General features: G+C 40.3%; 3 protein-coding genes and 1 long non-coding RNA gene across 4 annotated transcripts; 2 read left to right on the forward strand and 2 right to left on the reverse strand.

The window, feature by feature from the left end:
• Positions 1 to 19513: 19513 nt before the first annotated feature.
• LOC138908025 (uncharacterized) lies at positions 19514 to 20724 on the reverse strand. Its single transcript, XM_070198657.1, has 3 exons — positions 20480 to 20724; positions 19780 to 20173; positions 19514 to 19567 (listed from the first exon to the last, which is right to left on the reverse strand). The coding sequence occupies exons 1-3, from the start codon at positions 20722 to 20724 to the stop codon at positions 19514 to 19516; spliced, it is 693 nt and encodes a 230-aa protein (XP_070054758.1).
• An 8303-nt stretch (positions 20725 to 29027) lies between these two features.
• On the reverse strand, positions 29028 to 29558 carry LOC104121611 (major pollen allergen Ole e 6-like). Its single transcript, XM_009633642.4, has 2 exons — positions 29303 to 29558; positions 29028 to 29200 (listed from the first exon to the last, which is right to left on the reverse strand). Exons 1-2 carry the CDS (start codon positions 29499 to 29501, stop codon positions 29175 to 29177), a joined length of 225 nt encoding a protein of 74 aa, XP_009631937.1. The 5' UTR covers positions 29502 to 29558; the 3' UTR covers positions 29028 to 29174.
• A 158-nt stretch (positions 29559 to 29716) lies between these two features.
• On the forward strand, positions 29717 to 33443 carry LOC104121612 (uncharacterized). Its single transcript, XR_691978.2, has 4 exons — positions 29717 to 31276; positions 31359 to 31490; positions 31569 to 32420; positions 32502 to 33443. It is a non-coding gene; the product is annotated as an uncharacterized lncRNA (long non-coding RNA).
• An 8043-nt stretch (positions 33444 to 41486) lies between these two features.
• Positions 41487 to 42713, forward strand: LOC138908031 (uncharacterized). Its single transcript, XM_070198663.1, has 2 exons — positions 41487 to 42296; positions 42396 to 42713. Exons 1-2 carry the CDS (start codon positions 41487 to 41489, stop codon positions 42711 to 42713), a joined length of 1128 nt encoding a protein of 375 aa, XP_070054764.1.
• Positions 42714 to 72089: the final 29376 nt, after the last annotated feature.

Genomic DNA, 72089 nt, shown 5'->3' on the forward strand with positions numbered 1-72089 from the left:
AGATGAATTTGATATTAAAAGTTACAAGATTTGGAGTGGCTTTGATCTACTATATGATCTACTATATGCACACTATCGTTAATTTATTTATGTTTGTATACACACGGCATAGTTCAGACCAAAGCAATGAGTTCAATTGTAACGCATTGCTAGTGGTTGGATCCGTAATTTGAGCTCACTTTATAAGTTCCAAACTTTTTAGGTAAACTCTTTCCAATATCTGATCACTATATAACGTAAACAAAGTTCTTTTCCTACTAACAAATCGAATTTATTTATATGCAAATGTATAGACTATATTAAACTATGAACATTTTCCACCGTCATCTTAATAAAGTGGATGCACTTAAACTGCCAAATACACAATTTTCTAAGCTTAACCTTGTATAATTTGTCCAGAAACAAAAAAAATAAGAAAGTACTAGATTTTTGTCTACATTGTTGCGGAAGCCAAATGTATATAGTGTGAATGAGTCACAACTACTATACCAAAAATTATGACAACCACTAAATCATAAACAAGACAATAAGACAACAATAAAAGAACACCAGAATTTACGAGGTTCGACCAATTTTGCCTACTTCCTCGGACACAAACAATATTTTATTCCACTCCAAAATTACAAGTGAAATAATACTAAAGAGAGAAGATACAAATGCCTTAAGAAGATAAAAGGCAAATGAGAGGTGTGTTTAAATCCTAAACATTAGGCCTCCTTTTATATGGTGAAATTCTCATTCAAAATTGTCATCCACCGATGTGGTACTTTTGCCAATTTCAACAAATCTCCACCTTGGCAAAATTCCACATCTTCAATTTTCTCTCAATAACAAATTTTGGTTGTGTCTTCATCTTCAATCTTTAGTGTTCAACAATGTTGATCAAATCCAAACAATGTTGAAACTTGACCGCAGTCACCACTTTTGTCAGCATATCAGCAGGGTTCTCCGTAGTATGAATTTTCTTCACCGTGACTCCACCTTCTTCTATGATTTCTCGTATGAAATGATACCAAACATCAATGTGCTTCGTCCTTGCATGATAAACTTGGTTCTTCGCTAATTGAATAGCACTTTGACTATCACAAAAAATTGTAATATTTTTTTGTTCAATACCAAGATCCTTTAGCAACCCCTGAAGCCAAATTGCCTCCTTCACAGCCTCCGTAATAGCCATGTACTCTGCCTCTGTTGTAGACAAAGCAACTGTTGACTGCAAAGTAGACTTCCAACTAACTGGTGCCTTTGCAAAAGTAAACACATAACCAGTAGTTGACCTTCGTTTGTCCAGATCACCCGCAAAATCTGAGTCACAATATCCAACTACAGACCGATTGCCTTCCTGCTCAAAAACTAACCCAACATCTACAGTACTATGAATATACCGTAGAATCCATTTCACAGCTTGCCAATGCTCCTTTCCTGGATTATGCATATATCTGCTAATAACTCCAACGGCTTGTGAAATGTCAGGTCTCGTACAAACCATTGCATACATCAAGCTACCAACAACATTTGCGTATGGTACCCTTGACATATACTCCTGTTCAGTTTCATCCTTTGGCGACATAGTAGTACTTAGCTTAAAATGGGGAGCAAGTGGCATACTAATTGGCTTAGTCTTCTTATCTATGCCAAAACGCTTTAGTACTCTCTTCAAATATTCTTTCTGAGATAAACAGAGTTTCTTTGTACGTCTATCTCTTATTATCTCCATGCCAAGAATTTTCTTTGCCTCACCCAGATCCTTCATCTCGAACTCCTCCTTCAGTTGAATCTTCAACTTATCAATTTCTTCCGAATTCTTGGAAGTTATCAACATATCATCAACATATAGGAGAAGATATACAAAGGAACCATCATTAAGTTTGCGCAAATACACACAATGATCGTATTTGCTTCTCTTGTACCCTTGCCGCAACATAAACTTGTCAAATCGCTTGTACCATTGTCTAGAAGATTGTTTCAATCCGTACAACGATTTTTCAAGTTTGCATACTATATTTTCTTTTCCAGCAACTTTGAATCCTTCTGGCTGAGTCATGTAGATTTCCTCCTCCAAGTTTCCATGTAAAAACGCAGTTTTTACATCCATCTGAACTAGTTCCAAATCCAACTGTGCTACCAAAGCCAACATAATTCTAATGGAGGAATGTTTTACAACTGGAGAAAATACTTCATTGTAATCAATTCCCTCCTTTTGAGCATATCCTTTGGCCACCAATCTTGCTTTGTAGCGAACATCTTCTTGGTTAGGAAATCCTTCTTTCTTTGCAAATACCCATTTGCACCCAACTGCTTTCTTTCCCTTCGGGAGATTGGCCAATTTCCATGTATGATTCTGATGACGGGACTGCATTTCTTCATTCATGGCAATCCTCCACTTATCTTCTTCTGAACTTTGGATTGCGTCTTTATAAGTGATAGGAACACCATCAGCTACAATTGAGGTTACACAAGCAACCGTCTCTATAAGAACGAACAGGTTTCGTTATTGTCCTTTTTGGCCTGCTGGTTGCTATTGATTCAAGTTGTTGTCGAGGTTCCTGAGTTGAAATCTCCCTTTCTACTGGCTCTTCTTCCAGAGGGTAATCTTCATGAGTTTCCTCCTCTGCTTCTTGTGTAGGAAAAATAAATTTTTCCTCAAACTCCACCTACTTTGATGCACCACCAGTTTGTTTGACATCTTCAACTGTCACCTTATCTGTTATGGCAGATTCATCAAAGGTAACATCTCTGCTGAATATAATATTTCTTGTCTCTGGACACCATAAGCGGTATCCTTTGACTCCAGAAGTAATCCCCATAAATATAGCCTTCTTTGCTCTCGGATCCAATTTTGACTCTTTCACATGATAGTATGCAATTGAGCCAAACACGTGCAAAGAGTCATAATCTACAGCAGGTTTTCCATACCATTTTTCAAATGGTGTCTTGCCATCAATAGCAGCAGATGGTAGACGATTAATGAGGTGGCATGCATATGTAATTGCCTCAGCCCAAAATTCTTTGCCCAAGCCAGCATTGGACAACATACACCGTACCTTCTCCAGTAAAGTCCGGTTCATACGTTCTGCCACTCCATTCTGTTGTGGTGTATTTCTGACAGTGAAGTGTCGGACGATGCCATCATTTTCACAGACCTTATTGAAATGATCATTTTTGTATTCACCTCCATTGTCTGTGCGAATACACTTGATCCTCCTGCCTGTTTGATTCTCCACCATCGTTTTCCATTTGAGAAAAATTCCCAACACTTCATCTTTCCTCTTCATTGTATACACCCACACTCTTCGGGAAAAATCATCAACAAAGGTTACAAAATAGTGCTTCCCACCCAATGAAGGTGTTTTGGAAGCACCCCAAACATCAGAGTGTACATAATCCAAAATGCCTTTAGTATTATGGATCGCTATACCAAATTTAACCCTTGTCTGTTTCCCTTTGACACAATGCTCGCAAAACTCCAAGTTGCAAGTCTTTACGCCTTTTAACAATCCTTGATTAGATAAAGCTTTCAAGGATTTTCCTCCAGCATGTCCCAAGCGCATGTGCCATAGCCTGGTTGCTTCTGCCTCTTTGTCATCACTGGATGTCACTGTTGCTGTCCCAATAACTGTGCTACCACGATAGCAGTACATGTTATTGTTCTTCCGATTGGCCTTCATTACCACTAGTGCACCGGAGCATATTCTCATCACTCCATTTTCTGCAATGATTTTGAACCCTTTTGATTCTAGGGCTCCCACAGAGATGAGATTCTTCTTCAAACCCGGTACATATCGAACATCTGTTAATGTTCTGATCATTCCATCATGGCTCCTTAATCTTATTGAACCAATGCCATATGAGGTAAGAGGGCTGTTATCCGCTGTGTGGATGACTCCATATTCTCCTTCTTGAAAATTCACGAACCAGTCCTTGTTGGGACACATATGGTAGCTACAAGCCGAGTCCATCAACCATATGTCTGATGATGTTGATAACTCTGTTGTAACTAATGAGAAGTCTGAATCATCACAATCAGCTACATTTGAATCCATAATGGCCTTTCCATTGTTATGTCTGGCCTTATTCTTCAACTTCGGACAGTCTTTCTTCCAGTGCCCCTTTTCTCGACAAAAGGCACATTCATCTTTGCTGGGTCTAGATCTCGACTTGGATCTTCCCTTCTTAGTCCTCGTTTGATTTTGAGGACGACCCCTCACAATTAGTGCTTCTCCTTCTCCGCCCTTCTGTTTTTCTCCCTTTCTTTGTTCATAGCTGTACAAAGCCGAACAAACTTCTCTGAGAGAAATTTCGTCATTTCCATGGAGTAGAGTAGTTTCAAGGTGCTCGTACTCATTAGGAAGTGACCCCAACAACATCAAGGCCAAGTCACCATCATCAAAAGTTGCATCCATATTTTGCAAATCTGTGACCAACTTATTGAAACTGGTGATATGTTCATTCATTGTGGTACCAGGAACATAGGTGAAGCGAAACAGTCTCTTCTTCATGTACAATTTATTTTGACTGTTTTTCTTCAAAAATTTATCCTCCAGTGCTTTCCATAATTTACTTGCAGAAGTTTCCTTTGTGTATGGATATTTCTGCTCTCTAACAAGGTAGGATCGAATGGTACCGCAAGCAACACGATTGATAATTTTCCAATCTTCTTCTCCAATAACATCTGGCTTCTTTTCTTCAATGGCAAGATCTAGCCCTTGTTGAAAAAGAACATCTAGAACCTCGCCTTGCCACATCCCAAAATGTCCTGACCCGTCAAAAATTTCTACCGCAAATTTCGCATTTGACACAATTCTTGTCATAAGCGAAGATGCCAACGATGACGTATTATTGACACTTGATGTAGATTCTTCTTGTTTACTGTCTCCCATTTTGACACAAATATTATTTAGTAGCTGACGACACAAATCAAGATTATTTCCTTTCTGGTGTGGAAGATCAGACTAAGCTGCAACCACAGAGCATACTCAGACAGAACCTTGACTCAGTTACCAAGATAGATCTTTTCTGATGTGGAAGATCAGACTATGCTGCAACCACAGAGCATACTTAGACAGTACCTTGGCTCTGATACCAATTGTTGCGGAAGCCAAATGTATATAGTGTGAATGAGTCACAACTACTATACCAAAAATTATGACAACCACTAAATAATAAACAAGACAATAAGACAACAATAAAATAACACCAGAATTTACGAGGTTCGGTCAATTTTGCCTACTTTCTCGGACACAAACAATATTTTATTCCACTCCAAAATTACAAGTGAAATAATACTAAAGAGAGAAGATACAAATGCCTTAAGAAGATAAAAGGCAAATGAGAGGTGTGTTTAAATCCTAAACATTAGGCCTCCTTTTATAGGGTGAAATTCTCATTCAAAATTGTCATCCACCGATGTGGTACTTTTGCCAATTTCAAATACACAATTTTCTAAGCTTAACCTTGTATAATTTGTCCAGAAACAAAAAAAATAAGAAAGTACTAGATTTTTGTCTACATGTCTCCCCTTTATTATTTTTTATTTACATTTGATAGGTAACTTAGCTTAAAAAGTTTTGTCGTGGTGCAGTTGCGTAATGTTGAAGCCTGTGATGAGGAGGACTGGAAGGGTCTAGTATATATATTATGCTTTGAGACACGCGGTTGTCTTATGTTAAAAAGGCTCTCCATGTCTAATTTACCTTAAAATTGTTTTTTTACTTCACACATGACTTGGAAGTCTAAAGAAGAGAAATTAATAACAATATTTAATATTTCATTCAGTATGTCGATCTTCTGTTATTGGTCAGACTAAGAGTTCTTCCATTATATCACAAACGCATTGATGTCGGGCTTCATATTTGGGTCTACAGGTATATTATTGCTTAATTTACAACTGTATTCTTCTTCAGGCACAATTTTCCTGGTACAAAAACCATATGTTTAGCTTTCTCAATTTAAAGTTCCATCTTCTTACTTAGTTGAACTAGATGAATATCACATTACTTTAATGGATAATAGTTTGGGTAAATCTAATGCTTCTGACTTAGAGAAATTTTATTTTTATTATGTGAGTAAGATAAACCTGTGCCTACCTTATTTTAAAGCAGAATTCACTGCATTTATACCTTTAACAAGAATCATGGATGTTGCTTTCGTCTGGGCTATGGTTGTATATGGCAGTGAGCGTCAAACATTCTTGACGCAGTGCTGATAACTGATAGTGGCTGTGTTCATTCTTTGGAGCTCTTCTTTTTAGATATTCTTTTAATTTTAGCCTTGTGAAGCTCCTCAAAGGTTGATTCCGAGCTGCAAGAAGATTGAGTTGTAAGTTGATTGGCCTATTATTTTGGTGCAAAAATGGATATTCAAGCGGAATTACTTGTGGAAGACTTTCATTATAGTCAGGAGTTGAAGAGAAACTTGTTAAACTTGAACAACAACGACAACGATCAAATATAATTTCACTAGTGGAGTTTGGAGAAAGTAGTGTGTACGCAAACCTTACCCCTACCCTGGGGTAGAGAGGCTGTTTCCGATAGACCCCCGACTCCATCCCTCCAAGAACTCTCCACCTTGCTCTTGGGGTGACTCGAACTCACAACCTCTTAATTGAAAATGAAGGATACTTGCCAGTAGCGCAACCCACTTTTGAAATGAAATTGAATTCAAAAGGTTTATTTTTCCTCTTAGGTTGTTGGCACTTTGAAACTATGTATAATAGTTTTTTTTGTTCTGGATTTAATGAAATACATATTGCTTTTTAGAATGGATATTAGTTTATTATTATAAACATTTGTGTATTTTCATTTAAATGTTTTGGTCACGTATTATTATATTTATAATATTTGGATCAACTTGAATAAAAAATAGGCAAACATTTCTTGGCATTAGAATTGATGGAACAATGGATTGTTGTCATCTATAAAAGACAAATAAAGATATTTTAGGAATAATTTTAGTCGCTATTATCATTACCATTGCCGCTAAAAGAGGTACATTTTACCACCAATTAATGGTTTTTGCCGGCAATAAACAACGTATGATCTAGCACATCTCTTAGGGGATTTAGTGGCTATTGTAATTGCCAATAAACAATGGCCGCTAAAGTAAATAGCTTTTAGCGGCAATACTTTATGTCTTTACCAGCACTTGGTTGAATTGCCGCTAAAACCTTTAGTGACGCTGGATACAATGGCTAATAAGTAATTGTCCGCAAAGGTTTTAGCGGCAATTTTTATTGCCGCTACACGTAAAATATATTGCCGCTAAAGACCATTTTTGCCGTAGTGCTTGCTTTTGGAAGTATCTTTGATTTCAGGTTAAAAATGATGAACTCTCAATTAATGCCCCTACATATCGATAACGAATCTGGCCATCAAGGTGAAAATAATAACGTGATGTCCGGGGATGAAAGGCCACTCGCTGGCCCCGTTAGAGCTCAGGCCGTGGATTCGATTGACGTTAATTCGCATGTGGCCATCGAAGCGAACCAACATTCCGATCCCGAAAATAGCATCCATGGTGGAATCCGACCTGCAGTTCGAAATACCCAAAATATTGGAGAAGACTAGATCAGTCTGCGTATGATCTTCGAAATGCTGCAAGCTCAACGGGTGGCAATAGCTCAGTTACAGAGCCAAAACCAGGCACCGAACAGGGCTGAGCCCGGCCCACCCCAAGAAGTCACCCACAGAACGGGGCCAGCTGTGGTAAGATCAAATGAACAAGAATCGGGGACTAACCCTGAAATTATAAAGATGCTCGAGGAACTGACAAAGTGGATAGAGTCACGGGAAAAGAGGATCGAATCAAAAAACAAGAAAGTGGAAACTTATAACTCCAGGGTTGATCAGATCCCGGGGGCACCACCAATATTGAAGGGTTTGGATTCCAAAAAGTTCGTACAAAAGCCCTTCCCCCCGAGCGCGGCTCCCAAACCGATCCCCAAAAAGTTTCGCATGCCCGAGATTTCTAAGTATAATGGAACGACCGACCCCAACGAGCATGTCACCTCTTACGCGTGTGCCATTAAAGGGAATGATCTAGAGGACGACAAGATCGAATCTGTATTACTAAAGAAATTCGGGGAAACCGTGTCAAAGGGAGCAATGATATGGTATCATAATTTACCACCTAACTCTATCGATTCTTTTGTCATGCTTGCAGATTCTTTTGTAAAAGCACACACTGGAGCCATAAAGGTCGAGACTAGGAAATCAGACCTTTTCAAGGTAAAGCAGAAAGATAACAAGATGCTCAGAGAGTTTGTATCTCATTACCAAATGGAATGAATGGATCTACCACCCGTCATAGACGATTGGGCCGTTAAAGCTTTCACCCAAGGACTAAACGAACGAAGCTCAGTGGCTTCACAACAGTTGAAGCAGAACTTGATTGAGTACCCGGCTGTTACCTGGGCTGATATACATAATCTATATCAATCAAAGATTAGAGTCGAAGACGACCAGCTAGGAGCTCCTTCCGGATCCATTACCAAAAGAGACATCGATCGAGAACCAAGGTTGAACAGGGATTGATACCAGTCGTATAATAGAGATCGTAGGGGCAACAGACCTGGGCACAACTCTGTTTGAGGTGAAAGGAGAAGTGATCAAGGCCAAGGCTCTAGAGGGCTGATGAGCAAGAATGGTTTCGACAGGCATACCGGACCTAAGGAAGAACCGCGATTGTCGGAGTATAACTTCAATATTGATGCATCCGCCATCGTATCGACTATCGGACGCATCAAAGACACTAAATGGCCTCAACCTCTGCAAAACGATCCAGCCAGAGAAATCCCAATCAAGTATGCAAGTATCATGGCACCCATGGCCACAGAATGGAAGATTGCACACAGTTGAGAGAAGAAGTAGCTCAGTTATTCAATGAAGGACACTTTCGGGAGTTTTTAAGTGATCAGGCCAAGAATCACTTCAAGAATAGAGAGTTCAATAGACAAAACGAGCAAAAAGAACTGCAACACATTATTCACATGATTATCGGTGGGATCGATGTTCCCCAAGGGACAGTGCTAAAATGCACTAAGGTATCAATCATAAGGGAGAAGCGATCTCGGGCTCAGGATTACATACCGAAAGGAACCTTGTCCTTCAACGACGAAGACGCAGAAGAAATCATGTAGTCCCATAACGATGCACCGGTAATATCTGTACTCATGAATAAGAGTCAAGTTAAGCGTGTGTTAATTGATCCAGGTGTTTTGGCTAACATCATTCGATCGAGGGTCGTAGAGAAACTTGATCTACAGGACCAAGTTGTGTCCGCGTCCCTAGTGCTAAACGGATTCAACATGGCATGTAAAACTACTAAGGGTGAGATAACTTTGCCAGTAAACGTGGACAGGACCATCCAAAAGACAAAGTTCCGCGTGATCGAGGGATACATGAGGTATAACGCTATGTTCGGGAGACCATGGATCCACAACATGAGAGAAGTACCCTCGACCCTTCACCAGGTTCTAAAATTCCCAACACTAGAGGGAATCAAAATAATCTATGAGGAGCAACCCGCCGCAAAGGAAATGTTTGCCGTTGACGAAGTGATTCTGATGTCATCACTTTCATCGACAAAGGGGTCAAATTCGAAGGGAAAACAGGACTCGAAATAGCAATCACAAACGCCGGCCTCGACCCAACTAGAGAAGCAGGAGACTGACGAAGATGATGATTATGGGGCCCCTCGATCCTTCTTAGTCCCTGATGATTCCGACGCTATCAAATCAACGGTCTAAGAACTAGAGCAAATCATACTAATCGAACATCTTCCCGAACGAAAGGTATACCTGGGCACGTGGTTAAATCCTGAGCTCAGGAAAAAGCTTATTCAATTTCTTATAGCTAACATGGATTATTTCGCTTGGTCCCATATTGACATGACAGGGATCCCATCGGAAATCACCACCCATAAACTAAGCTTGGACCCGAAGTTCCATCCGGTGAAGCAAAAAAGGAGACCCTAGTCCGAGGTCAAACATGCTTTCGTCAAAGACGAAGTAACCAAGCTTTATAAAATAGGGTTCATCCGTGAAGTAAAATACCCCGAATGGTTAGAAAACGTAGTAGTAGTCCCTAAAAAAGAAAACAAACTTAGAATCTGTGTAGATTACAAGGATTTAAATAAAGCATTCCCCAAGGATTCTTTTCCTTTGCCTAATATTTATTGCATGATCAATGCCACTGCCGGCCACGAGATTCTCAGTTTTATCGATGCCTATTCCGGGTACAATCAAATACAAATGAACCTAGATGATCAAGAAAAGACCTCGTTCATCACTAAGTATGGTACCTACTGCTACAATATAATGCCATTTGGATTAAATAATGTTGGTGCCACTTATCAACGCCTAGTAAATCGGATATTCGAAGAATAAATAGGGACATTTATGGAAGTTTACATTGATGACATGCTAGTTAAGTCCCTGCGAGCAGAGGACAATTTAAAGCACTTGCAGAAAACTCTCAATATATTGAAGAAACACAACATGAAGCTAAACCCAAAAAAATGTGCATTCGGGGTCGGGTCAGGCAAATTTCTTGGGTTCATGATATCTAACCAAGGAATCGAGATTAATCCCGACAAGATCAAAGCTATCGATGGCATCACGGTGGTAGGCATCGTAAAGGCAGTGCAGAGGTTAACCGAGTGCATGGCCGCCCTGGGGCGATTCATCTCGAGGTCCTCCGATAAAGGCCACCGATTTTTCTCGTTGCTAAAGAAGAAAAATAATTTCAGCTGGACCTCGGAATGCCAGCAGGCCTTGGAAGAGCTTAAACGGTACTTATCGAGCTCGCCGCCGCTTCACACACCAAGGGGAGACGAACAACTTTACTTATATTTGGCAGTATCAGAGATAGCGGTAAGTGGAGTCCTAGTCCGGGAAGAACGAGGTATGCAATTTCCTATTTATTATGTTAGCCAGACCTTAGGTGAGGCCGAAACTAGACATCTCCACCTAGAAATATTGGCGCTCGCTTTGATAAGCGCCTCTAGGAAAATAAAACCATACTTTCAATATCACCCCATATGTGTTGTAACAACTTATCCACTTCGAAATATTTTGCATAAATTCGAGCTTTCGGGACAGTTGGCCAAATGGGCCATAGAAATCAGCGGGTATGATATCAAATATCGACCCCGAACATAAATTAAGTCTCAAACTTTTGCAGACTTCGTAGTTGACTTCATGCCGGCCCTAGTACCCGAGGTCGAAAGAGAACTATTGATAAATTCGGGTACGTCCTCATGAATCTGGACCCTCTTCAGGGACGGTGCTTTGAACGCGAAAGGGTCCGAGCTCGGCATTGTACTAAAACCACCCACAGGCAACGTGGTTAGACAATCTATTAGAACAGTCAAATTGACTAACAATGAGGCCGAATATGAGTCCATGATTGCAGGTCTCGAACTAGCCAAAGTCTTGGGAGCGAAGGTGATTGAAGCCAAATGCGACTCCCTCCTCGTAGTGAATCAGGTTAACGGAACCTTCGAAGTTAGGGAAGACCAAATGCAAGGATACCTAGATAAGTTACAAGTAACTTTGCACCAATTTAAGGAGTGGACTTTGAAACATGTGCCTCGAGACCAGAATAGTGAGGTCGATGCCCTCGCAAACTTAGGGTCATCAATGGAGGATAACTAGCTCGATTCAGGGCCCGTCATACAACTCATGAGTTCAGTAGTCGAAGAAGGTCACGCCGAGATAAATTTCACGAGCTTGACCTTGGATTGGAGAAATAAGTACATAGAATATTTGAAAACCGAAAAGCTTCCCTCAGATCCGAGAGAATTGAGGGCCCTGCGCACGAAGGCAACACAATTCACTTTAACCGAAGATGGAGCCTTGTTTAGAAGAATGTTCGATGGTCCATTATCGATATGTCTAGGACAGGGAGACACCCAGTACGTTCTAAGGGAAGTTCACGAAGGCACTTGCGTAAATCACTCCAGTGCTGAATTATTGGTTCAAAAGGTAATCAGAGCAGGCTATTACTGGATCGACATGGAAAAAGATACGAAAAAGTTTGTTAAAAAATGTGACGAATGTCAAAAGCATGCACCAATTATTCACCAACCTGGGGAACTGCTCCATTCGGTCTTGTCACCATGGCCATTCATGAAGTGGGGAATGGACATCGTTGGCCCCCTTCCATTGGCACTAGGTAAAGCTCAATTTATTTTATTTATGACTGACTATTTTTCTAAGTGGGTTGAAGAGCAGTCTTTCGAGAAAGTTAGGGAGAAGGAAGTCATCGACTTTATTTGGGATCACATCATATGTCGATTCGGGATACCATATGAAATTGTGTGTGATAACGCGAAACAATTCATTGGCAGCAAAGTGACCAAATTCCTTGAAGATCATAAGATAAAAAGAATCCTATCAACACCTTATCATCATAGCGGGAATGGGCAAGCTGAATCAACCAACAAAACCATCATCATAAATCTTAAGAAGAGGTTAACCAACACCAAAGGAAAATGGAAGGAAATTCTACCAGAAATTCTTTGGGCACATCACACAACATCGAAATCCAGTACCGGGGCTACCCTATTCTCATTAGTTTATGGCGCTGAAGCTCTAATATCGGTCGAAGTCGGAGAGCAGAGTATCCAGTTCCGATATGCAACAAAGGAACCAAATAACAAGGCCATGAATTCGAACCTAGAACTATTGGATGAAAGGCGTGAAACTGCCCTCATCCGATTAGTCGCTCAAAAGCAACGAATCGAGAGATACTACAATCGAAGAACTAATCTTCGATATATTAATATTGGGGACTTAGTACTAAGAAAAGTCACCCTCAACACCTGAAATCCTAATGAAGGAAAATTGAATCTGAATTGGAAAAGACCGTACCAAATTTTCGAGGTCACCGAAAAGGTCTTACAAGCTCGGGACAATGAATGAGGAACAACTACCAAGCAATTGGAACATATCTCACCTAAAACGGTACTACTGCTACGGTACGCCCTTTTTTATTCCTTTTCTATTTTCAGATTAACACATACAGGTGGTCGACAAGAAACAATGATGGATTTTTAAGCGAACGGCACAAAGTCTTTAGATCTGAAAGCACGTGTTGCACTATTTTTCCCTCAGACCGAGTTTTGTCCCAAATGGGTTTTTTCGGCGAAGTTTTTAACGAGATAACGATTCATCGTGCGAACTTAGAATCAAGCCCGATTACGAATCGGTATCGGAGATCCATTCGACATTATTTGAGGTTCCTTTGCAATCAACCTCAAATATTGGGGGTTACCCTCGGATATGCGTTATCTTCGAATATCAACTAATCAAACTATATAAACATGTCCTAAGCTAATTGGATTTTTTTATCACCTTTGTGTGTATTCTGATAATTACCATACACTCAACTAAAGCTATGAGGTTTGGGTAAGATGTGTTTATGTTATGATGTTTCATCTGATTTACTAAAGTGCTGAAATTAGTTTTCACTATATAAAAATCCTACACTTGATTTGCATAACAGATCCTTAATGTAAAGATACCCATGCCCTTTTTCTTAAACTCATGTAGTGAGAGTATTATCCTGATTCCATGATGATAACACTTTATTCATGTTTGTAATGATATGAACTCTGCTAAATGTCCCCTGTAGGTGTTCTTTTAGATACCCTGCACTCATTTTGTTCTTCAATACTTCTGCTTGTGTTTCATAATCCTGTACATGTCTATATTATCCTTAAAACTTTACTAAAGCTCATACAAATGAACTAGGCTTAGCTTATGAACCTAAGATGAATCTTCTGCCCTGTTTAAGTATAGTAGTATGTTTTATTCTCTAACGAGACTAGATGAAGCTGAGAGCCTTCTTTTTTAGAAAGAAGCAATCGTGTTATTTGGCATGCTAGTGATACGGAGGTAGTAGAATTGGCTTCTTATCGGTTACGGGATTTAGCGATTTTATGGTATGATAGTTGGGAGAGATCTAGGGGTCCGAACGCTCCTCCAGCCGTGTGGAAGGAATTTTCTGAGGCCTTTCTTCATCACTACTTGCCAGCTGAGATACGATGAGCTAGAGCTGATAAGTTCTTGAACCTTCGACAGGGTAATATGAGTGTACGAGAGTATAGTATACAGTTTGATTCTTTAGCAAGGTATACTCCCCATATGGTGGCCGAGATGAGTGATAGGTTGCACCTGTTCGTGAACGGGTTGGGACCACATCTGATAAATGAGTGCACAACAGCCTCCTTGGTAGAGGGCATGGATATTTCCCGTATTCAGGCTTATTCCCAGACCCTTCAGGATCATAAGTTATATGCTAAGCTCTCTAAATGTGAATTCTTGCTGAACTCAGTAGCATTCCTTGGCCATGTGATATCTGATGAGGTTATTAGTATCGACACTCAGAAGATCGATGCAGTGAAGAATTGGCCGAGACCTACAATACCGTCAGAAGTCCGCAGCTTTCTGGGGCTATCAGGATATTATAGGCAGTTTGTAGAAGGGTTTTCCTCTATATCAGTACCATTGACTAAGTTAACAAAAACAAACTACCAAGTTCCAGTGGTCTGATGCTTGTGAACATAGTTTTCAGGAGCTAAAGAATTGATTGACATCCGCGCCAGTGCTCACTCTCCCAGAAGGAACAGAAGGTTATGTGGTATATTGTGATGCCTCAGGTATAGGTTTGGGGTGCGTATTGATGCAACGTGGGAAGGTGATTGCTTATGCATCAAGACAATTGAAGAAGCATGAAAAGAATTACCCGACTCATGATTTGGAATTGGCTGCAGTAATATATGCTTTGAAGATATGGCGGCACTACTTATACGGCGTCCATGTTGACATCTACACAGATCACAAGAGTTTACAATACATCTTCAAGCAGAAGGAGTTGAATTTGAGGCAGCGTAGGTGGCTTGAATTACTGAAAGACTACGATGTCGAGATATTGTACCATCCCGGTAAAGCTAATGTTGTGGCAGACGCTCTCAGCCGTAAGTCAATGGGAAGCTTAATACATATTGAGGCAGGTAGACAAGGGTTGACCAAAGAGCTTCACCAGCTGGCCAATATGAGAATCAGATTGTTGGACTCTGATGACGGAGGTGTTACTGTACAGAATACAGCAGAATCATCTTTGGTAGCCGAGGTAAAAGCACGGCAATATGAAGATCCTACCTTAGTAAGATTGAGAGAGGGAATTCAGCAGTGTAAGATTACAGCTTTCAAGATCGGAGGAGATGGGACACTGAGATACCAGGGCCGATTATGTGTACCTAGTGTGGCAGGGTTGCGAGAGAAGATTATGATTGAGATTCACCAGTCCCGATATTCTATCCATCCTGGCTCGACAAAGATGTATCATGACGTTAAGGAGCAGTATTGGTGGGATAACATGAAGAAGTCTATTGCAGAATTTGTAGCCCAGTGTCCTAATTGTCAACAAGTAAAGATCGAGCATCAGAAACCTAGTGGATTGATTCAGAATATAGAGATTCCGACCTGGAAATGGGAGGTGATTAATATAGACTTCATTATTGGATTACCTCGCTCTTATCATAAGTTTGACTCCATCTGGGTGATAGTTGATCGACTTACAAAATCTGCCCATTTTCTGCCAGTTAAGACAACTTACACGGCTGAAGATTATGCGAAGTTGTATATCAAGGAGATTGTTAGGCTTCATGGTGTGCCGGTATCTATTATATCAGACCGAGGAGCTCAATTTACGGCTAACTTTTGGAGGTCTTTTCAGAAGGGTTTAGGCACACAAGTAAATCTCAGCACTGCATTCCATCCGCAGACTGACGGACAGGCTGAACGTACCATCCAGACGCTTGAAGATATGCTACGAGCATGTGTTCTAGATTTCAAGGGGAATTGGGATGACCATCTGGCACTTATAGAATTTGCCTACAATAATAGCTACCATTCCAGTATTAAAATGGCCCCGTATGAGGCACTGTACGGGAGGAGATGTAGATCACCAGTTGGATGGTTCGAAGTCGGTGAGACAGAATTATATGGGCCAGATTTGATTCACCAAGCCATTGAGAAGGTGAAAGTGATACAAGAGCGACTGAGGACGGCACAAAGCAGGCAAAAGTCTTATTCCGACGTCCGACGTCGTGATCTGGAATTTGAGGTTGGTGATTGGGTTTTCCTGAAGATCTCGCCGATGAAGGGTGTTATGCGTTTTGGGAAGAAGGGTAAGTTGAGTCCGCGGTATATTGGGCCGTACAAAATTCTTCGACGAATTGGACAGGTTGCTTACGAGTTAGAATTGCCATCTGAATTGGAATTTGTCCACCCGGTATTCCATGTATCTATGTTGAGGAAATGTATTGGAGACCCTTCTCGGGTCGTCCCTATCAAAGATGTACAAGTTACAAAGGATCTATCATATGATGAAGTGCCAGTGGCTATATTAGATCGACAAGTCCGCAAGCTGAGAACAAAGGATGTAGCTTCCGTGAAAGTATTATGGAGGAACAAGAATATAGAAGAAATGACATGGGAAGCAGAAGAGGAGATGAAGTCTAAATACCCTTACCTATTCCAGAGTGAAGATAACGAGGATGCCGAGGGAAAGAAGGACGCATTATAAGGTGGAACGGCTCTATGAGGTAAGCAATAGCTTGTGAATACTTTTTTTTAATACAAAATGGTAATATGCAGATAATGTACATATCCATAATGCTTTGTATAGTCTTGTAAGGCCATAGGTTAGGTTTAACTGCTTGCAAGTTTGGCTAGTGTCCATTTTATAGGGGAAACTCAGCCGGAAATCTCCGTCGGAATCCACAATGAGTTAGACACCCCATAAACCCTTACATTCGAGGACGAATGTTCCTAAGGGGGAGAGGGTGTTACAACCCAAATTCGCATACCATAGATCATGCCGTAAGTTAGTCGACGTAAATCCAAGAAGAGATTATCTTTGAGATGATAAGAAGTTAATCCTATTGGTCTTAAACGATACAAGGGTGTATAAGAGTAGTTAACAAGTATTTGAAGTTAAACGAATCAAGGATGTTGTAACCCGTATTTTCGGGTAACACTAGAGGTGATTAATTGTCCCAAGAGGTCTTGTTTTAATGTATTTGAATCATATAATATCCGCATCATAAGTCTTGAAGTCAAGCGAGTTATGAAACAAAAGTCGATAAAAGTTGTCGCAACTTAGGTTTATAATTTTACTTAAACTTTAGGTCAAATGTTACTGTATTTTTCTCCCAATGTGCTTGTAATTATGGGGTGATCTACCTATCAAATTGAAGATCTATGAGTCTAGTTTCCAACGCATTAAACCGTTCATCGATACGATCTCGGAATAGAGAGATATTCACGTTTTCGTGAGAGTGCGCCAAGCTGCTCTCTATGGGGCCCACAAAGGCGGTTTAAGACATATGGACATATATAAGATACCTCAACCCCGTTTTAAGTCATTATTTTTCAGTATATTCAGACCTTATAACCCTAAAAACAGTCTCTCAAGGTTCTCTCATGATCCAAGACCCAAACAAAGGGCAAACAACACAAATCAAATATCGGGAATCCCGTGGCGCTAGTAAGTTTCTTGTTCTTCTTGTTGTTGCTGATTTTTGTGTTGTTCCAGCTCGTGTGGGAGGTTGTTTTAAGTGTTTTATGTCCTGTAAATACACCTTCAAGTTTTTAATATCAACCCTAGGTGATTTCAAGTCTTCTAAAGTAATTCTAGTGCCGAAAAACCCGAATTAATTGCTAGTTTCGCTTCCTTGTTCTTGTGGCAGAATTGAAGGGATATTTCGTGGAAAATTAAGGTCAAATTGGAGTTGTTCTTTCTGTTTAAAGGTAAGGAACCTCTTACTCTATATATATTTAAGATTATCCAAGTTGCAGCTAAGTCGTTGAAGCTAGAACTTGTGAAATATATATCGAAAGGCTTGGTAGTAATGTTGTTGGTTGGTGGACTATTTTGGAGGCTCAATATGATTATTAATGATGTTGTTTGGGCTGTTTGGTGATTGTATTGACTTGTGGGAAGTCATATAAATAGGGGAGGTGCTGTCCGTTTCATCGTAAAATAGGTTGGGGTCGATACATAATAGTTACGACGCTTAAACGATAATGATAGTGCCATTTCTCTTATTGTAGACTAAGGAGTCGTGACATTTGCATAGCTTGAGGTTGGGCAGTATATACAAGGTATGTGAGGCTATCCCCTTCATTCTTTTGCACGACTCCGATTGTACATAATGTAATGAACGAGCTCCCAATGATACTCTACTCTTAGAAGCTAGCAGTACTTACACTGCTGCCCTTCTTATGAAACGATTGATATTGATGTTACTTCTCTTATCCTTATATTATCAATATTGTTGGTAGTTCCTGATTCTTATAAGATTCTTGATGAAAAGTTAATCCTAATAACGTGTACGAAGGATACCGACCTTACGTCACTCCGAAAGGTTCAAAATGTGATTCCAATGAGTCCAGCATGCATCATATATATGTATCTATTTTACTCTACCGAGCCGCGCTATAGTTGGCCGGGTACGGCACCTATTGTGCAACCACTGATCAGTTGGGTTTTACCGAGCTCCACGTGGCCGGGTATGATTCTACCGAGCCCTATGATGGCCGGGTACGTTTTACCGAGCCTATTACGGCCGGGTACGATATGATGATGGTGATGCCACACAAAGGCGTATATTTTAAAAGTTTATGTATATATATATATGTATGTATCATGTGTTTCATGTCAGTAGCCCTCAGAGGTACCCAGATGTCACAGGTTGTATATTCCCTATCCCTGTTTACATTACTGTTCTTACTTATGCTTTCCTGCCTTACATACTCAGTACTTTATTCGTACTGACGTCCTTTTTATTTGTGGACGCTGCATGTCGTGCTGCAGGTCCTGATAGACAGGTAGACGTAGCTCCCCCACCACAGTAGGCTGTCCAGTTCAGCGGTTATTGGCGAGATCCCTTCTCCGGACTTGCCGTGGTCTTGGTATGCATTTTTGTTATAGACATTATGGGTATGTCGGGGCCCTGTTCCGGCAATGTTGTAGCACTTATGTTCCTTTAGAGGCTCATAGACAGGTGTCGACTTATGTATGGTTTAGAATGCCTTTTCGGCTGATTTTTGTTGTATAGTCTTTCATGGCATCATGATAGCTCGTACCTTATATATAGTTTCTTGACAGTCTTGTCGTCCCATGTTATGTATGTTCATGACATTATCTTTCATTGTTGGATGTTCATGATCCATGTCTACTATTTATATTGATCTTGTCGGCCCTTAAAGATAATAAGGAAGGTTAGATAAAATGTACGTTGGTGCTCGGCAAGTATGGACCGGGTGCTAGTCATGACCCTCCAGTTGGGTCGTGACAGAACCGTCATGAACCCGAACTGGTTTTTCGATATAGACATTGCCCTCCTTACCCTCCCTTCCACCACCCTCTCCCAAACATTCATTGTATGACTTAGTAACTTGATACCCATAGAGTTGTTACAATTCTGAATATCACCTTTGTTCTTATACAGCGGAACCATCGTACTCTACCGCCACTCCTCTGGCATCATCTTCATCCTGAAAATAACATAAAATAGCCCAGTCAGCCACTCCAAGCCTGCACTACCCACATACCTCCAAAATTCTACTAGAATCTCGTTTGGTCCGGTCGCTTTGCCCCGACTCATCTTACGCAACTCTCCCACGACCTACTCAACCATAATATGCCTACAGTACCTAAAGTCTCAGTGACTCTCGGAGTGCCCCAATTTCCCTAGCACGATATTTACATCCCCCTCCTCATTCAGAAGTTTATGAAAGTACGACTGCCATCTTCGCTTAATCTGGGCCTCTTCCATCAATACTCGACCTTCATCATCTTTGATGCACCTCACTTGATCCAGGTCACGAGCCTTCCTCTCTCTCGCTTTGGCCAGCCGAAATAACTTTTTGTCCCCACCTTTACCCCCCACCCCCCACCCCAGTTCTTCATACAGCCGACTGACCACAGCAGTTTTAGCCTCTGTGACCGCTACTTTCGCTTCCTTCCTAGCTTTCTTATATTTTTCTTTGTTCGCTCTCCTCTGATCCTCGTTGGTGCTCTCTACTAACTTAAGGTAAGCCGTTTTCTTTGCTTCCACTTTACGTTGGACCACATCGTTCCACCACCAGTCGCCTCGGTGCCTGTTAAATTAACCCTTCGAGAGCCCTAATACCTCTCTGTCCACCTCCCTTATACAGTCTACCATCGCCGTCCACATAACGCTAGCGTCCCCACCACTCTTCCAGGCTCTCATAGCCGTCAGCTGCTCCTCCAACTCCCATGCATTATCCTTAGTCAAAATTCCCCGCCTGATCCTCGGTTGACCCCGTACAAACCACTTCTTCCTTTTTATCAAGATACTGACGTCCATCACCAGGAGCCTATGTTGTATCACGAGGTTCTCACTCGGGATCACCTTACAATCCTCACACAACCCCCTATCACACCTCCTGAGGAGGAGATAGTCAATCCGAGTCTTAGCCACCATACTCCGGAAAGTAACCAAATGCTCCTTCCTCTTCAGAAAAATAGAGTTCACGATCACCAACTCAAAAGCTCTAGCGAAATCAAACAATAAAGTACCACCTCTATTCCTATCCCCAAAGTTGAAGGCACCGTGCACCTCGCCATAGCCACCAGCAGACGACCCAATATCACCATTGAAATTTCCTCTTATGAATAACGTCTCCATAGGCGGAATACCCACCACCACCTCATCCAGCACCTCCTAGAAGTGCCTTTTATTCTCCTCAACCAAACCCGCTTACGGCGCGTAAGGGCTAATGACATTCAGAGTGCTCCCTCCAACTACTAACTTAATCTCTATCAATCAGTCATTTACCCGTCTACCCTCTACCACTGACTCTCTGAGCTCCCTATCTACCAAAATACCCACTCTGTTCTTGCCATTCATGCTTCCGGAGTACCACAATGTATACCGGTCTGCATTCCTCGCCTTCGATCCTACCCACCTAGTCTCCTACACACACACTATATTGACCTTTCTCTTCTGAAGAATCTTCACCAGCTCTATAGACTTACCCATCAACGTCCCTATATTCCACGATCCGATTCTCAACCTATAGGCGCCCTTGTTCCCCTTAGCCCTTTTGGACCCCGTCCCACCCTCTGACCCTTGCCCTACCCCCTTCCCTATCGCCTGCCCTCCCCGAGGATATGACCCTTTCTGCCATTACAAACCACATCTGCTATACCTATGGAAGTCTAGGGGGAAAAAATGCCAACACAGAACAACAAGGGAACACACAAATAAGAGACTCGAAGGGAACAAGTAGTAACTACATGCCTACTACTAGACTGACTAGACTAGTACGAATTACTACGTCAACTAATTAATTAACAAAGGAGACAGGGAAACAGGAGGCGGGAGGTACCAATTCTCACGAATAGAACCTGAACTTTCGACTTGGTATTCTCCCGATATTGTGGAACCTGACGTATAGCGGCTGCTCTGCTGCTTTTGCTCGTGCACCTCCCTACCGTCACCAAACAACCACAAAAATGATACATGCAAAACACACAAACACACTGAAACGAAGAAAATTATAGGAGGACCGGACTGTCACCATCACCAGCTGCAGCGCGTGGTAGAAGAGAAACAGCGTGTGGTAGAGTCAATTATATAGTTGATAAAAACGAAACTCAGCAAAATAATTCTTATTGTTCCAAAGAAATGCTGCTCCAACTGTTGTTTCCTAACGACCTGCAAATAAGAGTACTTGGGAATGGCTTACTATTGGTAGATATTGTCTATTTGTAGCTATTAATCTTGTAGTTTCCTCTAATAAGATCCTTTTATCTTTAACAAAAGGACTTGGGTTGGATCAGGCTCCGAGGATGGACAAACTCCATGAGAGAGCACTTCTTCTTTTAATGGATTATGTACAATGTGAATTTGAAGTAGTCTTTCTAGAGGATTTCGAACATCGAATAATTATAAAACAATAAATGACTACGTAAAAGTCAATTAAGAGAGTCAATTCAAGTTAATTACCTATACCCCTAAATAATGGAGGATATAAATACAAATTTCAATTTCAAGGTTGCTATTTTACGAAAGTTTCGCTAATTGCTTTTCCCTTTCTTTAATGACGAAAAAGGAATAGCATGAACAAATAATTGTGAAATTTCCAAAAGACAATTATAATGTTGGAAGACAATAATTTTTTTAATATCCCCGACAAGCACGGGTTATAAAATGTTTCCCTTTCTTTGTGTTGTAGAAGAGTTTTATTGTTCTTTTTCTTTTTTAACTACTTTATTATTGAAAGAAGAGAATTATTTTCAGCATTATACTTTCTTTTGCTTCATTTTCTTTGTCAACGCAATATATATATATATATATATATATATATATATATATATATATATATATACAAACTTTTAGATTTTTAGGTTTAGATTCAAATTTCTTATTATTTAGATGAATTATGTTATTTTATGATAAAAGTTGGAAAATAAATAAAGAATGAGGGAGTCTTTACTGTTTTAAAAAAATTATTGTCAATGAAGTTGCATGGTACTGCTTGTTTTTCAAAAACTAAGAAAGACGTTATATTACTTTTTTCCCTTTTCCCTATCTTTTAAAACTATGACTAACGCAAATGAGTAATGCAATTTGTAGTAATGACTTCTTGTAGTTTTGACAATATTTTGTGTGGTTTGGGGGAGGATACCAATTTTTTTCCAAATACTAAGAAAAGGGGAGCCTTGGAGCAACGATAAAATTGTCTGTGCGTGACCTATAGGTCGCGGGTTCGAACCGTAGAAGCAGCCATTAATCTTGCATTAGGATAGGTTGTCTACATAACGCCCTTTGGGGTGCAACCCTTCCTCGAACCCGCATAAATGCAAGATACTTTATGCAACGGGCTGCCCTTTTTTTTTTACTAAGAGAAGTTTAATTCTTTAACATTTTCACCAGTTTGCCACTTTTATGCCATTGTATTTAGAAAATGCTCACTTTTTTAAAATTATATCCGTGGTGTGAACATTAGTTAATTAAAATTTAAACTTCAAACTAGATGGCTACCTTCAAACTTCACACCAGTGATTTATTTTGAAAAAGTGGCCAACCTTTAAATACACAGCTACAAAAGTGGTTAAATTTGCCAATATAATCTGGTAAAAAAAGGGAAGCTTACAGTTTTGGCCTGCTATTTAGAAGGGTGAAGTAATAAATAGCCCTAAAAGTGGATGGCGTTAGAATTTTGTAGCCGCCCATCCAACTGCTTAAACTAAAAATAGTCAGTGAAAGTGTAATATATACACAATTTATGTATTATATGTGTATTATTGTGTATAATCAATATATAATTTATGTATATGGCTAGAAAAAATAAAGAATGAATATGACATGCTATTTGTGTAAAGATCCCTTGAAGTTTTGTTCCCGCTTGCCCCATGACTTCAAGTTTAACAAGTCTCGTCTCTCGCTTGTCCCGTGGACAGTATTTTTAAATTACTCTGTCACCACCGAGTCATTTCTGGCAACAACTTCACCAATAAAAAGGCCTTGGCCGGCCGGAAAAGCTTGGGGGATTTGCATCTATACCCAATTTTTGGGTCACATTTTAACCTATACCCGCTTTGCAAAAAAAATTGCAAGCGTACTAACTTTTTGGGTAACTTCAAGCATACGGGCCTGAAGTAGCAAATATTTATGTCTGAAGTTTGAACTTCAGAATTTTTTGCCTGAAGTGTAGCCTTATCAAAGCAAAACTTCAGATATTTTTGCCTGAAGTTTGGCTTGACTTTCAAAGGCAATCACGCAAACTTCAGTTCATAGTGTAAGGGAAAACTTCAGTTTCTCCTCACTTCATAGTGCAAACTTTAGACAAATTAGTCTGAAATTCAATTCTTTAATTTGTAGTGCAAACTTCAGGAACTTCAGTTCATAGTGCAAGGGCAAACTTAAGTTTCCCCTCACTTCATAGTGCAAATTTCAGTTTCCCCTCACTTCATAGTACAAACTTCAGACAAATTAGTCTGAAGTTCTTCAATTTATAGTGCAAATTTCAGGAACTTCAGTTCATAGTGAAAGGGCAAACTTTAGTTTCCCCTCACTTCATAGTGCAAACTTTGTCACACCTCCTTTTTTCCGAGTGGATAGGGAATTTTTTCATATTAAAGTGGCATTAATCGAAATAGAATTATTTATTCAGTTCAAAGTCGCCACTTGGAATAATTTATGGTGTCCCAAGTCACCGGTTTATTTTAAATTCCAAATCGAGGAAATTGACTCTATTTATGGTCCGCGAACACAGAAGACCGGGTAAGGAATTCTGTTAATCCGGGAAAAGGTGTGAGGCACTCCCGAGTTTCGTGGTTTTAGCACGGTCGCGTAACTATTATTAATTGGCTTAATTATCTGATTTATTACATATTTAAAACCTATTGTGCATTTTAGCTTTTTAACCGCTTTTAATATTTATGCAATTTGTTTGAACAAGTCGCGATGTCGCGCACTCGTTTATTTTTGTACATATTGCGAATCGCGCCACGTGAAACGCACCCGCGATTTACAACATGTTAATTTTTATTATTATTCGAAGTTGTAGTCGAGTCACGTGAAACACATACTCGAATTGGGGATTATGTATCATGACTATGCCACGGGAACCGTACCCATAGCCATGATGATTTATTATTAATCGCGCCTAAAGCAAACTACGATGTTCATGATTTTTTCAAAACTAATTCGAGATTATTGTAAGGCCATGAGTTATGAAAATATTTGTGGCAACTCCCAAAATATTCGTCAAAATAGCAAATATTCAATCTATGACATTATGATAATAAGCGGAGTCTCTAATTTTCACATGATTGCTAGAAAAATGAACTTATACGGTATTATCTAATCATCTGTATCCATCAACCAGCTTCAAATTTTTAAACTCATAGCAATCATCATAAAATAAATTTAAACAAACACATGCTAATATAGCCAAAATCCCATAACTTCACACTAACCAACCTGATAATTTATCAGGTTGATGTCCTTTCGATCAGAAAAACACCACAGATATATACCAAAAGAACAAGAGGCTGCAGAACGCAAGCAGCTTCTAGTGCAAATAGCAAACCATTATCAATAGGATGATTAAAGTTCCAAGTGAGGTAGTCAGGAAAAATAAATTTAATGAACGCACACTTGTTAATATAGCCCAAAAATCCCATAAGAACAATAGAATCAAAGCAAATAAAATTACCTCATCACTCAATAGAACAAAGCAACTTAAAAATTGAGAAGAATTTAGAACGGACCTTTAGTGAAGCCAAAACTATATTTTTGATTGAATATAGAAAAGCCCCTTTAACAAAGCTTCACAACAGAGACAAACACCGGACAAAAGCTTCAAACCAATACTCCAAGAAATTCGAACAAAATCTGGAACCAAAACCTCGTCGAGGACCTTGCCGGTGACTCGAAACCTCGCCGTAAAACTTGTTTGCGCAAAGAATATATATCCCTAAAATCTGGTTGGGTCTATTTTTGGATGAATTCCTTCCCAGATTTATTTTTCTTTGTTTTCTTGTGTCTTTTCAATTTTTGAGAAAGAAGATGATTCTCTTCTTTCCTCTGTTTTCTAACTCTCTCGATTCTTTTTCTCTTTTTGTTTTCTGTTTTTATCTTCTTTTTAATTGTGTGGTGATGGAGCTTAAGCAATTGGGTGTGGAGCTTGAGAGAATGAAGATCGAGCAGATCTAAAGAGAGGGAGAGGCGTTGATGATGATTTATTTTTGTGAAAAAGAGACTCCTCCACTGCCCCCCTCTATTTTTTCCGTCTCCGTATCCTCCCCCTTTTATGTCTGTGTTTGTCTTGGGTAGGTGTTATTTGTAGGAAATTGCTAGTAAAGTGCATGTGAATTAGTTATGAGATGATGATAAGAGAGAAGTGACAATTTTTTATTGGCTCTTTTTTTTATCTTTTTTTAAGGTAATTTAAAATTTAAATTACTACACTAATATTTTAAACTAGATAAAATATAAGAAACTACTAAGAAAAGTTATAAAATTATTAGTCTTACCAAATTAAAAGAAACATATATTTTTTGTAAATTTTCTTTTCTTTTTGCAAATAAAACACAACTAATATCTAAAAATGTGACTCTTTTTGTATGATTTTAATTTTATCAAATAAACCTGCTAAAATAAGTGAAATAAAGGTTAAAATATGTAGATTAAACTTAAAATTATTAACAACTAAAAAGTGTTAAAAAATCTCAAATATAGTCAAAAATTAGATGCTCACAAACTTCAGACAAATTAGTCTGAAGTTCTTCAATTTGTAGTGCAAACTTCAGGAACTTCAGTTCATAGTGCAAGGGAAAACTTAAGTTTCCCCTCACTTCATAGTGCAAACTTCAGACAAATTAGTCTGAAATTCTTCAATTTGTAGTGCAAACTTCAGGAACTTCAGTTCATAGTGCAAGGGCAAACTTCAGTTTCCCCTCCCTTCATAGTGCAAATTAGTCTGAAGTTCTTCAATTTGTAGTACAAACTTCAGGAACTTCACTTCATAGTACAATGGCAAACTTCAGTTTTTTCTCACTTCATAGTGCAAACTTGAGACAAATTAGTCTGAAGTTCTTTAATTTATAGTGCAAACTTCAAGAACTTCAGTTCATAGTGCAAGGGTAAACTTCATTTTCCCCTCCCTTTATAGTGCAAACTTCAGACTAATTAGTCTGAAGTTCTTCAATTTATAGTGCAAACTTCGGGAACTTCAGTTCATAGTGCAAGGGCAAACTTCAGTTTTTCCTCACTTCATAGTGCAAACTTCAGACAAATTAGTCTGAAGTTCTTCAATTTGTAGTGCAAACTTCAGGAACTTCAGTTCATAGTGCAAGGGTAAACTTCAGTTCCCCCTAACTTCATAGTGCAAATTTCATACAAATTAGTCTGAAGTTCTTCAATTTATAGTGTAAATTTCAGGACAAATTAACTTTTCAGTGTAACTAAGAGCTGGTTTGGCATCACATCGGGCTTTACCTCATGGAAAATTCTTCATATTCTTCATACTGGATTTGGAACTTCTGTATATTCAGTATGAGATAAACACATAACAAGATGAACTAGAGAGTATCTGTTGCGCTCTCGATGCATTTGGATTTGTATCTCGAGCTTGCAAAATAAAGGATTGTAAAATTTGCAGAAGCCCATATTTTACCTTCTGTTAACAGGGTTTCTGAATTCAAATAGAGAATAATAACAATATTCTGTTTTGTTATTTTATGACAGTATTTGATCAAATATAGGTTAAGTTGTTAATTTGACTTCACATTTTATTAGTGAATATATTAAAGTAGTGGTTGAAAAGTTAATTTGATAGACTAGCAGAGGAAGCAGGAGAAGAGGCGTTTGAAATTGTTAAAATTAGGATATATATTAAATAATTTTAAAAATATGAGTATAGGTTAAAGGGGTGCGACCAAATAGGGCGCCCGTGCAATGTTTACGAAAAGCTTCGCTGCAACGGCCCTCTCTCTTTCTTTACTCATTTTCTTTGCCGTTTTCTCTCAAAACGTAACCTACTTTCTCTATCATTCCCTCACTTTTACTTTTTTTCTATGTATGTACACAATTTATGTATATACGTTGTGTATATACAGATTATACAATGTATTACACAACTTATTACACGTTAAACACTAAGTACGCAATGCATGTATATACCGAGTATACATTTACTATACAGTTATTATACACTAAGTATATACACGCGGCTTCACCTTCCTTTCAATCACAGAGTTGGAAATAAAACTCAAAACATCACAAGCCCTTTAGTCCGACTCGGGCCTAACGTTTGCTCGTATAATTTTTAATTTGCTCATAAAAAATTAGATTGTATTTTAATTAATAACTTATAAAATTTTAGACTATGATTTAATATTTTCTTATAAGATTTTTTGTTTGCTCAAAAAAGGATCTTTAGACATGGTCTAAAAGGTTTATCAATGGAAAAAAAAATCATTTACTTAATAACTTATACAAAAAGGGACAACTGGCGAGAATATTACTATGGGTATGTGTATATTATTGTAACTTAGTAAGTTTACATTATAGTAACTGGTTAGATAGGAGAAACAAAAAGTAACTGGTTGGAACCATTTAAATTGGCAATATCTAAATAAGAAAATATACAGTTAAAAATAAAATGATATCCAGCTATGATAACAAATTATTCTTTCAAATCTGATTATATATTTCAAAATCCATAATCTGATCATAATTAAAGTTTGATTTGATTCACTCTGCAGCTACTCTACAAGCTATAAAAGCACACCTCTTGGTTACCTTGATTATCCAAAGTAAGCAGAGAAAAACGAAACACACTATCTAAGACTACATATAGAGTGGATTTCTAAAAGGAGAATGGCAAAGCTTTTGACTTGTGTCCTTCTCATTGCTGTTATGTTTCTTGGTAATCAATAACATACACTTCCTTTTCTTTTTGGTATTTCAATACTTGCTTCCTAATGTGAATACTTAATTTTCTTTGCCTTTTTGTGTTTTATTGGATGTAGTTGGAACTATGATCCCATCAACAAAGGCGGCAAAGACCTGCTATCAAATACATACAGAAATATTGTGCGATCAAGGCAAAGTTGAACCAAAATGTTTGCCATTTTGCAAGCAGAAATTTGGACCCCAAGCTGGTGCCCAATGCATTGAAAATATTGGCCTTGAGGGTCCTTTTTGTGCTTGCAATTATCCTTGCTAGTTACCTTTTCACTTTCCTTTTGAATAAACTTTAATAATTTCTATATTATATCTCAAATTATAATATATTATTTGTGCTTCAGGAGCCTTGGGAATGAAAAGTCTCTCTTTATTTAAATTTTCCTGTTTATTTTTCTTCATTCTTCATCCATGGAAATTGATTAAATTTTCAGAGGAGTGAGTCTATACATATGCTCATAGGAAATTAATTTAAGTGCAACGGACTCAAGGATACAATATATCTTATAAAAAAACAAACTAATGAATTTACTTTAATTCAATTTTGAGCATTACAACTGTCGTAGGGAAAGAAATTAATGAACTAATTAGAGAAAATATGTGCCATATCTCCTACTAGGGGGTGGTCCCCTCACCCCTGCATCATTGGTCCTCGTTCAATGCTTGAGATTCTCGATTTTGGCTGTATAATAGAACACGAAAAATAATTAGAAAACAAAAGCAGCTCGAATATTGTTCAAGTCAACAAGTGGAAAAAAAATATAGAAATGAGTTTAATTTGTACCTTTGAGCTCCATCATACCACAGTCGGCGTCACATTTCATCTCACAAAAAGTGTAGCCATGGCCCTCATCAGCACATTCCTTTTGACAATTGTCAAAGCACCGCTTGAAAACTTCATCGGCTTCAGCTACGTCAACATGCACAGCTGACAACACAACTATGCACATTACAAACACTGCTACTACCTTCTTCGCCTCCATTTTTTTTTCCCACTTAATTATTTTGCCGGTTGGTTTATTACCCTTGGACGATTTGTTAATGGACATGAGATTGTATTTATAGGTTATTCTGACCCTTTACGTTGGAGTAATATACCTTAAAGCAAGGGAAAGCTTGTGGATTTCCTTGGATTTTGGAAAATGAAGAGTCATTGATTAGACTTGTGTTCCATAAATTGGGGAAAGCAAGTGTGTGTTATTCCGTATTACAGCATTGTTTGTTCACTAATTCAAAAAATGATTTTGACCACCGAATAATTGACTGGAAGGTGGGCAACTCTTTCATTAACCTCTTAGGACAATTACAGTAATTTTTTCAAAAACTTTCAGTATCAACTAGAGAAAATAAAGCCAGGCTTTGTGATTTCAGTGAGCAATTCGTTTGGTGGTAAATCTGGCTGCATATTTGGTGGTAAAAGGGCCATGGATGAATATGTAACGGCAGACCATAAATGTAAATATTCTTTGCAATGGCTGTCTATTTAATACCAAGAAATATTCTTCATTAAATATTATCTGATGGCAAACATTCGATCTGCTCACGTTGATCGTCCTTCCTTCGGGGTTTATCCGATGCCAACTACATCTGTTATTCCCGGTACGGGTTATTATTTGATTTACTTTCTACATGTTTTCAGTTCCACGTGTCATGCTATTATTCGATCATTCAATATAAACCAATTTTACCCTATATAGATAGTCTCCCTGCTTTCCGGTGGCATATTATTGTGTCATCACGAAGTTGGTGAAGATTCCTTTCTTGACGGGAAATCTTTTGAAAACCTTCTGAACAGTCTTTGATGCTTGAAAGGACGCACGCCTTCTCGCATTTAATACCCCGAACAGGTGTTGCCCTACGATTTAGCAATATTTTTACCGGTTCTCGAGGTAATCATGACCACGATTTTTCTCGTCTATATCTTTACTTATGCCCATCATTTTACCTCTTTCACTTCCAAAACTTTCAAAAGTTTATTATCTTCTTTGCACTTAACCTTCTTCTGCTTTCATCTCTTTCCGATTTTCTTCAAAAAACTTCCATTGTCTTTTTGCTATCATGGCTTCTTTTATTGAATCTTTTGAAAACTCTGGTCTTCTCTTCGGTGGAGGCCCGAAGATAAATAAAGACAAAGAGGTTGATGTTGATGTTGATCCTCCCATGGTAAGCACCATCATCTCCAAACATCTGAACACCGTCAATGACTTCCAAGAGAATTTCCCCTCCGCGTCTTCACGAACTTGGGTCGAAAGCATGTATCCTTCCTCTATTCGCCCTTCCAATATTGCTGTTGTGAAGGAGGATTGCAACTGCTCAGACCTTAACATCATTGCTCCTGACCTGATAGAGCAAATTACCTTCACCAAGGAAGGCTTTACATATGTCTATATATATATCTCTTCACCTTCGGTCCGTTTTCTTTGAGCGGGGGCTTGACCCTGTGATCTTGGAGTTCTGCCATCGTTACCAGGCCTGCTTGGCATAAGTAGGCCCTTCGATATGATGAAGGTGGCTTGCCTATGTCGATTGTGCACGGAGACTGGGAAAACCCTAACTTTGGCGCACATGATGAATCTCTACTCCCCCAAGATTTTCCGTGAGGGAGTAATAAATTTCAGCAAACGTGGCCACTATGCCCTTCTCACCAGCGTAGATGATGACAATGACCGTAGGTGGATGGAGCAGTATGTCATTATTGCTACCAGAGATATCATCCCGGCCACAACACCATCCTTCCCTGAATCATAGAATTGTTCACGTAAGTTTGTAATTTATTCATCACTTTCCTTCATAAAAAGATCACTTCCTGTCATTGTTGGCCTTAGTTTTCGTTGTTTCAGTTGCTCGATGGACACCAATGAGGGTCCAAGGCCTAGACCAATGGGTTCAGAAGATTCTGGATATTACAATGCCAGATACCCATCAGTAGAAGAAGATGGGCCTCAAATATGGATGGAAAGCCAAGAACCACGGTAAACTGATCCCCTCTCCTTTCAGCCTCTATACGAACATAAGTAAATTTGCTAACCATATCTTTTTCTTGATTGAAGACTCCTACAGGGCTTTGTTACCTGCCCCGAAGTGGATGTTTTAGCTGATCATGTGGAGGCCACGAGATTGCTACAAAGTGCTCTCGCCCGAAGTGGTGCCCTCGGATCTGCCTCCGGTGGAGATGCTTCCTCCCCGAGTCCCCAGCCAGAGAACAAGCAACCAAAAAGGCAGCGTTTTTTCTCGGCTGGTGATAAAAATAAGAAAATAAAGACTACAACAACCGAGCCGACCACAGTGGTTGTTGTGGAAAACGGAGAAGCCAGTGATAAAGTGGCTCCCCTCTAAAGAAAAAGAATAACTTCATCAACTCAACCGGGAGAGCTTTAGAACCCGACCCCAGATGAGGTACAAGCACTTTAGGGCGAGTTTGATATAGTGGAGGATGTTGATTATCACTTTCCAACCCCTATTGCTATTTCTGGTCTCGGGAGGTCGGACCCAGGGCCTCTTCTGCCTTCGATCGATGAGCAACCAATAATCAGCGTTGCTCCTGTTGTAACTGTTTCTCAACCTTCAACGCCTACAACTTTACGCCCCTCGACACCAGCTGCATCTTTTCCACCAGCACCCACTGCATCTCCTCCACGGGCAACGGACGCCTGAGAGAAGGGTATTTCTCCTCCCCAGTCTCCTGACCACGGGAATTAGGGCATATCTATTCACCCCCTTCTCCATATCATCGAGGGATGAGGAATGTCACTCTCTCATTTTCGAAGGGGTGCCATCTATTGTCCAGGCCGGTGGAACTTGCCAACTATCTAAAGTCGCTGGCTTCAGAGAAGGATAAGAAGAAGATACACTCTCTTTTAGTGGAATGTTTGTTGAATAATGCAATGCATAATGCAGCAGTGGTATCGTACTTGTTCTCTTATTTCTTGTTCTCTACTTATATGTTATAACGAGATTTCTAAACTTGATATACTTTTTTACAGGCCAACTTCCTTGCTTCTGAGGGCCTTCAGAGATTGATTCTTGACAAAGAAGTGCTTGTATCTGAGGGGGATCAGTTCTTGGCCAAAAGGAATTAAATTGTTGCGCGTCTCCCGGTGTTGGAGGCAAAAGTCGTTGAAGCGGGTGAGCTTGAGGCCTGGTTACAGCAAAGTGAGCAAGAAGTGATGGGCCACAACCAAGATTCTCCTCAATCGCGTGCACATCTCCAAGATGCTAAGGCTAAGTAGGTTGAACTTCAAGATGTTGTGCTTGCTGCGGCTGAGCGCGAGTCTGCCTTCGTTGAATAAGTGAATAATTTGGAGGCAACCTTGAGCTCCAAAGTTGAGGAGGATAATGCCGTCGAGGAGAAGAGGGCCACGATGGAGGAGAGAATCAAGAAGATCATAGATCAAAATCGGCTTCATCTTTCTAAAATCCATGATCTCGATTCTAGCCTCGTCGCCACGAGGTCCGAGAGGGATAACCTTCAAGCCGAGGTTGACAAACTTAAGGCAAAGCTCTAACACTAAGGGGATTCTCTCATTTTTGAAAAGACGTACGCTATGTATCATATGAGGAGAAAAACCTTGGAGGAGGCCAAAGCAGGCATCGTTGATATTGATGATGACATCGCCAAGGACCGAGCATTGAAGTTAACTGCTCGAGAATGTCTCTCGGCTCAACATGATGTAGCTGACCTTTCGAGCACCGATTCCAAGTGTTCGGGAATCGAGGATGAAGCTGAAGAGAATGAGGATGAAGGCCCAGGACCTGAACTGGCGGCTGATCTTTCCACTTTCCCCGGGGGAGGGGGCGTAAATGCCTCTATCCCCCCGAGTTCCGGCGGCGATAATGTTTAGAATTTGTTTCCTTTGTTATTTTCTTTTGCATTTTTGTACTTATGCCGTTTGGCATTTTGATAAATGAAGAAGACTTTTTCTTAAGTATTGCGCAAAGTTTATTCTTTTTGCGTCGAATTAGATAAGGCTTTGTGTGTATTTTCGTCTAATAACTTTTTGTTCCGGGCATAAAATCTTCCGGAATCAACCATTTACTATGAGAGTTTCATAAGAGACGACCCTCTTATGTTTACGGTGCTCTTGAAGAGGACGTCTCCTGTTCATTCCGGCACAAGCATTTAAATTTTTTGTTATTTTTCAAATGATAAAATCAACTCATAGTTTGGACATGAAACAAGATTTAAAAAAGGGACTTTATTTTATTCCTTCTATCTTCAAAAGTACACAAGCATTCGTTTGCTAAAAAAAGAAAATTCCAATATATGTGGCTAACTTGTACAACTTATTTCTTTGAGATTGACCATGTATTTCCCGGTCCCGATGAAATATTATTGTTCCCGGTTCTTGTAGTCCCCGATTTTCATGGAAATATTGTTGTCGTATCTTATATTACTTCCCCCAGTATTTGAATGCGAAGTATGCGAATTGGAATACTGAAAGTCTTGCTTCATTAGGCGGTTGAATAGTCTTCGGTTTGATGGCAAGTTTAGCTTCCCATTAGGAATTTGCCATTGAGCCAAAGATTATTTAACCATCCCACAGTTGTTTGTTACTTCAATGCTTGTCATTTGAAGGTGTTAGTCTTGCCGATGGCACTTCTCTCGTAGTATTTTTCCGTTGCCGCCTCATAAAAAACCTTGTCAGAAAAACCAGATTGGGACAAGAATTAGCCGAAGGAAAACGAGTGCAGCACATACTTTCAGTATCGATAGCATCCATCAGCAGTAATACCTTTTGAGGTGAGTCACGATCCAATTGCTTGGAAATTTCACTCCATCTTAATTTTCTAGCTAGTACGATCCTTTACCGGTGACAGCCAAAACTCAGTAGGGACTTTCGCACGTCGGACCCAACTTCCCACCATTGATTTTTCGAGTGTTTTGAGTCACTTCCCTCAAAACCAAATCCCTGACTTTGAAGTAACAAAGATTGCCTCTCCGATTATAGTATCTTTCCATCCTTTGCTTCTGAGCTACCATCCTCACGTGTGCCAAGTCCCTATGTTCATCAAGTAGATCCAGCTTCACCACCAATACCTTGTTATTTGTTTCTTCGTTTGCTCGGGAAAACTGTAAGGTTGGTTCCCCTACTTCCACCGGGATCAGAGCTTCCGCGCCATATATGAGAGAGAAATGTGTCTCTCCCGTGCTTGATTTTTCTGTTATCTGGTATGGCCATAGCACGCCCGATAATTCTTTGGGCCACTTGCCTTTATCCGCTTCTAACCTCTTTTTAGGTTTTGGATAATCACCTTATTGGTTGACTTTGCATGTCCATTAGCGCTCAGGTGGTATGGTGAGGAGGTAATTCTTTTGATTTTCATATCTTCGAAAAATTTTGAGACTTTGGAGCCTATGAACTATGGTCCGTTGTCATAGGCAATCTCCTTCGGTGTTCCGAACCGGCAAATTATGTTTTCCCATAGGAAGTCGATCACTTCGCGCACACCGATCTTTTGGTAAGGACCTGCTTCAACCCATTAAGTGAAGTAATCAGTTAAAATTAAAAGGAATCTTACCTTTCCGGGACCCGATGGCAGTGGACCAATTATATCCATCCCCCATTTCATGAATGGCCATGGGGACAGTACCAAATGTAAGATTTCTGCCGGTTGATGAACCAATTATGCTTAGCGCTGGCATTTGTCGCATTTATGAAAGAACGCGTTTGCATCTTGTTCCATCCGGGGTCAGTAGTATCCTATCCTAACCAGCTTTAGTACCAATGAATCTGCACCGGAATGGTTCCCGCAAATCCCTCCATGGACTTCTCTCATCATGTAGTCCGATTTCGATGTTCCTAGACATTGGGCCAATGGGCCTTGGTACGATCTCCTATACAATTGCCCTCCCATAAGGCCAGTAACGAGCCGCCTTAGCCTGGGATGCCTTTGGGTATTCGGGCAACTTGCCATGCTGCAGATATTCAATGAAATAATTCCTCTACTACCAGACTAGGTTGGTTGTATTTACTTCACAATAAACACCCACACCTAGCACCGAGTGCATAAGTTGAATGATAGTTCTGGATTCAAACTCTTTCATCTCCGTGGACGACCCCAAATTGGCCAATACATCTGCTTCTACATTCTCTTCTCTCTGCATGTGTGTGATCGACCACTCCCTGAACCGTGCGAGCAATGTCTGAAATTTAATCACATACTATTGCTTGTATTACTTTTTTGAGTCGAAAATCCCGTACACTTGGTTTACTACCAGCTGGGAATCACATTTGATCTATATGACCTCAGAGACAAGTCCCTGGGCCAGTTCGAGCCCTGCAACCAAAGCTTCATACTCAGCTTCATTGTTAGTTAACAGAATATTTTTAATGGCCTGCCTCAGACTTTCCCCAGAGGCGTGATTTGAACCGCCCGACCCTTTCACATTGGAAGCTCTGTCCGTAAATAAGGTCCAAACTCCTGATGTCATTTCCGGCACCAACACCTCTTCTTTAGCAGCTACGGGCAGTAACCCGAGACTATTGGTCACAAAGTCAGTCAAAACTTGTGATTTGATCACATTCCTAGGCTTGTATCCAACATCGAACTCACTAATTTTTACTGCCCACTTGGCCAACTGACCTGACAACTCAGGCTTGTGAAGAACATTCTGCAAGGGGAAAATTGTCATGACGGCTACTGGGTGGCACTGAAAATAAGGCCTAAGCTTTCGAGAGGCGACTGCGAGAGCTAAGGCCAACTTTTCGAGGTGTGGATAGTGAGTCTCTTCTCCTGATAAAATTTTACTAACATAATAGACAGAAAATTGCGTACCTTCCTCTTCTCGAACTAAAACGGCACTTACCTCTACTTCTAAGACTGCTAGATATATCAATAATTATTCACCTTCCCCCGATTTTGATAGTAGTGGGGGGCTTGATAGATAACGTTTCAGATCTTTCAAGACCTGCTGACATTTTGGAGTCCATTCAAAATTGTTATTCTTCTTCAGAAGTGAGAAGAAGTGATGACACTTTTACGAGGATCGAGAGATGGACCTGTTTAAAGCGGCCAATCTTCCGGTTAGCCTCTATACTTCTTTTACGCTCGTTAGATGGTCCGGGATTTCATCGATGGCTTTGATTTTATTGGGATTAACCTCGATCCCTCTCTGTGAGACCAAGAAAACCAAGAACTTACCAGAGCCAACCCCGAACGCACATTTTTCCGGGTTGAGCCTCATGTTATGCTTCCTCAGGATATCGAATGTTTCTGGGAGGTGCTTTAAATGATCTCCTACATTCAAAGACTTGACCAACATGTCATATATATACACTTCCATTGTTTTACCTATTTTCTTTTCGAACATCTTGTTCACGAGCCTCTGATAAGTGGCTTCGGCGTTTTTAGGCCTGAAGGGCATTACATTATAACAATATGTGCCAAAGTTCGTTATGAGCAAAGTTTTATCCCGATCCTCTGGGTTCATATTGATCTTATTGTACCTATAATAGGTATCAAGGAAATTCATTAACCCGTGCTCGGCCGTTGCATCAATCATTTGATCAATGTTTGGCAATGGAAACGAGTCTTTAGTGCACGCCTTATTCAAGTTCTTATAATCTATGCACATTCTAAATTTGTTATTTTTCTTTGGAACTACAACTACGTTAGATAACCATTCGGGATACCTTACCTCCTAGATTGAATCGATGTCGAGCAGTCGGGTTACCTCTTCTTTAACAAACTTGCTCCTGACCTCGACTATTGGGTGTATCTTTTGTTGTACCGGTAAGAAGTTCGGGTCCAAGCTTAGCTTGTGCATGGCCACCTCTAATGGAATACCTGTCATATCCTAGTGCGACCATGCAAAACAATCAACTTTAGCTTTAAGGAAATTAACAAATCATGTCTTGAGTTCGGGATTGAGCCTTGTTCCTAACTGGAACTTCCTTTCCAAGAATTATCCGAATAAGGCCACTTGCTCGAGTTCTTCTACACTGGATTTGGTTGCATCCATCTCCTCCGGCTCTTGAAAATAACTCGGCCCCTGGTGGAATTCTGGCGACTCCTTGCACCCGTCTTCATTGGTCAAGGGAGAAGGTGTCGACTTCAGTAATTGCTATTTGTTGGGTTCCTTCCTTTTACTGCTGAAAATCAACACTGCGTTCATCTCTCTTGCCGCCAGTTGATCTCCTCTTATCGGATTGATTCTTTCCGGGGTCGGAAATTTCAATAGTTGATGATATGTTGAGGGCACGACCTTCATCTCATGCAACCATGGCCCACCGAGGATTATATTGTAACTCATATCGCTATCTACCACTTCGAATAAGGTCGTCTTGGTTACCTGATAAATGGGGATTTTGACTACTTATTAGCACCTTTTTGCTTTCGTTTTAGTCCAATAGCGCTTAATTGTGTTCCCGAAAACTAATAAAATATGTTAATTACAAGAATATTGGAAGATGAAATCCACTTCAAGAAGGAGTCATCTAAACTTAAGGACAAAATAGCACAAAAGCTCAAAGTGCGGTATCTGCTGCCGCAGGTCATGAAGCAATTCCATCAGAGAAGGTTACAAGATACGGACCGCACATGAAATTGTGCGGCCGCAGAAATTGGGTAAAAGCCAAAGTTGAGAGAACCTGCATCTCAAGTTCAACACGAGCGTGGACCGCACAATTATTGTGCGACCGTAGAAAAGCATGATGCGGCCGCAACCACATTTGTGCGGACCGCAGAAGAGCATGGTGTGGCCGGAGACATATTTGTGTTGTCCGTAGAAAGAGAGAAGTAAGGCCGCAGTTCAGAATTGTGCGGCCGCAGGTTTCCAATCCTGTCAGGCTGAAGCAAAGTGTGGGCTGCACATGGAATTGTGCGGCCGCAGAACCTCTGAAAGGGCATTTTTATCCAAAACTTCCAGCACTGTATAAATAGAAGAGTTTCACTTTTTAAGGTCAAGTTTTGACATCAGCTGCTATAGTAGACGGTTTCTCTTACTCTTTTTAGTAGTTTTTGCTATTTTGAGGTCTTTGAATATTGATTTCATCATTTTAATTATCAATATAGGTTTAATTATTATTTCTTCTATTTCTTCTATCTTAAGCATGAGTAGCTAGATTTTCACTAGGGTTGTGACCCAACCCTAGAGTGTAATCTTAATGGGTGTTTGATTTATTGCTTGTTTATGGTTAGGTGTTTATTATTTAGCCTTGTTCTTGCTTTTACTTGTAGAATTAATGGTTGCAAATATTAGTTCATGCCTATTTAATTTGGTCTCTACTTAAGAAAAAGAGATTTAGTCTAGGAAAACTTGGTAAATAAGAAATTGGGTAAATCGAGAGATTGATAGTCCCAACTAAAGGGTTAAACCTAGAGATAGTAAAACCCAACTTGAGCTTGGTATCAACCGTTTTGTTCAATACCTATTTGGACTTGAGAAAGCCAAATTGGGAAAAATCACTCTCTGATCGAGAGGTATTGAGTGGGTACTCGAGTGTTGATATCTATAATACACCCTGACCAATAAAACAAGCTTTAAAGTTTACAACTCATTAGGCAAACACCTAGGTGAAGGTCATAGCCCTAGGCCTTTTACATCATTTCAAAAACAACAACAAAAACACTTTCCTATTTTCAATTCTTAGTTTGTAATTTTAGCTTAAACTAGACCTAGAAATAACCCAAGTTTGTGGAAGTGCAATTTGAGATATTTGAAGCTCATACACTACAATATATATACCCCTAAGTCCCATTCATAGCTCCCTGTGGAAAATCGACCCCAACTCCTTGTTGGGTATTACTATTGCATCGACCGTTTCATAACCTTAAATAGAGGTATGACTTGGACGAGATCAATTTTTGGCACCGTTGCCGGGGAATTAAAAAACGGATTTAGCTATATATTTGATTTTTTGTGTGAATTGTCTTCTTTTCCTTCCGTGTTACTGATTTGTGTGAATCAATTGTGGGTGCAACAATGGCCCTTAACAATGATCAACTCGGAAACATACATTTGGGGTATGTGGAAGTTGAAGATGACCAAGTTGAAGAGGTTCCTCTTGAACCTCATGCAAATAGACGAGGCCGACCGCCTCAAGACAACGTCCCAGTTCCACCCCCGCCTCCACCAAGAGAGGCTCCACACCAGGTGTTGCCGAATGAAGGGTATGCAAGTTCCATAGTCCCGCCTCACATTAGGGCGGGCAAATTTCAAATCACGAATGTAATGCTCACATTGCTAGAGCAACGGAGATTCTTCACCGGGGATCCGAGTCAAAATGCATACAAGCACTTGAAGGGGTTTATGAACACTTGTTGGGGGAGTAACAGACAAACGTCTCCAAGGATGCTTTAAGGTTGAGGCTATTTCCTTTCTCTCTATGGGGAAAAGCCTTGGATTGGTTAGAGAGATTTCCAAACCATTCCATCCATACATGGGATGAGTTGGCGGAGAAATTTATTTTCAAGTTCTTTTCTCCTGGGCATATGGCTACTCTTAGAGACGCAATTCTAACATTCAAACAAGAGCCCAATGAGCCGTTGCATGAAATATGGAAGAGGTACCGAACTATGGTCAAAGAGTGCCCCAATAATGACATGACGGAGGCTATGATTCAACAAACTTTCTACCGGCCGATCAACACAACCAATCAGTGTGTGGTAAATCAACTTGCCGGTTGAAATTTTATGACAACACTGTATGCGGAAGCTTGTGAGATTTTAGATGCAATGGCGGACATTTCATTGGTAGGGCAAAGTAGGGCAAATATTCCTTAAGGTGATCCGAACGTGATTCACCTACATAAATAATTGCATGATCACGGGCAAGCCATTGCTGAGTTGACCACACCATGAACCAATTGGCAAAGGCTCAACTTCAACAAGTGCAAAACACGAGGCAAGTCAATGCTATGGAGGGAGTTAATATGATGGTAAAAAGAGAAGAACAAGAAGTCCACAAGTGCAACAAAGAGTGAACAATTTTGTGTAAGATGATAGTGGAATTGATCAAGGTGATTCTTACAATGATCAAGAAGAAGAGGTCCAATATGTGAACAACTTTCAAGGGCAAAAAATCAACTTCCAATGCCCTAGTCAACAACAATGGAGATCTTCAAACAATCAAGGTAATTGGAATATAGGAAACAATCAAGACAATTGGAATAACAACAATCAAGGCAATTAGAGTGGAAGCAATACGCAAGGGAATTGGCAAAACAATAACAACCAAGCCAATTGGAGAGGCAACAACCAAGGCGGGTGGAACAACAACCAAGGAAATCGGGGGTCGGATTTTCAAAGGCCCCCGATGAATCAACAACCGAGCAACACACCTCCTTACCCCTCTCATGTTCCTAGTTCCTCCAATAATGAAATGGGTCGTATTGAGAACATGTTCAAGCAAATTATGTAGGAGAATGCCGATTCCGATGCTCAACTTGCTTCACACAACATATCAATCCGAAACTTAGAAATGCAAATGGGTCAAATCTCTCAAGCTTTAAATTCTCGTCCTAAAGGGGGAACTACCAAATGATATGGTAGTGAACTCGAAGGGTGGAAATAATACGGGACATGCCATAGCCGTTACTACAAGAAGTGGAAGAGGTAGAAATGCACCCACCTCAAGTCAAAGGCAACTTGTGGATGATGAGCAACTGGTAGAGGCAGCGGAGACCCCAAACAATGTTGTGCATGCAAATGAGAAAGTGCGGATTGATATTGATGACACGGTGGTAGAGACTCAAGAGGATGTAAACTCGTCTAGGGATCATATGATTGACATACCGGAACCAGTAGTGCAAAAAGCTAAGGCACCATTGCTTAAGCCACCCCCTCCCTATCCTTAAAGGCTTGCCAAGAAAAATGACGAAAATCAATTCAAAAAGTTTATTGATATGATGAAGAGTGTCTCGATAAATGTGCCATTAATTGAAGCCTTGGAGAAAATGCCCAGTTATGTAAAGTTTATGAAGGATTTAGTGACAAAGAAGTGGTCGATGAATTTTGAAACTATAAAAATGACTCATCAAGTGAGTGCAATTGTGCATTCCATGGCTCCCAATTTGGAGGATCCCGACGCTTTCACGATTTCTTGTACTATTGGAAGTGCCGAGTTTTCAAAAGCACTATGTGATCTTGGGACAAGTATCAATTTGATGCCCTATTCAGTTTTCAAGACTTTGGGAATTAGGCAACCAAGACCCACATCTATGAGATTACAAATGGTCGATAGTACCATGAAGAGACTATTGGGAGTGATTGAAGATGTATTGGTTCGTGTTGATAAATTTATTCTTCCAGCGGATTTTGTCATTCTTGATTGTGAGGTTGATTATGAGGTCCCAATTATTCTTGGTAGACCTTTCCTTGCCACGGGGAAGTCTCTAGTTGATGTTGAAGCTGGAGAACTTACCTTCCGGATTGGTGATGAAAAAGTGATTTTCCATGTGTGTAATTCCATGAGGCAACCCAATAGAAAAGAGGTGTGTTCTTTCGTGGACTTGGTAACCGATGTCATTGTAGATGAAACAAGTGCTGTGATGAATGTTGATGATACATTGGAGGCCGTCTTTCTCAATATTGATGATGATGAGATGGATGGCTTCATAGAATGTGTTAATTCTTTGCAAGGGATGGGTTCGTATAATTATGCACCTCGAAAACTTTCCTTGGATCTTGATAATAGAAAACCTCCTCCTACAAAGCCTTCAATTGAAGAGCCTCCTATCTTGGAGTTAAAGCCATTACCTCCACATCTCAGGTATGAATTCCTTGGCCCTTACTCTACTTTACCAATTATTCTTTTCTCTTGTTTGACTAACGTGCAGGTTGACTCTACATTGGCGGTGCTCTATAAGAGGAAGAAAGCTATTGGGTGGACTTTGGCGAATATTCGGGGAATAAGCCCTGCATTTTGCATGCACAAGATTAACTTGGAGAAAGATGCCAAATCCTTCATTGAACATCAAAAGAGACTCAATGAAGCCATGAAAGACGTGGTAAAAAAGGAGATCATAAATTGGTTAGATGTCGGGATAGTCTACCCTATTTCTGACAGTTCGTGGACTTCTCCGGTACAATGTGTTCCGAAGAAAGGGGGCATAACTATGGTCACCAATGATAAGAACGAGTTGATTCCAACAAGAACGATGACCGGATGGAGAGTGTGTATGGACTATCGAAAGCTAAACAAAGTCACAAGGAAAGACCATTTCCCACTACCCTTTCTTGACCAAAATGCTTGATAGGTTGACCAGCCGGGCATTCTATTGCTTTCTAGATGGATATTCGGGCTACAATCAAATCCTTATTTCCCCGGAAGATCAAGAGAAAATAACTTTCACTTGTTCCTATGGCACTTTCGCTTTCAAGCGGATGCCATTTGGCTTATGCAATGCACCGGTAACTTTTCAATGGTGTATTATGGCGATCTTTACGGATATGGTATAGGACTACCTTGAAGTCTTCATGGATGACTTTTCGGTAGTCGTGGATTCCTTTCATAATTGCTTGGCAAATTTGGATAAGGTATTGGCAAGATGTGAAGAAATGAACTTGATGTTGAATTGGGAAAAATGCCATTTCATGGTCGAGGAGGGTATTGTCCTTGGCCATAAGATCTCAAAGAAGGGAATAGAGGTCGACAAGGCGAAAATAGAGGTGATTTCCAAAGTTTCACCTCCAATATCCGAGAAGGGCGTGAGAAGTTTCTTGGGTCACGCGGGGTTCTTCCGGCGTTTCATAAAGGAGTTTTCCAAAGTGGTGAACCCCTTGTGAAAGCTTTTGGAGAAAGATGCTAAATTTCACTTCAATGATGATTGCATGAGAGCATTTGAATTGCTCAAGTTCAAGTTGACAACTACTCCCATTATCACCGCTCCTAATTGGAGCATTCCTTTTGAGCTCATATGTGATGCTAGTGATGTAGCGGTTGGAGTAGTTTTGGGGCAACGTATCAACAAGATTTTTCATCTGGTCTACTATGCTAGTAAGACCATGAATGATTCCTAAGTCAATTATACCGTTACCGAAAAAGAGCTCCTCGCTATTGTGTTTGCTATTGAAAAGTTCCGCCTGTACTTGATGGGTGCAAAAGTGATTGTCCACACGGATCATGCTGCACTTTGTTATCTTATGAGCAAGAAAGATTCCAAATCCCGGTTGATGAGATGGGTGCTTTTGTTGCAAGATTTTGATATAGACATCCAAGACCGGAAAGGGAGTGAAAATCAAGTGTTGGACTACTTGTCTCGTTTGGAGGAGGAGGGGAGGCCGCATGATGGCCTTAAAATTAATGACTCTTTCCCCGATGAGCAACTCTTGGCTATTTCAATGAAAGAGGTGCCATGGTTCACAGATCTAGCAAATTTTCTTGTAAGTAGTATCATCCCGTATGAGTTCTTTTCAAACTAAAGGAAGAAGCTCAAATGGGATTGTCAAGACTATTATTGGGATGAACCGTACCTCTTTCGGATTTGTACGGATGGGGTAATTAGAATATGTGTACCGGATGAATATCAAAATGTTATTCTTGAGGCTTGTCACTCTTCGCCTTATGGTGGTCACCATGGCGGAGCAAGAATGGCAACTAAAGTGCTAAGTTGCGGTTTCTATTGGCCCACTCTCTACAAAGATGCAAGTGATATGGTAAAAAGATGTGATGAATGCCAACGGGCTGGTAGAATCTCGAAGAAGAATGAAATGCCTCTCACTACCATTTTGGAGATTGATATCTTTGATGTGTGGGGTATTGACTTCATGGGTCCCTTTGTGAGTTCTTGTGGAAACACCTACATCTTGGTCGCGGTAGATTATGTGTCTAAATGGGTTGAGGTTGTTGCTCTACCCAACAATGAAGCGAGAAGTGTGGTGACATATTTGCAGAAGAATATTTTCACAAGATTTGGTACTCCACGGGCTATCATAAGCGATGGGGGGGTCGCATTTTTGAAATAAAGTTTTCGATACCTTACTCACCAAGTATGGTGTCACTCATAAAGTCATGACTCCCTATCATCCGCAAGCAAACGGTCAAGTGGAAGTCTCCAACTAGGAGATAAAAGTATCTTGTCCAAAACAGTGAATGCTAACCGGACAGATTGGTCAAAGAAGCTTGATGATGCACTATGGGCTTATCTGACTGCTTTCAAAACTCCTATCGGGATGATTCCATACCGGTTGGTATTTAGCAAAGCTTGTCATTTTTCGGTGAAACTCGAGCACAAAGCCATGTGGGCTTTAAAGAAGTTAAATCTTGATTGGGATGCAACCGCTAACTTGCGGGTTGTACAATTGAATGAATTAGATGAGTTCTGGTACTATGCATATACAAGTTTGTACTTATACAAAGAGAGAATGAAGTACCTTCATGACAAATACATCCAAAACAAGGAGTTCAAGGTGGGCGATCTTGTTTTGTTGTTCAACTCACGATTGAAGATGTTTCCCGGAAAATTGAAATCCAAATGGAGTGTGTTACACCCTATATTTTCGTACGTAAAAATGCATCGTAAGCAAACTAATGTAGGACCAAAAATGAGATAATATTTAAAAGTATATAAAGTAATTTAATCATGTTACCTCTGAGGTTATAAATATTGAAGATCATGAACAACAAGTACAAAGAGGGTTGGACGGTTCAGAAGCTAAAGCAATTGAAGAAAATAATGTTTCGTCGAAAGTCGACAAGTTGGGAATGTTATAACATGTTCCTTTGGGGTGAGACTAGGGTGCTTAACATGATAAGGAGATTATGTTATGATTTATATTAGTCGTATGACATCCGTGTGTTATATTTTGAAGTCAAGCGAGTTGTGGAACAAAAGTCGATGAAAGTCATTACAAGTTACATTCATAAGTTTTACTGAAACTTTGGGTCAAATATAACGACGATTTTCTCCCAATATACCTAGAGTTATGGGGTGTTCCACCCATCAAATTAAATATCTATGATTCTATTTTCCAACGCATTAAACCGTTTGTCAATACGACATTGGAGTAGAAAGATATGGGCATTTGTGCGATACTGCGCAAGCTGCTAGGTGACAAGTAGGTGTGTCACCTACTTGCTTAAATAAGAGCCCAAAAAAGGGCCATTTCGGGTCGTCCAAAGAGGCCTTTTAAAGGCCTATTTTCTTCATATATTAGACTTAAAATAGAGCATAATAACCAGATATAAGCTCTGCAAAAAGAATCCTCCCAAAAATTTCCCACAAACCCTAATTGATTTTCTCTCCTTTTCAAGTTCTAATTGGAGGTAAAACCTAGAGTTTGAAGAACCAAGATAGGAGCTGAGTTATCCAACAAATAAGGTGAGTTTACTGCTCTCTTTCATCCAATATTTCTTCTGTAAATTCATGGTAAGTCGTTCTATACTTGTAAAAACTCACGGGACGGTGATCGGAAGCCGTGAGTTCGAGTTATTCACTTGTAGCGGACTGTTTTGTGGACTGTTTTGTGGAGTTTTGGAGGAGGAAGGGGGTTTATAAACACCATATAAATGTAGGGTTGTTGGCTGGTCGTTCGTCATAATATTTTCGGGTCGTTTGACACTACTACGGTGGTCGTTTTGTGTATGAAGAGATTGGGGTGTGTTGGGCTATTTTGTAGTATTTGATGGTGTATATAGGGCTGGAAAATGATGTATATATGTTGTTATTGTTCTGTTCTTGTATTGTTGGTATTATCTTGAATTTGGAGGAAGTAAGGATTATAGGGGAGATGCTGCCCGTTTTAATACATAAGTTTGTCGTTCGTTGTGCGATAGTTGTACCTTTCGTAACTTAACGATAGTATTATTATCATTCTTGTAGATTAAGGTGCGAAGAGGTGAGTTCAACTTGGTGATTGGAAATATTGTGATAAGGTATGTTAAGGCTAAGCCTTCCTTCATTTTGGCATGATCTCGTAGCTACATGTGTTAGTAATGAGACAAAAGAGAAGTTCATATTCATGAATTTATTCACACTATTCTAGTCTCATAAGTTACAATATTATTCCTTATCGAGACTCTATATTCAATTTAGTATTGTCTTCTTCCAGTCAACAGAGCAGCAAGCCTATATATACAGAATTACAGTATTTTCATTACCATCGAGCTATAATCGATGGGCAGGCCCCTATTGGGCAACCTCTGATCAGATGGAAAGTTATATACCAAGCTTACTGTGGCCGAGCGCCTATGAGCGAGCCCAGCATGGTCGAGATACATAGCCTAGTATGGCCGAGCGCCTATGAGCGAGCCTACTACGGCAGAGCAGTTATATATACCGAGCCTTATAAGGCCGTACAATTATTTTACTTACTATATTGAAGGAGTTGAGTCAGTATCAACAGGTAAGTATATCTTCAGATCATCTTTGACTCCCAATTATTTTTAGTTATTATATTATCAGTTTAGTTTCAACTTTCAGTTATGTTATCGCCTTATATACTCGGTACATTATTTTGTACTGACGTCCCTTTTCTGGGGATACTGCATTTCATGCATGCAGGTTCAGATAGACAGACGAGTATACCTCCTCAGTAGGTGTTTCCAGAGTTCAGCCTGATCGGTAAGCTCCACATCCTTCGGAGTTATCGGGTCTAGGTTTTCGTGTACATCTTCTGTGTGTATGTATATATATTATGGGTAGGTCGGGGCCCTGTTCCGATCACAATATATCTATCAGTAGAGGCTTGTAGACATATCCTGTTGGTTAGTGCAGTATGTTGGGTTTGTAGGCCTGGTATGTATAATTTGGTGGTTTGTCAGCTGTAGTAGCTATGACGGCCTTTTCGGCCTAGCTTTATATTGATGTTTAGTTAGCGCTAGTTTCCATTCAGTTTTATATTTTGCTTCGCAAATTGTCTTGCAAGGTGGCCCCATGGCCAAAGTATGACATTATATGTTCAGAGTCCCTTAGTCGCAATTTGGTACGCCAGGTTAGGTGAGGCACCGGGTGCTTGTCTCGCTCCTAGGTTCGGGGCGTGACAAACTTGGTATCAGAGCAGTTTTGTCCTAGGGAGTCTATAAGCCGTGTCTAGTAGGGTCTTGTTTATAGATGTGTTGTGCACCACATTATATAAACAGGGAACTACAGGGCATTTAGGAGTTGGTTACCCTTCTTTGAAATCTAAATCGTGCTACAGAACCGAGTTATAGGAAATTTGAATTAAACTTATGTGTTGGTGTTTGCTTGCACAGATGACGGTGACTAGGAAGACTACGGCTAGCCAGAGGAGAGATACAACCGTAGGTGAGGGGACCAGCAGGGTACCCCCAGTAGATGGGGCCCAGTTTGAGGCTCTAGGTGAGACCCCTACTCAGCCATTACCGGCTCCTCCACCAACTACGGAGATTCCTAGGAAACCGCACATCCAGTTCCCCCTCCACTTCCATCAGATCAGGACTTGAGGAGTGCGGTGCATTTGTTGACACAGTTGGTAGCTACCCAGCAACAGGCTAGGGAATCAGCTAGTACAGGAACTTCTGAGGGGTCTGGGAGTTCAAGGGTCCGAGAGTTTATTGCTTTGAGTCCCCCAGAGTTCACGGGGACAGATCAGAGGAGGACCCGCAGGATTTCATAGATCAACTTCACATGATCTTTCGTGTTATGCATGCCACGGAGAAAGAGGCAGTTGAGCTAGCAGCTTTTTGACTCCGAGATATAGCCATCCTTTGGTACGAGGAATGAAAGAGGTCCAGGGGACGTGATGCACCTCCAACTATTTGGGAGAATTTTTCAGATGCCTTCCTTGACCAGTACTTACCACGGGAGATCCGACAGGCTCGAGTCGATCAGTTTCTAGCCCTCAAGCAGGGTAATATGAGTGTTCGAGAGTATAGTCTCCGTTTTGACTCATTGGCCAGATATGCACCATCCATAGTTGCTACTATGCGGGACAGGATTCACAGGTTTATAGCAGGGTTAGCCCCAGAGTTAACCGAGGCATGTGCCACCGCTGCATTGCAGGATAGTATGGATATCTCCCGGATTCAGGCATTCGCCCAGAATATAGAAAGGGGTAGGCGTCGGCAGCAGGGTACAGAGAGGGCTGAGCAAGGGCAACGTAAGAGGATGAGATTTCCCAGGTCTCAGGAGCAATCTCAGGGTAGTTATAGGACCCAGTACTTCGGACGGCCACCTAGGCCTCCGCCACCTCAGTTACAGGGTTACGGGTATGACCGCTATACTCAGTCAGGACCAGGTGAGAGCTCACGGGCGTCGGGTTTGCAGCGACAATGAGGTTCTGCGCAGACATGGTCATTTCCTCCGCGGTGTGACATCTGTGGTAGAGGACACTTGGGTCAATGCCGAGCAGGTTCTGATGCTTGTTATACATGTGGGCGTCCGGGGCATATGATGCGAGATTGCCCAAATAGAGATTCTGGGGGAATGGCACAACCAGCGAGTTCAGCAACAGGATCGTCTATGTCCGTGCATCCTTCAAGGCGTGAGTCTCAGTCTTCGGCTGGTAGAGGTCGAGGCAGAGGTAGAGGTTCCAGTTCAAGTGGTAATCAGAACCGTATCTATGCTTTAGCGGGTCGACAGGACCAGGAGTCTTCACCAGACGTTGTGACAGGTATATTAACCATTTGCTCTCACGATGCTTATGCTTTGATAGACCCAGGATCTACTTTATCGTATATTACCCCATTTGTCGCGAGGAAGTTTGGTATAGTGCCTGAAATACTAAGTGATCCTTTTGCGGTATCTACACCAGTCGGAGAATCGATTATTGCTAGACGGGTTTACCGAGGTTGTACGGTGACAATTTGTAGTCGTCAGACCTCAGCTGACCTAGTTGAGCTAGAGATGATGGATTTTGATGCTATCATGGGCATGGACTGGTTGGCAGCTTGCTATGCCACAGTTGATTGCCGAGCAAAGGCAGCCAGATTTCATTTTTCGGGCGAGCCAGTCCTTGAATGGGTAGGTAATACACCAACACCCAGAGGTAGGTTTATTTCCTATCTGAAGGCGAGGAAAATGATCGCAAAAGGGTGCATTTATCATATTGTGCGAGATAGAGATGCAGATGCTGAGATACCTACACTTCAGTCTATTCCCGTAGTCAAAGAGTATGCAGATGTGTTTCCAGATGAGCTTCCAAGTATTCCTCCAGAGCGAGAGATTGATTTTAGCATCGATTTGCTTCCAGGAACTCAACCAATATCCGTCCCTCCGTATAGAATGGCACCTGGTGAATTGAAGGAGTTGAAGGAGCAGTTAAAAGATTTGCTGGAGAAAGGTTACATCAGGCCCAGTACCTCACCTTGGGGTGCACCAGTACTATTTGTGCGGAAGAAAGACGGCTCGCTGAGGATGTGTATCGATTATAGGCAGCTGAACAAGGTAACTATTAAGAATAAGTATCCACTTCCAAGGATCGATGACTTGTTTGATCAGTTGCAGGGGGCTAGATGCTTTTCAAAGATAGATTTGAGGTCGGGGTACCACCAGGTCAGAGTTCGGGAAAAGATATTTCGAAGACAGCCTTCAGGACCCGATATGGCCACTTCGAGTTCCTTGTCATGTCCTTCGGGTTGACTAATGCACCCGCTGTATTTATGGACTTGATGAATAGCCTATTCCGGCCATTTTTAGATCTGTTCGTGATAGTATTTATTGATGATATTCTGGTTTATTCCCGTTCAGAGGATGAGCATGCGGACCACCTGCGAGCGGTACTCCAAACCCTCCGTGATCGTAAGTTGTATGCTAAGTTTTCTAAATGTGAGTTCTGGTTGAAGTCTGTAGCATTCTTGGGGCATATTGTATCAGATGAAGGGATAAAGGTGGACACTCAGAAGATTGAGGCCGTGAAATCTTGGCCTAGACCTACCACTCCGACAGAGGTTCGTAGCTTTCTAGGCTTAGCAGGATACTATCGGAGGTTCGTAGAGGGTTTTTCTTCCCTTTCGGCACCATTGACGAAGTTGACACAGAAAGAAACTAAGTTTCAATGGACAGAGGCTTGCGAGCGGAGTTTCTAAGAGCTTAAGAACAGGTTGACCTCAGCTCTAGTTCTAACACTTCCAGAGGGTCTAGAGGGTTATGCCGTGTATTGTGATGCATCATGCGTCAGGTTAGGATGTGTCCTGATGCAACATGGGAAGGTAATTGCGTATGCTTCAAGGCAGTTGAGGAAGCACGAGAGGAATTATCCGACCCATGACCTCGAGTTAGCTGCGGTTGTCCATGCACTTAAGATATGGCGGCATTATTTATATGGTGTTCATGTTGATGTATTTACTGATCATAAAAGCCTACAATATATCTTCATGCAGAAAGAGTTGAATTTGCGACAGAGGCGATTGCTTGAGTTATTGAAAGATTATGATGTTAACATTCTCTACCATCCAGGGAAAGCTAATGTTGTAGCAGATGCCTTAAGTCGCCAATCTATGGGTAGCTTAGCACATGTAGAGCCCAAGAAAAGACAATTAGCTAGAGAGATTCATCAATTGTCTTCGTTGGGGGTTCGGTTAGTAGATTCTGAGGATGGTGGAGTTGTACTCCAAAACACTACAAAATCATCCCTCATAGCGGAAGTCAAGGAAAGGCAGTACGAGGACCCAGAGTTGGTCGAGCTGAGAGAGCGAGTTCCGCAGCAGAAGAAGCCACTGTTAGAGCTAAAGGGAGATGGGGTTCTCAGATATAGGGGTCGTTTGTGTGTTCCAGATGTAGCAGGGCTACGAGACAGGATTATGTCAGAGGCACATTATTCATGGTATTCCATCCATCCTGGGTCGACGAAGATGTATCATGACATTAAGGATGTGTACTGGTGGAATGATATGAAGAAGAACATTGCTGAGTTTGTCGCCCAATGTACTAGTTGCCAGCAAGTGAAGGTAGAGCACCAGAAGCCTGGAGGGCTAATGCAGACTATAGAGATCCCGACATGGAAATGGGAGGCGATAAACATGGACTTTATCACGGGTTTACCTCGTTCTAATCGTAAGTTCGATTCCATATGGGTGATAGTCGATAGGCTCACGAAATCAGCTCACTTCCTACCGGTCAGATCTACATATACAGCAGAAGATTATGCAAAGTTATATATTAAGGAGATAGTGCGGCTACACGGAGTACCAGTTTCTATTATATCTGACCGTGGGGCTCAGTTTACAGCACATTTTTGGAGGTCATTTCAGAGAGGTCTAGGGACTCAGGTGAATCTCAGCACAGCTTTTCATCCACAGACTGATGGACAAGCCGAGCGCACAATTCAGACGCTCGAGGATATGTTACGAGTATGTGTGTTGGATTTTAAAAGAAGTTGGGATGAACATCTACCTCTTATCGAGTTTGCATATAATAACAGTTACCACTCCAGTATCCAGATGGCTCCATACGAGGCTTTGTATGGGCGTAAGTGCAGATCTCCTATAAGGTGGTTTGATGTTGGAGAATCTGGGTTACATGGGCCAGACCTGGTTCAACAGGCCATAGAGAAAGTAAAGCTTATCCGGGAGCGACTGTTGACAGCTCAGAGTCGTCAGAAGTCATATTCTGACGTGCGGCGACGAGACTTAGAGTTCAGGATTAATGACTGGGTATTCTTAAAGGTATCACCTATGAAGGGCGTGATGAGGTTTGGCAAGAAAGGCAAGCTTAGCCCACGGTATATTGGGCCTTATAGGATCATTCGGAGAGTGGGCCAAGTAGCTTATGAGTTAGAGTTGCCCTCAGAATTGGAGTTTGTCCATCCGATTTTTCACGTATCTATGCTACGGAAGTGCATTGGCGATCCTACCCGAGTGGTGCCCACGGATGATGTACAGATTACAGAGGACTTGTCATACGAGGAAATTCCAGTTGCCATCCTAGACCGACAAATCCGCAATCTACGAAATAAGGAGGTAGCTTCCGTAAAGGTTTTATGGAGGAGCAAGAATGTAGAAGAGATGACGTGGGAATCGGAGGAAGAAATGAAGTCTAAATACCCCCACCTATTTCAAACTGAAGATATGGTTCGAGATGGGACGCTACAACATAGCTCTATGTAGGCTAGCAGGTCATCAGGTAAGCTTTTATTTTTCACTTTCAATATTTATGATTTACGGTCGGTGAGGCAAATTGCTGCTATTTATAAACATTGGCCATGTGTGGCATGCATAGTATGTTTTCTGGCTACGTGCAGGTTAGTTTTAAACTAGTGTATGAAGGATACTCTGGCAAAAGTTTCCAAAGTCTCTAAGAGTAAACATTCGAGGACGAATGCTCCCAAGGGGGAATAATGTTACACCCTATATTTTCGTACGTAAAAATGCATCGTAAGCAAACTAATGTAGGACCAAAAATGAGATAATATTTAAAAGTATATAAAGTAATTTAATCATGTTACCTCTGAGGTTACAAATATTGAAGATCATGAACAACAAGTACAAAGAGGGTTGGACAGTTCAGAAGCTAAAGCAATTGAAGAAAATAATGTTTCGTCGAAAGTCGACAAGTTGGGAATGTTATAACATGTACCTTTGGGGTGAGACTAGGGTGATTAACATGATAAGGAGATTATGTTATGATTTATATTAGTCATATGACATCCGTGTGTTATGTTTTGAAGTCAAGCGAGTTGAACAAAAGTCGATGAAAGTCATCACAAGTTACATTCATAAGTTTTATTGAAACTTTGGGTCAAATGTAACTGCGATTTTCTCCCAATATACTTAGAGTTATGAGGTGTTCCACCCATAAAATTAAAGATATATGAGTCTATTTTCCAATTCATTAAACCGCTTGTCAATACGATATTGGAGTAGAAAGATATGGGCATTTGTGCGATACTGCGCAAGCTGCTAGGTGACAAGTAGGTGTGTCACCTACTTGCTTAAATAAGAGCCCAAAAAATGGGCCATTTCGGGTCGTCCAAAGAGGCCTTTTAAAGGCCTATTTTATTCATATATTATACTTAAAATAGAGCATAATAACCAGACATAAGCTCTGCAAAAAAAATCCTCCCAAAAATTTCCCACAAACCCTAATTGGTTTTCTCTCCCTTTCAAGTTCTAATTGGAGGTAAAACCTAGAGTTTGAAGAACCAAGATAGGAGCTGAGTTATCCAACAAATAAGGTGAGTTTACTGCTCTCTTTCATCTAATTTTTCTTCTGTAAATTCATGGTAAGTCGTTCTATACTTGTAAGAACTCACGGGACGGTGATCGAAAGCCGTGAGTTCGAGTTATTCACTTGTAGCGAACTGTTTTGTGGACTGTTTTGTGTTGCTGTTGGGCTGCGTGTTTTACTACTGTTTTGTGGAGTTTTGGAGGAGGAAGGGGGTTTATAAACACTATATAAATGTAGGGTGGTTGGCTGGTCGTTCGTCATAACATTTTCGGGTCGTTTGACACTACTACGGTGGTCGTTTTGTGTATGAAGAGATTGGGGTGTGTTGGGCTATTTTGTAGTATTTGATGGTGTATATAGGGCTGGAAAATGATGTATATATGTTGTTATTGTTCTGTTCTTGTATTGTTGGTATTATCTTGAATTTGGAGGAAGTAAGGATTATAGGGGAGATGCTGCCCGTTTTAATACATAAGTTTGTCGTTCGTTGTGCGATAGTTGTACCTTTCGTAACTTAACGATAGTATTATTATCATTCTTGTAGATTAAGGTGCGAAGAGGTGAGTTCAACTTGGTGATTGGAAATATTGTGATAAGGTATGTTAAGGCTAAGCCTTCCTTCATTTTGGCATGATCTCGTAGCTACATGTGTTAGTAATGAGACAAAAAGAGAAGTTCATATTCATGAATTTATTCACACTATTCTAGTCTCATAAGTTACAATATTATTCCTTATCGAGACTCTATATTCAATTTAGTATTGTCTTCTTCCAGTCAACAGAGCAGCAAGCCTATATATACAGAATTACAGTATTTTCATTACCATCGAGCTATAATCGATGGGCAGGCCCCTATTGGGCAACCTCTGATCAGATGGAAAGTTATATACCAAGCTTACTGTGGCCGAGCGCCTATGAGCGAGCCCAGCATGGTCGAGATACATAGCCTAATATGGCCGAGCGCCTATGATCGAGCCTACTACGGCAGAGCAATTATATATACCGAGCCTTATAAGGCCGTACAATTATTTTACTTACTATATTGAAGGAGTTGAGTCAGTATCAATAGGTAAGTATATCTCCAGATCATCTTTGACTCCCAATTATTTTCAGTTATTATATTATCAGTTCCGTTTTAACTTTCAGTTATGTTATCGCCTTATATACTCGGTACATTATTTTGTACTGATGTCCCTTTTCTGGGGACGCTGTATTTCATGCATGCAGGTTCAGATAGACAGACGGGTATACCTCCTCAGTTGGTGTTTCCAGAGTTCAGCCTGATCGGTAAGCTCCACATCCTTCGGAGTTATCAGGTCTAGGTTTTCGTGTACATCTTTTGTGTGTATGTATATATATTATGGGTAGGTCGGGGCCCTGTTCTGATCACAATATATCTATCAGTAGAGGCTTGTAGACATATCCTGTTGGTTAGTGCAGTATGTTAGGTTTGTCAGCTGTAGTAGCTATGACGGCCTTTTCGGCCTAGCTTTATATTGATGTTTAGTTAGTGCTAGTTTCCATTCAGTTTTATATTTTGCTTCGCAAATTGTCTTGCAAGGTGGCCCCATGGCCAAAGTATGACATTATATATTCAGAGTCCCTTAGTCGCAATTTGGTACGCCAGGTTAGGTGAGGCACCGGGTGCTTGTCTCGCTCTTAGGTTCGGGGCGTGACAGAGTGGTCCCTTTGAAATTGTGGGTGAGACACCTTTTGGTGCATTGGACTTGAAGAACAAAAATGATGAGGTATTTCGAGTAAATGGTCACCGGGTGAAGCATTATTTGAGACAAGCTAATGATGGCCACGTGGTGGCAGTGATTCATTTGAAGTGATGGTAATCTGCAAAGTGCGGCGACGTTAAATCATGCACTTCTTGGGAGGCAACCCGTGTTTTTTTCCCTCTCTTTTCTTATTCTTTAGATATGCCTTATTTTGTGTTAACTGGATTTGAAGTGTGTTATAGGAATGAATGTGCTTTACAGGAACTGTGCTCAGAAAAATTGGCTAAGTAAGGAAAAAGTGTGAACCGTACAATTTTGAATGCTAAAGAAGAAGGCAATTGCGGCCGCACAATTCTTGTGCGGATCGCACAAATTGAGATGGAAAAATGCAAACTCTCTGAAGTTTGTTTGTCAGAGAAACAGCCAAAGTGCGGCTGCATAGCGAATTCTGAGGTCGACACCAAAATCTGCGGCCGCACAGCTAAATCTGCGGACCGCAGATCATCAAAGGAAAGTGAACCTCCAGGTAGCAGAGTATGGACCGCAGAAGGAATTTTGCGGCCGCACTCATCTCGTTGTTCCTTATCCAGATCCTTTTTGTATAAATAGTAGTGCTAAGGCCACTGTACAAACTTTTCAATCTCTGAGCACTCAAAAAAAGGGCTAAAACTTTGCACACATCTGTTCACTCATCTACTACCTAGATACGCATCTGTGATCATTCCTTTGCACTGCTTCATCACTGGTATGTTCAAATCATTTCTAGGATTCTTTATTTTTTAGTTTAGTTTACAGTTTGTTAGTTATTTTAGACCATTTGTCATTAGAAGTCAATTTTCTATCCATGTGGGGTTTAAATTGTGTGGGTCAACTCCTAATTGCTATATGGGGAATGGGTATCCTGATTATCATGTTTAATTGCTATTACCATGTCCAATTTATGCATAAATCGAAACCCTTAAGGAATCTACCTGACCGAATTTTAAAATTTGCGGCCGCACATGAAATTGTGCAGTCCGCATAAGTGTTGACTAGGGCAGTTGGTAAGGCAATAATGTGCGGACCGATTTTGCAATTGTGCGGAAATCAGTAATCTCATCGTGGCCGCAAATCAGGCCAATCTTTATCTTCAGAGAGTTGCTATTTTGAGGTACTCATAGTGCGGACTGCACTGACAATTGTGCGGACCGCACTTCAGATGTGCGGTCGCACTCAAAATTGTGCGGACCACACTTCCCTTCACTGTAAACATATTTTGTTCTGTGAATGTCTGTTTATCTGCATTTGAACTAGAACTGACTCATGCTGCTGTTTGTTACAGGAAATGGTTAGATTACGAGGTCGTGGTGATACATCAAAGGGGAGGGGTGAACCTTCCAGAGGCAGAGGAATAAGCAATTTACCCCTCACCCTCCAAAGGTTAATCAGTAAGAAAGCCACAGCAGGCCGAGATAGACAGCTCGAGCCTTCCGAGTCTAGTTCATATGTACCATCTCGGGAAGCGTCGGAGGGTGACTCATTGAAAGAGCAGCCTGCGGGGCAGATACCAACTTAGAGACGAGCCTTCCTCCTTTGAGAGCACTTTCAAGGGTTTGGAAGGTGACAGTCAGGCTTCAGAGCCCTCATCCATACATTCCCCCGACTCAACTGCTACTACAGTGGATGTTGATGATATTTCGGATGATGGGCGAGAAGGTGATACCAGAGTTGCCAGCCTTGAGAGGTCGAAGAAGAAAGAGATTTGGGAAGATAGGTTTGTTATTCTGGCTGATTTCATAAGCTTCTGAGAGTGGTGCCTAGTGAGATCGCTCACTCTTGAGTGTTAGTTCATGATAAAAGACATTGACGAATACAACCCGATGATGTTGAGACAGTTCTGGGAGTGGAAGGGGTGGATGAGGTTCACCAAAAGTGTGGTAGATTCCAAGGAATAACTGGTCCGGGAATGTTACGCCAATGTGGCGCATATAAAAAAAGGGACCAAGGTAACAAAAGTGAGAAATCTAAAGGTGAGATTCGATCAGAGCCCCCTGAACACATATTTAAGGTTTGAGGATATGGAGCCTGTGCAATACTTGGAAAAGTTAGCACTGGGAGATGTAGTTCGACCATGGCTAGTTGAGATTCTTGTAGCTCCGGGGCCGCCTCCAGCATGGATCACAGCAGGGGTTCCCATTCAGTGGAACACCCTAAATTTTGAGGCAAAGGGATGGCAAACACTCATGTGTAGCAGACTAGACTCGTGCCGAAATGAAACAAATCTTCCAATTCCGCGGGCAGTGCTAGTCGTCTCTATCATGGCCAGGTACCTAATCAATGTGGTGTCGTGAAGTCGGTAAATATGTATGTGGTTGCCAGACAAGGTGACACCTCCTACCCGTATCCCAACATTATCACCGAGTACCTTACGGATACTGGGGTGGAGCTTAGGGATTTTGATACCAAGGTGCGGGCGAAGAAGACCTTCTCATGATATTCTTTGATGGGTAGTGGAAACCCAAAGAAAAAGGGTCAACCCTCTACTATTGCAGGCCAGTCTGATAAGCCCGCCGGGGTAGCTGCTGAGACAGTTGACATGCCATCTACTTCAGCAGAGCCTTCGGTGCAGCTTCTATGCCTCCACCTCCTTCTTCAGGCCCTTCAGCATCAGTGCCTTCCACATTGGCTTTGAAGCCGGTGCTCATGCCCGCTCATCCACTATCTGTGTTGCGAGTCTCCCAAACACTGGCGAGCCTCAACAACTAGATGCAGGCAACCACTGCAAAGCTGTATGACATATCCAGTGCTGTTGCAGCACAATCATCCACTCTGGCACCCCAGATTCCTTCGATAGTGGAGGATACATTGAAGAAGATCTTGGAGAACTAGACCACCATCATGGACACCTTGGTAGTACATGAAGTAGTGACTGAGGAGTTGGGGAAGCAGGTAAAGAAAATGAAGAAATCCCAAGCGTCCAGGAAATCAGTTGACAGGCTGAGGAGAGAGGTGACCAAGATAGCAACAGCTGGTGATCTTTCATTTGATATGCTCCAAGGGTCAGACCCACCAGCATCATCAGCTCTAGTGGCACCAACTGGCCAGTCTGAGGAGCCAGACATGGTTGCCGACACTGCTGAGGAAGTGCGCCAGATATTCACCAACTCAGTTACTCCCAGAGCCGATGATGATGAGATCCAGTTAGAGGAGACTGAGGGCGGTGACGCTGCTATGGACACAGAGGTGTCCAAGGCCACATAGGGAGTCTTTTTCACTCTTACCTTTCTTTATTCTTGTTTTGATTAAGCTTTGGGGACAATGCTTATTTTTATTCGGGGGTGGAGTTATTTGCTATTTGGATGACTTTTAGACTTTTGGTCTGTAATAGTTGATAATATTTTCTTCTTTCTCCTTATTCTGTATATATATATATTCTCTCTGTTCTCTCTTGATGTATATATTCTCTCTTTTCCTCTCTCATTATGTATATTCATTATGCTTTCAGTAGTTTGCTTTTTAGCTTCTTTATTCTGTTTTCTTATTAGTCTATGTTTAATCTAGTAGTTTCTTTTTAATTTTGTAGCTTCTTTTTATGTTTTAGTGAACAATAAGCCTTTGGTTTTCTTAATTCCACGGTTCTTTCCAAAGATAATTTTTGTGTGAACCGTATGACTCTTCCTAACGATGGATGGCGTGACAACCTTCTTAAGGGATTGAGTCCATTTTTGGTGTTTATGTAAGAATAGTAGTAATAAAGAATAAAAAGACCTAATTGAGTCAGGCTCGAAGACTCAAACATGCTTCACTTGGTACCAACACACTTAACTACGTGCTTATGGTTTAAAAACAAGGTTTTTGGAAAGAAATAGCTCTAGTTAGTGACCTTGTGACTCTTGTGTTGACTTAGGAAATCATCGAGTGGTTTAGTCGAACCATAGTGATTTTCAATCTTGAATATGGTCGTTATGGGCCCTCGACTCTATCCGCTTTAACAATCTAGCTGCGTGGGAGGTGAGATGTTGTTAGTGCAAGTCCAAGTACCCATGCAAATGGTCTAGAACTTGTCCCGAATCTGTTTTTAGGCAAAATTTTAAGTTTGCTTGGCTTGAGAAATGATTGTAGGCTCTCCTCTTCCCGTTTGAAATTTTCCATGGCCCACCAAAGTTGTTATCCCTAGTCAACCCAATTGAGCCTAAAACCTTTCTCATTTTATCACCACGTTACAAGCCTTTACCTATTTTGTTGTGATCCTCTCTTGGCACACGAGCTTTCCTTAACACTGTTGTGAAATAATTGGCTAAAAACCTAAGTTTGGGGGAGAGACGAGGAGTTTGAAAAAATGTATGAAGGCAAAAGAGAAAAGAAATGAAGGAAAGGAAAGGCAAGAAAAAGAAAAATTGAAAAAAAAACTAAATAAGTTGAAAAGTTGAAGGGATTCAAAGAAAGGTAATGATGCAAAGCATGAAAAAAGCGAACAAGAAGAAAATGAATAACATGGCCAAGAAAGAGTAACGTTAAGTCTCTCTAGTTCCCCTAAGGAAAAGAAAATGCTTCAAAGAGTTGGCAAAAGCATGAGCCGATAAAAGAAAATGGAGTGCTTAAGGAAAGATGAACCTATTCTATCATAGCTTATCCAACCTTATTCCAAAAGCCTTCATTGCATCCCGAAAAAGCCCTACGTGATTTCAACCCTAGTAAGCTTACATTAGTGGTGATTCACATGAGAGGCAAGCCTATGGTAGTTAAAGTTGTACTTGCGATATTCTTTTGAAAGAGATGAGTGAACCTTTCACAAACCTATGAATTGAGTGCTATATTCTTAAGTGAGATAGGCAAAAGGAGAGTAGAGGATGAGGAGTTTGGGATCCATAATGAGCTACATGAAAGAGCGATCTTTCTTGATGAATAAAGTCAACTCTTGATGCTCAAGCCTCACATTAGAACTATTCGTGCTTAAAAGTTTAACTTGTTGCCTTGTTGATAATTCATATGTGTCGTGGGTAATTGTTTGTCCCAATTAATGTGTGATTGATTCACCTTTGATTAGCTGGAATGGATCTTAACTTGTGGAGGTGGGAATTACCTTATTTGCCTGAGGACAAGCAAAAGCTTAAGTTTGGGAGAGTTGATAAGTGGGGATTTTGACTAATTATTAGCGCCTTTTTGCTTTCGTTTTAGTCCAAAAGCGCTTAATTGTGTTCCGAAAACTGATAAAATATGCTTAATTGCAGGAATATCTTAACTTGTGGAGGTCGGAATTACCTTATTTTCCTGAGGACAAGCAAAAGCTTAAGTTTGGGGGAGTTGATAAGTGGAAATTTTGACTACTTATTAGCGCCTTTTTGCTTTCGTTTTAGTCCAAAAGTGCTTAATTGTGTTTTCAAAAACTGATAAAATATGCTTAATTGCAGGAATATCTTAACTTGTGGAGGTGGGAATTACCTTATTTTCCTGAGGACAAGCAAAAGCTTAAGTTTGGGGGAGTTGATAACTGGGGATTTTGACTACTTATTAGTGCCTTTTTGCTTTCGTTTTAGTCCAAAAGCGCTTAATTGTGTTCCCGAAAACTGATCAAATATGCTTAATTGCAGGAATATTAGAAGATGAGCTCCAAAGATGAAATCCACTTCAAGAAGGAATAACCTGAACTTAAGGACAAAAAAGCACAAAAGCTCGAAGTGCGGTCCGCAGAATACCATCTGCGGCCGTAGGTCATGATGCAATTCCATCAGAGAAGGTTGCAAGATACGGACCACACATGAAATTGTGCGGCCGCAGAAACTGGGTAAAAGCCAAAGTTTAGAGAACCTGCATCTCAAGTTCAACAAGAGTGCGGACCGCACAATTATTGTGCGGCCGCAGAAGAGCATGATGCGGCCGCAACCACATTTGTGCGGACCGTAGAAGAGCATGGTGCAGCCGCACACATATTTGTGCTGTCCGCAGAAAGAGAGAAGTGCGGCCGCAGTTCAGAATTGTTCGGCCGTAGGTTTCTAATCCTGTTAGGCTGAAGCAAAGTGCAGACCGCACATGGAGTTGTGCGGCCGCAGAACTTCCGAAAGGGCAATTTTGTCTGAAAATTCCAGCACTATATAAATAGAAGATTTCACTTTTTTAGATCAAGTTTTGACATCAGCTGCTATAGTAAACGATTTCTTTTACTCTTTTTAGTAGCTTTTGCTATTTTGAGCTTTTTGAATATTGATTTCATCATTTTAATTATCAATATGAGTTTAATTATCATTTCTTCTTCTATTTATTCTATCTTAAGCATGAGTAGCTAGATTTTCACTAGGGTTGTGACCCAACCCTAGAGTGTAATCTTAATGGGTGTTTGATTTATTGCTTGTTTATGGTTGGGTGTTTATTATTTAGCCTTGTTCTTGCTTTATATTATAGAATTAATGGTTGCAAATATTAGTTCATGCCTATTTGACTTGGTCTCTACTTGAGAAAGAGAGACTTAGTCTTAAAAAAATTGGCTAATAAGAAATTGGGTAAATCGAGAGATTGATAGTCCCAATTAAAGAGTTAAACCTAGAGATAGTAAAACCCAACTTGAGCTTTGTATCAACCATTTTTTTCAATACCTATTTGGACTTGAGAAAGCTAAATTGAAAAAAATCACTCTCTGATCGAGAGGTATTGAGTGGGTACTCGAGTGTTGATATCTATAATACACCTTGACCAATAAAACAAGCTTTAAAGTTTACAAACCGTTAGGCAAACACCTAGGTGAAGGTCATAGCCCTAGGCCTTTTACATCATTTCAAAAACAACAACAAAAACACTTTCCTATTTTCAATTCTTAGTTTGTAATTTTAGCTTAAACTAGACCTAGAAATAACCCAAGTTTGTGGAAGTGCAATTTGAGATATTTCAAGCTCGTACACTACAATATATACCCCTAAGTCCCATTCATAGCTCCCTTTAAAAAATCGACCCCGACTCCTTGTTGGGTATTACTATTGCATCGACCGTTTCATAACCTTAAATAAAGGTGTGACTTGGACGAGATCATTATCCCTTCGGTATTTGTGGCTAGTAGGATCTTCCATCGGGTTGTCACACTTGCCAAGTTGAACCCGACGAGGAGTTTTGTTGCCGGAATAATGTTTCTGGTTAACGACACTTGCTCTAGTACTCCCCATTGAATGATGTTGGCTGAGCTTCTTGGGTCAACCAAAACATGCTTAATCATAAAATCTAAGACATTGAGAGAGATTACCAGAGCATCGTTATATGGAAGGAGGAGTCCGTCGGGGTCTTCTTCCGTAAAGATGATATCGTCTTCGGCAACCTCTCAAAGTCTCTTGTTGTGAGTCAATGAGACCTTTGTCTTCTTGGCTGTCGAGAAGGTTACACAATTGATTTCATTTCCCCCAAAATTCATATTGATAGTCAACCTGGGAGGATCTTCTGCTATCTTTGAAGGTTTTGTATTATCTCAGCTACGACCATAATTGTTCTTGGCCCGGTCGATCAAGAATTCCCTGAGATGGCCGTTATTCAACAACGTTGCCATCTTTTCACGTAGATGCCGACAGTCCCCAGTTCTATGGCCGTGAGTCCTATGATATTTGCACTATAAGTTAGGATCCCTCTGGCTGGGATCAGATCTGATTAACTTCGGGAACCGCGTCTCTTTGATATTCCTCATCGTCGATACCAAATCTACTATGCTGATGTTGAAATTATAATCCAATAATCTGGGATTTGAGGAATACCGGGTCCCCGATATCTCTATTTCTTGCAACGATCTGTTGTTCCGACCACGGTCAGTTCTTCTGTCGGGAACGATCCTATCTTTGTACCAGAACCCATTGGTACTGTGTCCTTCAGTTCTCTCGTACGGCACAAAACGGCCACTAGAAGATCGTCGATCTATATCAAAATCACCTTTGAACTTATCCTGGTTCTTGTCTTAGTCCCCGCCCCTCGTACGGCACAAAACGGCCACTAGAAGATCGTCGATCTATATCAAAATCACCTTTGAACTTATCCTGGTTCTTGTCTTAGTCCCCGCCCCTTGGTTGATATCGGGAACCTCAGCCGATCATCTTCTATCCTGATTTTTGACTCATAGCAGTTATGAACATCCACCCATGTAGTTGCTTAGAATTCGAGCAGGCTTTCCTTTAGCTTTCGGGAGGCGTCAAAGCTCCTCAGATTCAAAACCTTTGTAAATGCCTTTGCTGCCCACTCGTCTGGTATGGCTGGTAGTAGCATCCTCTCTTTCTAGAATCTGATCACAAATTCTCGCAGCAATTCGGACTCACCTTGTGCGATCCTGAATATGTCTGCCTTCCTGTCCTGGACCTTTCTAGCCTCGGCATGGGCCTTAATGAGCGAATCTGCGAGCATCTCAAAAGAGTCTATTGAACACTCGGGTAAGAGTGAATACCATGTCAAGGCACCCTTCGTGAGGGTTTCTCCAAACATTTTCAGCAGAACCGACTCGATCTCATGTTGAGCCAAATCGTTCCCGTTCACCGCCGTTGTATAAGTCGTGATGTGCTTTTGAGGGTCCTAAGTCCTATCGTACTCTAGTATGTCCGACATCTTTAACCTCTTAGGAATTAACTCCGGTGTTGCGCTTGGTTTAAACAGCAACTAAGTATATTTTTTCAAATCTGGACCCTTCAAAACTGGCAGTGCGCCCAAAATCTGATCCATTCGAACATGAAATTCCATCGCGTTCTGATCCATCCGCTCATTCATTTCCCTCATAAATCTCATGAGCTCGATTTTGAATGGATCATTCCTGTTATGGTTACTAGATCCGCTACCGTTTTCCCGGCACCGTCGGAACCGACCTCACCCCTCGGGATGTTGTTCTCAACACTTTGAACTGCTTGATTTGCAGGAATGTCGGGAAGAATCAGACCCCTTCAATTTATATTGTTGGAGGCGCCTGACAACGCCTACTTCAATTCTGTCATGACTTCGTCCTGCCTTGAGAGGTGGCCCATGATGACTTTCTATTGATTTCTTAGGATCCTTACTGTTTCCGCAACATGTTCATCTTCCGCGTCATCGGGAGTCGGCTCCCATACATGTCGGTAAGACTTAGCGGTTGAAACCGAAGAAAATGACAAGTTTGGCTCCGGGGGCGATGCCTCCGAACAGAAATAAGAATAATATAAAAGAACAAGTAAAATTATCTTCTTAAACTTGAGAATGGAATATAGCATAAGTTTTGTCAAGAAATTCATTCCTCTCTACAATGGCTGTCAAGCCTACTATTTATAACTAGACCTAAGGAAACAAGATTCTAGGATCAAGCCCCTCTTAAATAACAATTAAAGGGGGCATTGATGAATATGTAACGGCAGGCTATGAATGCAAATATTCTCTGCAACGGCTGCCTATTTAATGCCAAAAAATATTCTTCATTAAATACTATCCGATGGAAAACATTCGATCTACTCACGCTGATCGTACTCCTTTCGGGGTTTATTCGATGCCAACTGTCACACCTCTTTTTTTCCCCGCAACCCATATTACGATGTTGAGTTAGAAGAGTTTTTCCAATTGAAGTGACGTTTTGAAAAGAGATTATTTATTTGGAGCCCCCACTTGAAATTGAGTTTTGGTGTTCCAAGTCACTTTTTATCTTGAATCCCTTATCAAAAGGAAGGTTTGACTCCTAATTTATGGTCTACGAAAATAGAAGACTGAGTAAGGAATTTTGTTAAACGAGGAAAAGGTGTAAGTCATCCCTTGAGTCCCGTGGTTCTAGTATGGTCGCTTTATTGACTAAATATAAGACTTAAATCAGTTTTTGGCTATTCTTATAATTTATTGGTTGTGGTTTGCCTACTACCGCTTAATTAATTATTATAGTTTATTAACTGTTTTTACCAAAATGCAGTACGCACACAACGTATTCTTCTTTGAAGTTGGATGTTAAACCAAGGTACATGAATGTACACATGGTTAAAACATAATTATTGTAAATTTAAAGGTATCAAGACGCGGAATGCGCACATGATCCTTTTATTTTTTAAGCATATCAATCCAAGGTTCGGGAATGAACATATGGGCTAATAGCTTATTAAGAATATTTAATTATTTTGTCTCTTTTATATTCGAGATATTTAATTATATATTTTTAGTATTTTTTAAAGATTTAAAAGTAAAAATTAAACAAAGAAGTAAAACGAACTAGCTGAATCATCCTAAAGTTAAAGCACATACAGAATATTCAATCTATCATACTAGAAGGAATTCACCACAACTATATACTAATTACTAACTATTTTATCTTTTACTACAGCTTGCAATGTGCACAAAAGTTACTATGCAAAATTTTACGTGAAATTTTACATTGAAAAAATATATTTTTTTTACATGCAAAGTTGATGATTTTAAAATGGACTAGTGGAAACATCTACACATAAATTCTTTACCTATGTTGAGGAAAATAGAAAGAAAAGAGCATACTGTGAATATTCTCTTTCAAATTAATCGTTTTAGCTTTAAAACTATTTTTTACCTCTAAACTAGTTTGACTCTAACAGTGAATAGAGTACGGTTTAGGAATATTCTTTCTTCAAATAAAAGTAGATATAATTTGGATAGAGTAATGGACTTTTATTTTATTTTATTTTTAACTAGACAATCTTTAAAGAAAATCCTAATACTAGACAATTAATATGGAGAAAAGAGATCCAAAATTTATAGAAAAACTAATTAAAGATTCAACCGATCAAATCAACGCAAATAATTACATATATGATTTATCTTTTAAAATTTCAACTAGATTTAGGTCCAAACCTTTTCCGATGTCAAAGTTTTTTCCTTCGTTACTTCTTAAATTGATGCCTTTTCTAGGTAGAACTCAAATAGTAAAAGTATACAACTATATCCATTTAGCATGTTTGACAGTTGGCTTTGAATTCACCAAAAGAAACGGAAAATTTCATGCATTAGACTAAAAGCATAGAACTAACTAATAAGATTTTAACAAATCATTATATGAATCTCTACTTCTACCATATCACAAAAATAAATAAATGCTAAATTACTTAATGTTAAGGAAAGTGAATATAATTCTTTGCTTGGATGAGCAAGGTTTAAAAATGAAAATCTTGTGATCAAATTCTTCCGGACAAAAGTTAACCACCACCGGAATCATGAATTGAAACTCGAATTTTGACCTTGAATTTCAGTTAAGCTCCATCGTCATCAAACTCTGTCTTGATTTTCTTAATTCATTTTGTAGACTTAGAAGGACTCTCAAACTAACACAGAAAGAAATTGCTTTTCAATAAAACTTTTTTCCTCCAAAACTAAACCTTTTTCCTTCCCAGATCTCCTCCTCCTTTATTTGTGAAGTATATGGATTTTTTATAGTGCTTAGAAAACTAGTGCTTGTGAAGTGGTGTAAGATCGTGTACATGTTGAGGTGTGGGATCGTTTGTGTGCGTGAAAGAATTGGGGAAATGGGGTTGGGACGTGAGGAGTGTTGCATGTGTAGGTAGTGATTAGTTTTATTATATAGAAATTAATCTTTTGTTTTATTTTATTTTTTTTCTTCTTCTTCTTCTTCTTCTTTTTTCTTTTTTAAAAGGCAAAATAACATATAAAAGATAAGAAAACTTACTAACTAATTTTTAGACTAAGAAAGATATACGCAAACTAAATATATACACTTTATTTAAATGATGCCAAAAATATACTAAAGCTAACTTCTTTATTATTGTTCTGATTAAAAGAAATCAAATATTTTTTGTAGATTTTCTTTTTCTCTTTACGAATAGAAATAAAATTTGTACTATAAGTATGTGAATATTTTTGTAATTTTTAATCTAATATAATCTATTTAGAGTAAGATAAAAGTTTAAAATATCAAGATTAGACCTAAAGAGATATTTACACTAAAATAGTATAGAATTTGGGTGTGGTGAAAAATTAGTTGTTCACAGCATGCCCCTCTTTGCTTGGAAACATGAAGAGTTTTCAGCCAAAGGAAAATGGACAAGGTGACTGATTTTTGACCTCACTATTATTCAAAAAGAAAAAAAATGCGACCGAGCCTTAGTTTTAGGCAACCTACATATCCTGGGTTATAAGGGAATCAGGTCACGTATAGTTCAAGTAAAAAATAACTGATAGATTATGCTTAGATGGAGAGGTGAGCGAAGTTCCGTCGAGGTTCCGATCTGCGATTCCTACTATTACATCAAAATAAAAAGAAAATTGCATACTCTTGAAATCTAAGAGTTACAAAATTCCTATCTAAATACCATTTGGAGTCTTGTCTTGATTCTTGAGTTACTTCTCCCATTGACTTTAGACTGAAACTTGATGCTCTCGATGCAACAGACTATGAAATATTCTCACAGGCTTGTTTCTTGATCAGATGATGAGAAGATGGATCTTGAGACCCTATGTCTCTGCATGCATTATGTCAAAGCTGGTTGCGGTTGGTATTGAGATCAAACGTTCCACTTTCTTTGGCAAGAGCTGGAATCTTAATTTTTACACATCCAATCTGTGCTTTGCAGAAAAACCTACAAGCTATCACAAACAAACAAAATGAACAAAATATTTCCGCCCCAGTTTGCACTAGAAATTTTTTGTGACTTATTAAAAACAACATAAACTATCTTTGCTATTGCAGAATGAAGAATTGAAAGAGAAATGGGTTCCTCTTTTTTTTTTTTTGATAATAGGGGATGTCGTACCCTATGTTAATAAGATGGAAGGCAACCAGGAGATGTAGTACACTATGTTGGCAATAAGATGAGTCTCGTGGCACTCTGAGATGCTAATAGGGAATGTCGTATCCTATGTTTGTAAAACGTAATGCATCCAGGGGATGTAGTACCCTGTGTTGGCAATAAGATGAGACTCGTGGCACTCTGAGATGCTACTAGGGAATGTCGTACCCTATGTTGGCAAAACATAATACAACCAGGGGATGTAGTACCCTGTGTTAACAATACGATGAGGCTCGTGGCACTCTGAGATACTACTAGGGAATGTCGTACCCTATGTTGGCAATAAAATGCTACCAGAGGATGTAGTACCATGTGTTGGCAATAAGATGAGGCTCGTGACACTCTGAGATGCTACTCGGGAATGTTGTACCCTATGTTAGCAATAAGAAATGCAACCAGGGGATGTAGTACCCTGCATTGGAAATAAGGTGAGGCTCTTGGCACTCTGGGATGCTACTAGAAAATGTCGTACCCTATGTTTACAACAAGAAATGCAACCAATGGATGTAGTACCATGTGTTGGCAATAAGGTGAGGCTCTTGGCACTCTGGGATGCTACTAGGAAATGTTGTACCCTATGTTTGCAACAAGAAATGCAACCAGGGGATGTAGTACCCTGTTTTAGCAATAAGGTGAGGCTCTTGGCACTCTAGGATGCTACTAGAGAATATCGTACCCTATGTTGGCAGAAAGGAATGCATCCAGGGGATGTAGTACCATGTGTTGTCAATAAGATGAGGCTTGAGGCACTCTGGGGTGCTACTAGGGAATGTCGTACCCTATGTTTGCAACAAGAAATGCAACCCAGGGATGTAGTACCCTGTGTTGGCAATAAGGTGAGGCTCTTGGCACTCTGGGATGCTACTAGGAAATGCCGTGCCCTATGTTTGCAATAAGAAATGTAGCTAGGGGATGTAGTACCCTGTTTTTGAAGATAGGGTATTGGTTCCATAAAATGAATCTAAAAGTAAAATGATTACATGTATATTGGAAGAAAATCAAGGATTTGAGAACTTCACTTGGTGGTGTTCGTCTTTTCACGAACTGTTTCCTACAACTGTTCTATTCCTGTTCTGAACAAAAAAAGAATCGTTAGTTTTAAAATGGAGGTCGGTTTGTGGCCTTGATTATTTCGATCTCTTGATCTTGGCTCATCTTCTTCTCAACTGCAACAGATTATTTCCTGAATACCAACTCCATTTCTGAACCCAAAGAACCTTTGGCATTTCCAAACTTTGCCATGACGGTTGGTCATGTGGGACTTAACCTTTTTCAACTTTATTTTGCCTTTGTGGGCATTTTGTTTTTGGCTTCTTTTAAAGTTTTCCATTTCAAAGCATCGGCCAATCATGGCCAGTCGGGGTCGACTTGATGCCCTTGCCGAGGCTGGGCGCCTTTTGAATATATCAGCTTGCTTCAAATGAGAACCTTGTAAATCGGTTTGTCGTCTTTTTTTTGCCTTATTTTTTAAACAAAGATAGACCGAAAGGGATTAAAAGAAATATAAAACAATGGAATAGAGAATGAGTTTAAAACAAAAGGTGTCCCTTTCGGGGAACAGAAAGACGGACTTAGCTGGGAGTACATGCGGACTTCAATGAACATGACATGCCTTTTGGACTGGATGCCTGATCTGTATAAACTGTCCGACTCTTAGAAACTCATCACAACTTTTGACTTGAAACCAAAAAATCTTACTTAGGATTGTCTTGATGCCATGGCTGCGTGGTTCCTCTTTTCGATCAACAATGCCCTTTGCGGGTTTTCACTAGCTGATCTCTCTCATTTCTCTTCTCGTCATCGCCTTATAGTGCCCTTTGCGGGTTTTCACTAACATGAATCTCATTTTTACTTTATCTACTCACTATCGCCTTACAGTACCCATAAGGGTTTTCACCAATAGGATTCTCTCATTTTATTTCTCTAATTTGGTTGCATCTAATCCTAGTAATCGTATCCTCCAACTCTTGAACATTCTCGCCAATTGATCGGAAGAACTTGAAAGGATTTGGGTAAAAAGAATTTGGATTGAATTACAACTTTGAAATATTTCGGGCGAAATCATCTGCCCCAGTTTTCACTTTTGGGATAATGTGGATTTTTATTTTGGTGTGACCAAACCTCAGAGTGAGGCTGCCTAAGTATCCTTTCAGAATCAGGTCGAACATAGTTCAATTAACTTGAACTTGTTTTTATTTTTGTTTTGTTTTTCTTCTATTTTTTTTCTTTTGCTTCTTTTTTTTTTCTTCTTTCTCTCTCTTTTTCTTTTTTTTTCTTTTTTTTTCTTTTTTTTCTCATTACATACAAGGTTCCAAAGAGGGTGGCCAAGGAAAAAGTATCTGGCTCAAAGGGTTAGCAAAGGGTTAATAGTATTTGGATAGTGAGAAAGAAAGCCTTCATCATCCCAATCAGAGAGCATCAAAGCTGCGTAAAGGGTCAAATATAGTACTTTTTGACTACGTCTACATTGACAGTTGTATCGGGAATATTTCCTTCGATGTCTCCCAAATACAGTACTCCCTTTGGTAGCACTCTTGTTACAATGTCTGGACCTTACAATTCGGGGCAATGTTTCCTTTCGCTTCCTCGTGATGCGGAAGAATATGCCTCAGAATGAGTTGCCCTACTTCAAATTTCTTGGGCCGCACTTTCTTGTTATAGGCACGGGCTATTCTTTGTTGGTACAACTGCCTGTGGTAAACTGCAATCAATCGTTTTTCATCAACCAAAGTCATTTTCTTCAATAGGGTCTTGACTCAATCTTCATCCTCGAACTCGGTTTCAACAATGATCTGAAGAGAAGGAATTTCAACTTCTACTGATATCATGGCTACAGTGCCATAAACCAATCAAGTAAGGGTAGTTTTCATTTGGACTTGGTTTAGGCTTGTTGTCCCTTCTTTGTTTATTTTCTTACAAGCCTTATCTTCGGCACATTCTACTTCTTGATTCATTATTTCAAGGCCTGACATCGTTTTAGGATCTGGGCATGAAGTCCGCAAGCATGTCATGTTATTAAAATATGCATTAACAAAACTGAAAAGAGAATAAGAAAGGTGACAAGATTAATAAAAGAGACATTCATGGATGATGAAATATTGATTTGATTTATATGAATTTTATATGTAAAAAAAATAGAAGGATTTACATAAAAAAAGTAAGACAGTAAAGTAAAAGAATTCGGATTACACCCTGAAATAACCCGAAATAAAGAAAATATAGCAAGACCGGCTATCGAGATTCCCGTCTGATAGGAAAAGTTTTAGGTTTGGCGCCCATTTTTAGGTTTCTTTTCTATTACGGCAATGGCTACAATGGCTTTAAGAGCCGGATCAAATTCTTCAATTGCCCTTTTGAAGATCCAACAGTCCTCTATATCATGTCCCACTGCTACAGAGTGGTATTCACATCTAGCATCAGCTTGGTGCGAGGGGGACTCGGGATTTGGCCGGTTTGGGGCCACTGGCTGCAACAGACCTAGCCCGATTAGCTTTTGAAAAAAACTTGAATATGATTCACCAATAGGGATGAACTGATTCCTTCTGAGGAGCTCTCTTGGGCGAGGATTGTATTGGGGAACATTTGGTTGGGGATTATATGGAGCTTGGTAGGGACGGATATTTCTGGGAATTGGAGCTCGGTTTTGTGTATAATGTTGTAGCCGTGTGTAAGGTTGCGCGTTCATCACCGCATAGAGAGGCAGTGCCACGGCATAAACAACATTTTGATGTTGATAATATTGTTGTGGGACCTTAGGAAGCATATATGATCGGTTGAATGACCTGCCGGCCCCCCTCGAGCTCAAAGTCATCATGACTCCCTCTTCTCTCCTGTTTCTATTCATCAAACCCCCCGAACCATTCTGAACGGTCTGTGATGTGGCCTTAAAGGCAGTATGACTCAAAATTTGGTCATTTTTAAATCACTTTCGACCATCTCCCCAATTTTGATAGTATCGGCGAACGGATTACCCATAACGGACACCATGTTCTGGAAGTAGTCCGCCTCTTGGGCTTGTTGGAAGACCGTAACCATTTCTGCTTCATCCATTAGAGGCTTTACCCTGGCGGCTTGCTTGCGCCATTTGACAGTATTCACGAAAATTTTCCGCAGTTTTCTTTTTCAAATTGGACA

Source organism: Nicotiana tomentosiformis, chromosome 1, assembly GCF_000390325.3.
Source record: "Nicotiana tomentosiformis chromosome 1, ASM39032v3, whole genome shotgun sequence".
NCBI lineage: Eukaryota > Viridiplantae > Streptophyta > Magnoliopsida > Solanales > Solanaceae > Nicotiana > Nicotiana tomentosiformis.

Excerpts from the sequence above, each read along its gene's own strand:
- LOC138908025 (XM_070198657.1), bottom strand. The coding sequence starts at position 20,724 with ATGGAGACGTTATTCATAAGAGGAAATTTCAATGGTGATATTGGGTCG. Across the intron at positions 20,174-20,479 it reads GACTATCTCCTCCTCAGGAG|GCACCGAGGCGACTGGTGGT; the intron begins GTGTGATAGGGG and ends TTAATTTAACAG. Across the intron at positions 19,568-19,779 it reads TTCTGAATGAGGAGGGGGAT|GATGAAGATGATGCCAGAGG; the intron begins GTAAATATCGTG and ends TGTTATTTTCAG.
- LOC104121611 (XM_009633642.4), bottom strand. The coding sequence starts at position 29,501 with ATGGAGGCGAAGAAGGTAGTAGCAGTGTTTGTAATGTGCATAGTTGTG. Across the intron at positions 29,201-29,302 it reads TGGTATGATGGAGCTCAAAG|CCAAAATCGAGAATCTCAAG; the intron begins GTACAAATTAAA and ends TCTATTATACAG.
- LOC138908031 (XM_070198663.1), top strand. The coding sequence starts at position 41,487 with ATGACTCATCAAGTGAGTGCAATTGTGCATTCCATGGCTCCCAATTTG. Across the intron at positions 42,297-42,395 it reads CTTGTTTGACTAACGTGCAG|ATTAACTTGGAGAAAGATGC; the intron begins GTTGACTCTACA and ends TGCATGCACAAG.